The sequence below is a fragment of the Gymnogyps californianus genome, chromosome Z (genome assembly GCF_018139145.2).
Source record: "Gymnogyps californianus isolate 813 chromosome Z, ASM1813914v2, whole genome shotgun sequence".
NCBI classification, from domain to species: Eukaryota; Metazoa; Chordata; class Aves; order Accipitriformes; family Cathartidae; genus Gymnogyps; species Gymnogyps californianus.
In genome coordinates, this window is record NC_059500.1 from 21,590,551 (window position 1) to 21,662,272 (window position 71,722).

The 71,722-nt window shown below is 43.3% G+C and overlaps 1 protein-coding gene across 3 annotated transcripts; it reads left to right on the top strand.

The window, feature by feature from the left end:
• The first annotated feature begins 7,589 nt into the window (after window positions 1–7,589).
• Window positions 7,590–34,811, top strand: TRIM36 (tripartite motif containing 36). 3 transcript variants are annotated; one of them, XM_050913505.1, is made up of 11 exons: window positions 7,590–7,652; window positions 16,572–16,806; window positions 19,979–20,008; window positions 24,414–24,739; window positions 27,882–28,028; window positions 29,109–29,204; window positions 30,127–30,380; window positions 31,030–31,154; window positions 31,739–32,032; window positions 32,336–32,633; window positions 34,161–34,811. In XM_050913505.1, exons 1-11 carry the CDS (start codon window positions 7,590–7,592, stop codon window positions 34,513–34,515), a joined length of 2,223 nt encoding a protein of 740 aa, XP_050769462.1. In that variant the 3' UTR covers window positions 34,516–34,811. The 3 variants fall into 3 exon arrangements, with proteins under 3 accessions (XP_050769462.1, XP_050769463.1, XP_050769464.1); XM_050913506.1 differs by lacking the exon at window positions 19,979–20,008 and having other exon boundaries at window positions 16,572–16,810; window positions 24,418–24,739; XM_050913507.1 differs by lacking the exons at window positions 7,590–7,652; window positions 19,979–20,008 and adding an exon at window positions 15,511–15,537 and having other exon boundaries at window positions 16,572–16,810; window positions 24,418–24,739.
• The last annotated feature ends 36,911 nt before the right edge of the window (window positions 34,812–71,722 follow it).

Genomic DNA, 71,722 nt, shown 5'->3' on the forward strand with positions numbered 1-71,722 from the left:
GTCAGTCAGGAACAGATTATTCTTGATTGCTTTAAACTAATGTTTAAAAAAAAAAACAACACACTAAAATGTCCTTTTGCCAACGTAGTTTATTTCACCCACCCCAGCTCTACATGAAAACAGTAAAAAGGTAATAAATAATGCAATATTCCTAGCTAGTAGGAGAAGGATTTGTCTTGTCTTTAACCAGTTTGAAATCCTTGGCTGGCAAGTTATTTGGGGATGACACTGGGAGGAACCACCCTTGGCAGACCAACACGCATTTGATTTTCCTCTCCTTCACAGCAGGGCAAAGCGAGCGTGCCTCTGTGAAGTGAGTATGTTATAGCTGAATCAGAGGGAAATCTGTTCCATTCAGTAAGGCTGCTGCATGAGGGAGGCCTTTTTAAGTATGCCGAGGAGAACTGCTGAAGTTGTTGAGAGGCCTGTAGAAGTCCAAGGAATGAAAAGAAACTTGCATGCAAAACCAGGGAGATTCCCTTTTCTAGAAAGTCCAGAATAGTGCATAAGTGCTTGTCTGCCCATGGTGGGGCCTGGACTCCCATCATCAGGGACCATGCTTCTGCGTATCACGCATGTGATGAAAGCGACCAAATTCATGCAGCAAGGTTTGTAGTAGCCCACTCTGCACTGCAGCGTGTATGGGACAGGAACATCTTCCAAGCACTCGGGGCTGTGGCTGTCTTACACTACACCCTGCGGCTGGCTCTGCACCTTGTGGTGCTCAGCTTGTCCTGCACTGCAACACACACGAGGAACCAGCCAGAACCATGACCTGGGGGCTTAGGCCCCAAACAGTGCTGGCCGGCCTTGGCATCCATCTCACATCCAGGACAAATTGCTGCCCCAGATCCTCTCCATGCTCCACACAATGGGACCAGGGAGCAGGATTGTCACTGTCCTTCCCCCTCGGCTTTTTGTTAACACTACAAGGAAAAATTTGCTTTGTTGTGACTTCAGATAAACTCCCCTAAGTGACATTTTTGGCCTATTGCTCTGCGCTGCACATCCCTTTAAATACATAAGCCAACTTTGTTTAAGTCAGTGGTTCTTTGAGGGGTCACCAGCACCTTTGTCAGCCTTCAGAGGGGGAAGGAGACACAGGAACCCCCATTGGCGAGGTGCTGCCCGGCTGTGACAGTGCTCCCGCTGCACTGCAGCACTGCAGGCAGGTATTCCAGCAGCGCAGACATCTGCCTCAGTGCTGATCCCAGCTGGATACTGGTGTTAAAAGCAGGTTGTTGGTGTTAAGGGTCTGGAGAACCTCGGGTGCCAGGAGGACACGCAGGTAAAGGTGCAGGCTCATTCCAGTGCAGTGCAACACCGGGAGGGTCAGCGCTCGGCCGGCTCACGCAGAGCACAGCGGGGTCTGCACCGGCCTCGCTCTGTGCAAAATCAGTCCGCAGGGAGCTTAATCCACTTTCAGTGGGGATTAAAGACTGTATTAACCCACGGGTAAATGCAGGGGAAGAATTTCATTGCAGGAACACAGGCCATGCCATTTTGAAAAAGGAAAGTTAACTCAAACCTAATCCTGGTGTAGTTATGCTGAAAGAAAAGTGCAGGAGCCCAGCGGACGCATTTAAACCTTGAAGGCATAAATTGGACAAGCTTTGTAGAGGGGCGTAATACTCTCTGAAGGCCAGCTGAGTCTGAAAAGCTTTCGTGTCTATGCCGCCTTTTTCAGAGCCTTCACTGTTACAGACCTGCCCCTTCTGCAAAACACAAAATATCACTGAAATATACATCGCCAGTCGCATGCAGATCTCAGCAGCGCTCGTCTTCCCCTTATCTTTCCCTGATTTGCATGTCTCTGATTTCTTCATTAGACACATTCTTTTCAGTCAATGAATAGAATCAGTAAATTAATAGACTCAAGCCTGCTGTGTTTTGCTCAATTAATATTTGTTAAAACTCTAGATATGCAAAATTCTCTTTATATTGTCAAACTTGATTAACAGTAGTTGTAGCAAAAAATGGCAATTACATTATATATTCGTGGTATGCATCATTACGTATGTTAGCTGATTCCTTATAAATATCTAATAACACACTCAATACATCAAATATTAATAGTAGTCTACATGCTTAACCCATATTTCTTAAATGAGCTTGTTCCCAGGGGCATGTGATATTGTGCTAGTGTCACATGGGACAGGTTAGGAGGAAATCATACATAAAGATAATTTTTCACATAGTACAGATGCAGTTTTCACTCTGTACTTTATTTTGTGTGTTTGTGCCTCACAAATACTGAAAGAACACGTTTACGGTATTTGGACAGAGGTCTTTAAATGGAACAAGACAAAAAGCCTAGAAGTAGGTATCTCTGGTGTCAAAAAGGTCTGAGTACAGTAGAACAAAAAGTCTGGCTCCAAAATATTGTGGACTTGAAGTTCACCTTTTAATTTTATTACATTTGCCTTTGGCAGAGGACCTACAGCCAGAAGTAAGGGAAATAAGAGGTACAGGCTAAGGGTGAGACTCTTTCTTCTGGCCATTAGCAATGGATGATGTTGACTTAGCCACAGAGCAGCAGCAGAACTGCTTCAGTATCTCGTGTTGACTGTTGCTGTTTGTTTGCCATATTTAGTGTTATGGGTTTAGTGACCTTTTTGGTTTTGCCAGTATCTATTAGAACAAGGCATATAAAAATAAATAAAACCCTGTTTCAGTCTGTGGTGATGGGGAGTAAAAATTTGATCACTAAGGAAGGCTAGAGACACCGAGGAGGCAAAAATCAAGTTCTCCAATAAAGTGAAGGTGTGAATTGGCAGCTGCATCACAGAGAGAGATCTGGGATCTCTCCAGGGAATCACAGGCTAAATCTGAATCCTGAGTGGGATTTATTAACATGGCTGTCAGGGAGAAGGTGCAGGAGTTTGTCTGCTTGAGGTGGCCTTGGTGGGACCTCAGCTGAATGTGGAAGAGACGCAGAAGCAGACGGTTCCCTGACCGCTCACCAAGAAACTCCCAATAATTGTGCTCCTTTTTCTCCCCAGAGCAGCATAGGTGGGAATGGGGAGGGGAAAAAAAAATCCCCCTGTGGTGCCTAAAAGAACTAGAGGGGATGGGTTTTATTGCAGGGAGAGGTTTAGGTCTGCATGCAGGTACTGTGAGCTTTGAAATACAGTTTGGTCTCATTTGTCCTGCTTGTAAAACCTTTCCAGCCATCAATTTTTTTTCTGCTAGTGACAGTTCCCATCTTCATCACTCCCTGTGGAAGGAAGCAATTTATATAAAATTCATAAACTATTTACATGAATTCTCTTTAGTATTGCTAAAGCTGGATGCAGGCCTCTGAACACTGTTAAGAGAATAAAAGCAGGTCACAATCCTTACTAGAGGCATGCACACTTGGATATGCGTTTAAGTGGTGGTTTTTGTCATGATTTCAAATGTTTGATCAAATGTACTGAAGTAGTTCACCGAGTAGTGTAACACTGAAGTAGTTCATACTGAGTACCGGCACAGTTTTCTACCACCTTTAACATCATCTTTCTTGCATCTCCATTGCTCTGGCACTGCAATTGTCAGTGACATCGGAGTCCTCTGAGATGGAAGTACATCTGCACAGATCCATTTCCCCCATGCACGCTATAAAATGGAAGCGCTCCTTCTCTCCTCCGTACTGAATTATTTGTGTTAGCCGTTCCGTATTGCCACCTACAACTGGTTTCAAACACTCTTTAAGTAGATTTCCTCAGGTAATGATGGCCAACAAGTTCAAGCGTGGTGTACAGGTGCACAGTGGGAGAAGACACCCCCCCCAGGATGCTAGACGGCTGCCACGGGTGCGTGCTTGAGTGGATTCCCTGTATAATGGAAATGGGAAAATACCTCACCATCCTAGGGGAGCAGAAAAAAAAGAGCATCTGAGCAGGCTTCACTGCTCAGATTTAGTGCAGAAGTAGAAACTAAGATGGAGAAGGAGATCAACCAGAAAATCTAGAGCTGTCACTGCTGTCCTGGGAGAATCAACATAATTCACAGGTCAGGAAACACAAATTTCCTTTATATTTTAATGTCTATGCCAACGTGCCAAGACAGAGCCCTGTGTTGCATGACATTTCAGGATTGCAGTACAGGGCCAGTTTTTCCACTGGTATAAAATTATACAAATTAGTTTACAGCAATTGATAATCTGGCCCGGGATCCTTGCTTTTTGGAGACCCGCTTCAACTTTAAGGGATAGAAAGCAAATAAAATCCTTCTACTCATTCATTTTAACATAATATGACATGCTCTGAGATTGATAATTTCATGAGAACCGAAGGTTTGAATTCATTTTCAGACATCCTGGTTCCACAGAAAGGAACCGACCTGGGAGACGCAACAAAAGGAGGAAAAGTGTGAAAAGCAATTGTGTATCTGCAATTTATGTGGAACAGGTGAGGAGCTCCCAGCTATTTCTGACATACAGCCTACCTCAGTAAAGGTTGTGTAAAACACAGCGACCGGTTACCAAGAGGGGTGAAAGTCCCTGTGCCACCAGCTGCAACACGAAGCTTCTCCATCTGTCTCCAGCCTTCCAAGTGCACATTCCCCTGTCAGCCTGCAGCCACTCAAGACAAAGGCTAGCACAAACTGTCTTCCATCTGAGGGGAGGTAAACAGGAGCCCTCAGAATGGCTACAGGAATCGATAGCTGCTGCAGAGAATAGTCCCAAATTCCGAGCTAGTCTGGATCTATGGAGACAGCTTGTGTTAATGATACTGAGCCGTCCACAAGGCTCTGCCCAGGCTTGCAGGACTCTGCAGGAATACACTCTTCTGCAGGGCGATGGCAGAGAGCGCTGTTATACAGGGGCCAGGATCATCCCAGCAAGAGCTGCTTGGGAGGATGCCATTGCCGAAGCTGTGAAATCAATGCAAAAGTGATTTGTGGCATCCTCCTGCTTGCCTATCACTGGCAGCCACCCGAACCTGGAGTGCTAATAGAGCTAACACTGAAACAAAACCACTCCAAGAAAAGAGCATGAAAGAACCATCAGCTTCTTCCGTCTTCTCCTGTATCCTTCTTGCCCTGGCTGACTTCATGACTTGAGCTACATTTACATCTCTTTACATTTACAGGGCACTCTAAAGAGAACCACAGCACTCCCCTGCTCTGGAGGACAGCACAACTCAGCTGTGACTTGGGTGTTGATCAATTTATGGAAGCGGGACACGACGAGGTGAAGGGAGGGGAACCAGGAATCATCCTTTCTGTCCCAAGTCCTTGAATTTCAGCCCAGGCTGGCCATAACCTACAGCATGTAGCAGAAAGGAAAAAAAAAAAAAAAAAGAAAAAACCTAATCACACTGGTGCAGCAAAAAAATCATGAGACAGCAGCCAGAAATTCAGAGCACATAGTTCAAAATACCAGTGTGATTCATGACCAAAGAGCACAAGCCAAAAGTGCCGATTCAGGCGCATGGTGCATGCACTAGGGGAGACCCTTGTCTCACAGGCTTTGGGACATGGTTGTTGGCGGTCGTTTAACACGAACATAACACTGCTGCAATGAGATTCAGGTGCAGACGTGCCTCCAGCTGAAAGGGTTCCAGTGGAGTAAACCACTGCATGTTGTCTTCTTGCACTGTGGAACAGAAAGGGTTGTAAATTCCTTTGCTTTTCACACTGCCTGTCATTACTGAGCAGTAAGGTCAAAGGTATGTTTGCTGCTTGGCGCTGGTTATCATTTGGAGATTCACACGGATATTGTGGTACAGCCTTCCTTGACGCGGGAGCGCCGCTGTTGCTGAGGCCACCACCAGCATGGTGTCCTGCAGATGACTGCTGGACTTGAGCAGCTTGGGAGAAGTGAGGCACTCCTTCAGGCAGTCCCTAGTCCCAGCCTCAGCCAGCCCTGCTCTCTGACAGTGGTCAACAGTGACCCAAAGAAATTACAGTAGTGAAAATTTCCTACATGAGTGCCTTTTGGTGAGCTGGAATTAGATCAGAGAAGCAAAATATCTCACATTGAGTTAAATTATGTATCGAGGACCTCTCAGCTGCGTGGGTGATGACAGCTGACTGTCCCCTGCACCGCTGCCCATTGTTTATTCCTGGGCTGTTTGCACAAAAGCAATACGTGGAACGCTGAAAGCCTGTCTATATCCTAATAATGAGCTATTTGATTAATGAGTCATCTGATATATATATAATTGTACAGTATCTAGTAACAGAAAAGTCTGGTAGCTATTCATGAGTCCCGCTTCCTGAGAAAGAAAGGGTATATTGTTTCAGTGAGTAACCTGTAGAGAGAATCTGGGATAACGTTACTACTATATCAGTATGCTTAGGAAATACAGCCTCTGAGGGGATACATTATACGGTTACAAAACACCCTTTGGTATGTTTTCACCACACAGGGGTGATGTGCTCCATGGGCTACCTGATAGCTACAGCGTAAGGGTGGCTTGTCCCCTTCTACCTCTCAGTTTGGGAGAGAGCAGCAGAATGGCCATTCACCTGTCCCTCTCCCCCAGCTCTTGGGGGCAGCTGGGACCTTTGGGTTTGGGGCAATTTGAGACCAGGGGAGGAAGAAATGAGCCAGCTGCTGGCTGAAATGACCTCTGGTGCCTCCACCAGAAGCAACCTATTGCAGCGGTGTGGAGACCGGCGCGGAGCCGGGGTGCGATGTCTGCAACATCTCAAACACCATTCCCCAGCTGTCCTGTGGGGCCCCTTCGCCCACCGTGTCTGGGGAGTTTCGCAGTGCCTCTCCTGGTAGCTGGCCCTCTTGCCTGGTGTGAACATTTCAGCGGGCCCTGAGGGTTGCCTTCCTCAAGCAGCGCAGGGTACTTGAGTTGCTGGGACCAGTTCTTCTGCCATAGTTGCATACAGGCATGTTGTATCCATCTCATTTCGAGTGGCAGCATCGGGCCTGGGATGCAGAAAAATAGATGATAGGAAGTTTTCTTCCTGTTTGAGTTGCCCCACAGACATGCCACCAGCCAAGTGCCAACACAGGAGACAGATCATACATGCAATTATGTACATTACATTAGTAGGTGCTCTTCTCTGCAGATGTGTTTAGATACAATTTTTCATCTAAACAAAAGCTTGGAATTTAAGAAAACCAGATGGAGCCTGGGGACAAATGCATCATGCTGTACCTCAGCATGCATCCCACTTCAAGCTGTGCTTTCGAGTCTCTTTGAAAAGAGGCATGCCCACCTCGGGTGCTGCCCTGGGCAGACTGGGCTGCGGCATCAGCCCCACGCCACGGGCTCAGCGAAGACCGACAGTGATTTATACAGTAGCACTCAGCTTTGGCGAGACCACAAGTAGGTATAACCTCGCCAGCTTCAACACAGCTCTCGCGGCCGTACCGTCCGAGCAGAGATGGTGTTTCTGGGCACCTCGACGTGCCCCGACAGCCCGCCCGCGCTGCTGCTGGGTGGGAGGTTTTCACGGGCACCCTCGGGCCCGTGAGCGTCCTCCACGGGGGCGGCGAGTGGGGGCGAGGAGAGCATCTCTCGCACCACGACGGCTCCCCCCGGAGCGCGCCGGGCGAGGCCGGGGCTGCACTGCGCGGGGCGGAGGGAGCGGCGGGGCGGCGCCCTCCCGCGGCACGGCTGCCGCGCGTGGAGCGTGGGGCCATGGCGGTGGCCGCGGACGGCAGCCGCTTCGGCTACATCTTGGACCTGCTGAAGCGGGACAAGGTAGGGGCGGCGCGGCCGTGGGCCCGCCCGTGCGGGGACCGTGGGGCTGCCGGCGGGGGTCCGCGGCGGCGGCGTGTCGGTAGGGGTGGGGTAGGGCACCCCCCGGGACACCCGTGCAGGTCCGGGGAGGCAGCAGCGCCGGGACCGGCGTGCCGCGGGGGATGCGCCCGGAGGGGAGAGTCGGTTCCTCCTTAAATTTTTTGGGGGGGTGGGAACTTGACTCGTTTTTACTTTGGAGGCTCGCCTAACATTTGCCGGACGCTTCCGAGCCTGTCGGATGAAAAAGTTAAAAAATAAAATGCGAAGTATCACTCAGGCCGGCACAGTTAGGCATCTGGTATTTTTGCAGCCTTCTGCTCTGTGTCTGTCAGTTTGTCCTTCTGCTGATCTGTGGACATGCTGCGCTAACGCGGGCTGCGCCCATGCCAGCCCGTTACGGCGGCTTTTTCTGTTACCCATAGCTGGATTGGCTGTGGGCCATGCTGGAGTGGAAAGTGTCGCCTCCAGGAAGTGATTCAGAGTTTGCAAATATTTTGAGGGAAACTAGCATGTGCATTTCGTAGAAAAAGGAGGGGGGAATCCAACTTCTTGTATTTGTCAGCTGCTGATACATATAAAAACCAGGGAGCACTTCTGCCCTCCCCCCAAAGACTCTGCTGTGGTGGCTTTAAAAAAATGAAGTAGTCATGGTATTTTTAAACTTAAAAATAAGTGTGGCAAACAATGGTATTATTGGAAAGACTGATTGTTCTGAACGCATCCTGAAGACCTTCCAGCTCATCTCCAGAGGCTGCCTTCACACCCTGTTTTTTGTGCCCACCCTTTCTCCCCTTCCCCATCCCCCACTCCCTCTTCTAAAAGTCGTGGATGAACCTTCAGAGCCGGTGAGAGGCGAGCTTCCTGGGTGATTTGCTGCTTCTCCTTGTCCGGGAGTAACCATGCCTGTGGCTCCAAAGGAAAATTCAGATGGCCAAGTCCTCTTCCTGTACATTTTACACAATACACAAAATCATAAAGGGTTTCAGGCAAGAAACTCCTTTTGCCTGTGATTTCCCTGTTAGGGAGTGCAATGTCTGCCCCTTCTCTCACAGTTAAACAGTCTGTGCTGCTAGCTTGAATCAGACGCCCTCTGCAAGAGCATATGGTTTGGTAGACAGCCGAGTTAGCACAGTAGTGTGAAATATGCATGTTTATTACAAACAGTGCGGTTGTTTATACGTAGAGCATCACATTGCCAAGTCCCATCCTCAGAGATACTTGATGTACCTGAGAAAAGAGGAGCAGTAGCCGTTGTGTGACCTTCACAGACTTTCCATAGGGGCAGTCACTGCTTGAGACTCTCCAAGGGCCAGCTCTGAGACCTCTTGCTCTCCATGTTTTCCTTTTGCATTTCTCTACCTCCGGACTGGGGTTTTCCATTACAGCCCCTTTGTAATTTATTGATGTTATCCAGCAGCTTGGAGGTATTCTGCTGGGATAATTAAGCTGCTTTCTCAGGTGACATAAATCATGCCAGCAAAAGGACTCTTCTGCATGGTAAACTGTATTTGCTTAGGGGCAGGGTATTACTGCTTAGAGGTCCCAGCACTCCAGTCTTCCCTTTCCCGTTCTCCCACATCAATAAAGCTTTTGCAACAAAGCCTGAGAGTATTAACATGCTCTGAATTAACTGCTAAGCATCTGGCTTTCACTGAACAAAGAACTATTAGAGAAGCAGGGCATAGTAACAATACTTTACACTCGCACACTCACCTCTCGCTGTGTAGGGTCCGAACAGGTACGATACATCAGCTCTTAGACCCTGGGCACATGACCTCTTTCGGCACTCATGCTGTTTTTCCACTCAGCTTGCAGCCTCTGTCAGGCCTCTCAAACAGGGCAGATCATTATATATCGCTTTTCCCTGGGGGAATGTCACTTCAAAAACCTGTTATCTCTTTTAATGATCTGTACTAATTATTCCCCTGTGACTCTGCTTTACACACACAAGTTGCACGTTGTACCTGGAACAGAAAGATGCATGTAACACTTTTAGCCTCAATAAGATAGTCCTTGTGTAATCCATATATCCACAACATCTGTTTAGGCTCACTACAACACTCTGTGAGATATTCTGGGCCTCCGAGGCACCTGTCACAAACGTCACAGCAGCATCTGAGCACTCCAAAATACCCCTGTGAGATAGATTAACAATTAACTGCATTTTGTAGCAGAGGCACTGAGGCAGAAGGAGATTGTATGACCTTCTTTCAGGACTCTGAAATCCCAGTTCACATCACAGCAAGGATGGACACAACTGTCTCAAAATGACCTAATGTTCCAGAAATGGTTTTGGGCTTCTTTTTTCCCCCTCTCTTCTTCACTGTCTGTAAGTTTCCTTTTGCAGTAGTTGAACACACGAACACGCGTACAATTGTTCACCCTCACTCCGTTCAAAATTGGTTTACTTTCATAGATGTCTGTTTTCTTCATTGGAACGCATCTGCTTCTCTTGTAGTATTAACTTCAAAGAATTTTTAGATGCTGTAAAGAAATATTTGTGTCTGATGGGGTAACTGATACCAATACTTGTCATCCATTTTGTAGAACCATTTTCGGGCATTTTCCTGTAAGTGGAATAAAATCAATAAACTGCTATAAACTGATGTGAATTTCAGAGAAAGGCTAGCAACACTGACACTGTCCTTGTGCACTAGCTGTTGATTTCATTGAAATAAGGAACTTGGCATGCTCCATTTTTTAACCAAACCCCTCACACTCTCTGTTTTTTCTCTCACTCGTTTGCTTTGTTTTACCAGCTATTCCTACCCTCCGCATGGTTTGCAGAAACTGACAGGTTGTGATTCATAAGGAACAGCTTTAAAAACATTTCTCCATAAAAAGCATTTAGAGAAATAGATACTACTAAAAACAAGCCCTAAAACCCGTAAGAAATACATAAAAATAAATTTAAGAGCATTTCAAATTCTGCATGCTGTCCACCTGGACCCTGCCGGTGACACTGATTTCTGTCCCTCCCTTCTGCCTGGTTTCATATAGTGACTGATGTACAATTCTCTTGTGGTAGCATTTCAGCTTTTCTCCAGGTGAGAGTAAGGGATAGAGCTGCACAGGGGTACAAAAACTGAATTGCATGAGGAACTGGCCAGATGAAATACAGCAGAGTTTACTAGTGGCTGTGGGGGCTGGCGGGTTGCTCTGGGCTGCCTGACTCAGCTGAACTGGAGTTCCACTCCTCATCTTTCAGAAGATAAGGCTTTACATATTTCTTGCTTATGTGTAAGAAAGTGCTTGTTTGGGGTTTGTGTCCCTATGAGAATAGCCCTTTACTTTAACAGCAATTTTCTTCCATTTACAGAGTATCCAGAAGCGTGCCAGATCATGTCTATATTGTGAGGGGTATTTGCACAAAAAGGTGACTTGGGTTAAAAGAGCATGTAAAGATAACTTGGAGTTCAATTTCAGGTAACAGCTTAAGTTAGATACTGCAGACGAGTCTGAGTTTGAAATCTAGCACCTAGGAGGAGTTAAAATCCAATTCGCCTGTCTTCACAGCTTTTAATCTGAGTTACTTAGCTGGATTAGTCAGCCTGTGTGACAAAGGTGTGTTTCCACAGCTTAGACACATCCTCATCGCTCCAGCAGTGCGTTCTCTGAAGTGCCTACAAGAGCATGGGATGTGTCATGGCAAGGGCGAGCTGCCAGCCTTGCCCTCCATGACAGGGGTAACTACAATCCAAAGTGAAGGCGAGAAGGCACCAGGACAGAACAGCAATTCTCTATGTGCTACGTATGTATTGTTCATATTTTTCATGCCATATCTTTATGGTGTCAGAAGCTGAGTCTGTGGCTGAGCTTTCTGTAAATTTTATTTTCTTTTTTTTAAATGTAAACATTTTATATTTCAAATCCTTTTAAAAATAACCATTACATTTCCTTTCTGCTAAACAGTAATAATTTGTTTACAGGTATGATTCTTTCCTAGTTCAGAGCTGGAGGGTATTTTGATTTGAATGTCATGTATTTTTGGGAAGCTTTTTCACTACAATTCTTTCATTTGCTTGGCAAGTGATTACAATGTGCAGAGGGAAACAGCACAGTCCTTTATGTGGACTGTTGTCTGTAGCTGCTCTTCGGATCCTCTGCAACTGCTGCTTTCTAGGTGGCCTGGGCGTGAAGCAGCGTACGTACGGCAGTTAGTGAAAAAGTAAAGATATACTGAGCCAACTTAGCACACTTTGAGATGTGCTAGCTACAAATCCTACCCAAAGCTGATTGCAATCCCAATATTCTGGCAGTTCGATGAGCATAGTCTTCATTGGCTCAGTGCTGTGGGCACAGCAGTGGCTTGTGTGACCTTCCAAACTTCTTCGCTCCAGCTGATCAGGTGATGGGACCTGTTAGGAAACCCATCCAACCGTGAAGGTTATGGGCCTGTAGCACATCTCTGCAGAGCAGATAAACAACCAAAATCAAAGGATTAGGGACTGATATTTTTGTGTTATGACAAGAGATCCTCAAGTCATCGTTATTTTCATTTCGAAACACCCAAGCTCTGTAGGCCCTTGCTGGCTGTTCAGGGTGACGCAACTGAAGGGTAACCATCAAGAAGACAAAGATGAGCCTGTATTCCTGAGCCAAAACAGGGACGTTTCTCTCAGGCAGTATAAATTCCTGCCTTATTGCTAAGCAAACAATATATCTTTCAGCCTGCATGGCTGAGAAAATCCTGGGGAAAATAGTAATCTTCAAGGTTCAATTTTTCAGGGCTAAGCAGAGAAACAAATTGCATCACTGACAATTTACAGAAAGCGGGATGCGGGCTAAAACGCCACTGCATCCATCCTGGCAGAAAATACTTCCATTGCACAGGGAGAAAGTGTCTCCCTGCTAGCTCCGTCCCCAAGCCACGTTAGCTCAGGAACAAATCTCACTCTTCATCCTGTGTATCTCCGCTGTGGACACATTGCCTCTGCTCTGATGCGAGCCTAGTGCAAGGCAGGTAGCAGCAGTTCAGTCAGAGGAGTGCAGACCAGCAGGGAACTGGCTCAGGCTCAAGCCATGGTTGCAAAAGCAGCATGAAAAAAATGTCTTGGAAAGCTTTGGTCTGAGGACCTGACTACTGAAGGCAGGGGAGGTGTTGCCAGAACCTCTGGAGTGCTTTGAGGCAGGGCTGTGTTGCTTCATGCAGTAGGACCCCAACCGCACTGTGTAACAAGTGTAGGATTTTTATGGCTTGTTGAAAACCAGTGCTGCATCCTTCTTTGAAGTGTACTGAGAGTTAATGCAAATAAGCGCTTGGGAGACTGCTGCGTACCAATGATTAAATTAACAGGCACATTTAACCTGAGGTAGGAGGGAAAATAGGATGACAACCCCCACCCACTCCAGTTTCTGTCTTGTGCTGCTGTCTTGGGAATGCGAGGCATGCCAGCAACGCCTGGTCAGACCCTGCCTGCTGAGGGGGCAGGAGCGAATTATGAAGGATGTATTGAACTATCTTGACACTTTCCAGGTATTACTTCATGTAAAAGGAGTCCCTCGTTAGCAGAACAGGTGTCCAATGAATGCACGTATGTGGCTGGAAACAAAGCAGAAGGGTAGGTCTGACTTCTGTGGCCATGCTGGTCTTACTAACCCCTCTGCAAAGGCTAACGGCAGGAGTCTCTTGTGACCGTGGTTTGTGCTCTTACGTTTTTAATGTACCAGTAATTACTAACTGTTGTTTTTTCCTCTCAATACGTTAAAGCTAATGCGAATTTTGGCACTGCAAATGCAGTAGTCCTAGGCTGGGGGAGGGTCAAAAGGCTAGTAAAAAGGTGTGAGTGCAGAAGGGGGAGTTTTGCCCTTTGGAGGCCTTCGAGGACCTTTTCATCCATGTAACATCTTAATGTGGTGGAGGAGGAGGTGGTAATTAAAATCCTGCTCTAAAGTACCCTGAAGCTAGAGCAAACAGGCACACAAACAAGCTAATACCTTAATGATCTATTTAAGGGATTGAACCAAGAGTCACTCACGAGTCCTGGCGGTAACAGTAGTTGGCACTGTGGTCCATCTGAAGGCTATGGGAGGACAGGAGGAAAACGTGTGCTCCAGGTTTGTCCACGCTACCAGCACCCACCTCTGTTGGCACCTACACCTCTGGCATGAAGTGCAGAATGGTTTGCCTTGCTGTGCCGCCAAAAACAAAATTTCTTCCTACTGTTTCAAAGGCAGCAGCAGAGCCAAAGGGGATTTGTTCTGAGCTGCAGCTGATAGTTTATTTGGCCCCATATCAACCACATCCAGTGTCAGCGATGGGCAGTGCGCTAACGTAGGCAAGGGCTTATTAAGAGCTACATCCTTTAAAGTGTGCCTGTAACATCAGGAAATGTGGGGATAGTAGAGGTGGTTAAGGGATAATATATTCAGATGCTTGAAAATATAGTTGGAAGGCTGACAACGCGTGTCCTTACCAACCTGTTCTCCCCCCCTGCTCAGTTAAGTGAAATGTTTCCGTTTGAGTATACATACTGTGCATTACTGGCATGATCAGAATCATTTCAAGCACAGTAGTCTGTGTTTTTATGAGGGTGGTTTCTAAAGTAAATGTGAAATAACATCTTTACATCTGTTCTCTAGAAAGTTCTTCTTTGTTGTACAGGACATGCAAAAACATCACCTCTGTCTTCGTGATTTCTGAGTGTAATTTTCCATTCAAGTTTCATGTCCAGGCTACTGAAGCCCAGATGTAAATAATGACCAAAACCTAAATAAGGCATTTCAAGTGTGTTTGTTTTATTGACTCATATGAAGGATAATACTGAGGGGAAAAATGAAGTTCTTATCCTGATGTTAGTCTTTTAAATAGGCAAGTAGGTCAAATTTAGGGTTTGTCAAACTGAGAGCATTTCATCATTCACGTAGTCCAGGCTCCATCTGTTTTAATTAACTAAACCTCCTTTGGTTCTGTAATGTAAGGACACTGTATGCTTTCACTCTGAGCTTCCTAACTAGCGGTTTTTCTCCCTTAGCCTAATGCTAACTACACACAGCATTGCATCTGCAATGGTTGCGTCTGCACCCTTGCCAAAACCTGAAGAAGCTGGAGATTCAGAAGTATTTTTGTTTGTTCTGGCTGGTGGTGAAAAGGGTATTTGCTGCACCTTTTCCAATGGAAGCATGCTGTAAGGGGAGGGTAGGAGGTGCAGACAAGCATAACCACTTCCCCACCTCTTTTTCATCCTAGCTGCCACGAAAGCCGCCTGGTGCGTGCCTGCTATGCCCTTAAAACGCCGCAGTCCAGCTCGCTTTCCCATGCCCAGCGTGTCGGTATCGTGATATTATTCTCCCCAGGGACCGACACACACCTGTGTGACATCTGTTACCACGGGGGGTTATTAATGGCAGGGTTTTGAGTGGCAAAGTACTAAATACTCCCCGCCGCTGGGATGGGCGACGTCTCCGGTGCCGCCTGGCGAAAGAAAAAAAAATCAAATAATAATTGGGAAAAAAAAAAAAGCCAATTTCCCCTCGGGACCGGAGAGGCGCGGGCTGGCGGCGGGGCGGCCCCGCCCCGCAGGCCGGCCCGGGGGCGGCGGCTGGACAGCTCCGGCGGGCCCGGTGCCGCGCTGCCCGCCGCCGGCCCCGCTGCCGCTGCTGCTGCCGCTGCGGGCGTGGCCGCCCCCGCGCCGCCGGTGCCCGGTGCCGCGCCCGCTCGCCATTGTGCGCTGGGCGCCGCCGTTGGCCCCGCCCGGCGGACGGCACTGCCCCCCCCCCCCCCCCCGCCCCTCGGCGGGCCGCCTCCCGCCCGGCCTGACGGCGCCCCGCCGGGCTGGCAGCCGCTGCCGCGGAGCCGGCGGTCGGAGGAGGCGCGGGGATGGAGGGCGATCGGCTGGAGAGCCCGGTGAGCGCGGGGGGAGGCGGGGGACGCGGCCGCCGCGTCGGGGTTTGTCGTCCCCTCCGCTGTTGCGCCTTGTGCTGCGGGGCGGGGGGCGGCGGATTGGGGGGTGCTGGCCCCCCTCGGCGTACGGCGGCAGCCGCGTCCCTGGCCGGCTGGGAGCGGCACCGGCGGCAGCCCCGCGGCGCTGGGGCGGCGGGCAGGGCTCGCACGGTCTTCAGACGGGGCTCGGTGCGCGCAGGGGAACCGCTCCCGGAGGCACCGAAATAAAACCGGTCTGATTTCGTGGCGGGCTGAACGGTGAAAACCCCGGAGGGGATGAGCGGGCGCTGGGCAGCCGGGGCCTGCGCCCGCCACTTGCTGCTTCGCTGGGGCTTCGCTTGCCGTTGGCTTTCCCGGCGGGTACTCCGGCCTCCGAGCGCAGTGCCAGATGGCTGTGGGGTCATTAAATTGCTGGAAAGCTGCATTGATCCGCGGGCTGCTCTTTGTGCAGGAAATAAATAAATAAATAAATAATGTTCCTGACTCGAACTATTAGCCTAATGAAGTCAAGGCAGTTTCAGTCCTTAAATGTGAATTACATGGCAGGAAAGCCTGTTGTTTAACCAGTCTGACACTTAATTTGTTTTTTCTGCCCCCCCCCCCCAAGGCGAGTGAGCAAGCTGAGTTAAACGTATGGATTCCTATTGTTAAGAAGTATGGTTGCTTTCGTTTCACTAGGTCCTTGAGTGGAATTAAGACTACTCCCCTTCTCTCCTTTCCTCCCCTGCAATGCAGACATGACCTAAAGATGAACTGAGTTTGCCTAGTGGCAGTGTTCATTTCAGTTGAAATGAATGTTGTCAGTGCTTTCATGAATGTTAATTGAGATTTGTTTGCAGTGTTAACCAGAGGAGTGCTTCAAACCAGCTAAAACGGTGTGCAACGATTTTTCTACAGAGCTGGGGTTTGGTGACATACAGACATACAGCTGTGCCGTAAGTCTTGCCGGCTCATGTCTTCTGTGCTTACACTTGTTTCTCCCTCTTTCTGTGATCAAGGTTACCATTAAGGGTATCGAAAGAGAGCTCATCTGCCCAGCATGCAAGGAATTATTTACCCATCCACTGATCCTTCCTTGCCAGCACAATGTCTGTCACAAATGTGTGAAAGAAATACTCTTTGCATTTGAAGACTCTTTTGCTGATGGAGGCTCTGAATCCTCTAATCAGAGTAGCCCTCGAATTAAAATCTCGTCTTCTAGCATGGACAGAATTGACAGGATTAGTAGATCAGGTACGTATCAGAATTTTTGCGTGTTTTCCTAATTTTATGTAGTAGACTGACTTGAGCTGAATGGTATCTGCATTGGTAAAATGTCTTCCCAGTACTCCTGATGCGGTTAAAGAGATGACTTAGGCATAGTGCGAGTCTTGTTCATTCTGTGGCAAGAACAATGGGAATATTTTTAAGGACAATGCACTTTATTTCATATATAATAGATTTGTCTTTGTGGCATCCTGTAAATCTTTGTAACCATTGTGTTTGTTTATTCCTGTATTTCAGTTACATCAAGATGCAGTAGCATCATGTTCAGTAGCGTCGAGATGTAGATTTCAGCACTTTTATTGCCTGTCAGTAGTGCTGCTGAGGTGGTTCTCTCAGGTTTCGGCCAGCCTAAATTCAGTAGTTCCAACTTCCTTCTGAGCCTCTGCAGACTTTGCAAATGATAGTTTTGTTCTACCCATTTCATTATGCTTACAATAAATCATTTTCCATAGATGATGATCATTGCATGGTTGCAGCATTGGAGGACAGAAGAGTGTAAGAAGACTGTGCTAGCAGTCTCTTTCAGTGTGGTCTGCTCGAAGCTTTAAGCAGTGCTTAGCTGTAGGACTCCTCATGCTCTTTATGATATCACACTAGAAAGATTCTTACAGCTGTCTGTCTAATCCACGGATGAGTTGATCCGCTTTTACACAGATACATCAAAAGTACTTTATGCATGCTGTACTTCTTGAAAGAAAGCTCATCTTAGCTTTTAGGCTTCCTTCTGACATAATTAGCCACTTCAAAACCACACTCCGTGGTGCTCTGGAAGAGTCTCTCACAAGAGAAACCCTAAAGCTGTATCTTGCATTTCCAGTGTTACTAATGTTCATCCTCCCCAGTTTTCAAAGTTCAAATGTTTTATTTCACCCCCTTCTTTTAAACAACTCCTGAGTTGTTAGTACTGGTACTCTTTCAAATCAGTTTGATAAGTGAATGCTGTGTTTGCTGTACCTTGGCTGGTTGAGGCTTACATGATTTGAGGGAATCACCAAACCAAATGGCTGGTTATCTTCATTACAGTCCTGTTTTCTGGACATGGGGTGCACAGCCCCGCAGTCGCTGTTCAGCTCTACATACACTTCCACTGCTTCCTAAGCCCTCTCTACCTGCAGTGTTATGTGAAGTTTGAATGAAGAGAGCCCAGTGGTGACTGCATTCTCCCAAATACAAGTCTATTCCCTTTTTTCCTCAGTAAGCATAATGTTCTGGTGTGGCATTGTATGCACGGACCGAAGTGGTCACTGGTTTCCGCTGCAGCTGTCCACTTTATGTTTGTACGACGTGGACATCGGAGCGGCAGGTTGGGTGCCTGGGGAGTGGTGGACGCACCGTGGGCGACCTGACCTGCCTGTGAAAACTGTGGCTTGCAAAGTATGGGAGTATCAGACAGGCTGCGCGTGGGGAGCAGCCCCCCCATGCTGCCTTCAGCAGCGTAAGCGAGGAGGTAATCCTTTATCTCCCATCAAAAGCTGCCCTCCAGCCTGCTCTCTGTTGGGCAGTAGAAATAGTGATCTAGCATGACATGGCCCGCACGCAGTGCCGTGGCACAGTCCGCCCTGTGCTTGGAGGAGGCAGAGCTCCCTTGGGAACCTGACATTTAATTACTACTAGATTTGCAGAGTTCCATTCAGAGTGCTGCCATAGTTGTTGGCTGCTCCTCTCGCAAGGTTTAGCATGACTGCTTTGTTGTGCCCTTAAAGACAGGGCAAGAAAGACTCGTTCTTGGTACTCCTGCCCCCCCTGAGATATATGCACGCAAGTTGTTGCAGGAGTTGTAATCTTTAAATCCATAGTAGTCCGCTACCATCCCAGCAAACTGATGGGAAGTTATGTGTGTTATCTCCTCATCTGACCTGCTAGCAGAGGGAGATGAATGCTTTTCTAAAGACTTCATACCTGTTTGATGAGTAGCAAGAGAGAGTTGAGACTTGGAAATAATTCTCACCTTTCCCCCCAAAGAGCGTTGGGCAGATGCGCATCACAGGAAAATTATCATCTCAGACAGTTCAAATTTGCAAAATGAAAAGCATATGGAAATGGGAGCTTTAAAGAATACATTTGGACATTCAGGTTATACTGTCTTTGCTTCTAATGTTAGAGGTGTTATAGCTCCATTGCTATGTGGGGTGCAATATTTGCTGTCAGACGTTTGGTACCAGTAATGTTCAACCAGCTTGCAACTTACATTTGTACAATTCTTGTCTTGCATCTGAAGTACCCATACTGTGCATCACCTTGCCCAATTCGTTTTGTGATCCTTAGGGGAATTTGTAATAAAACAGTTCCATAAGAGAGAAAACGTACAAGAGAACATCCAAAGTGAGGCCTCACATGTATTACAAAAAACCAGTAGAATTTCTAGTAGGCTTGTGCAGGGCATGTCACTGTCAAGACATTATTGTTATGTTCGAAAATGTATATGACACCTTCCTCCCGCTGTGGATTTTTTCTTTTTCTTTTTTTCGCTTAAGGAATCCCTGCTATTTCCATGAGGAGTATCATCTATTTAAAATGATTTTGGCATTTAAATTCTTGAGATGCCACAAGGAACTGGTCCATGTTCTGTGTTCATTGTGCGCACACAGCTTGCATTTACAAATACAATTTATCTTAATGTAAAAAGGCCGGAACTAGTAGAACTTTTATTTTTCAGTTGAAATGGAGTGCATGTGCTTCTTAAAATCTAATGTGTTTAAAAAAAACCCCACTGTTTATGTTGTATATAAAATAATTTTTGATTTTAAAAAATTATGTTGCATATAAAATGAATAAAGGATATTTCTTATTGCTAATCCATTTTCTGTAATGTTAGTGTAATGACGATGTTGGTGTAATGAGAGTAAAGCATGTAATGTGGTTGACACTTGTGCAGCACTGACGGATGATGCAGAAACTGAATGTTCGAAATATCTCTCCCTGTGCCCCCCCCCATCTCTTCTTTCTCCCTTTTTCTGTTCTGCTTAAATACTACAGTTGTTTCATGTGGTAGGAAATTAAACATTCTTGCCTTTCAGCCCTGCAGTGGTTTAACAGCCACAGGAGAGAAAACAGTTGATGCTTTTCATTTGAACCATTGTAAACCAATGGTATATCTTATTTTTTCATTTCTAAACAGCTTTCTGTTCATTGTTCGCAGCCTCACAGAGGAGGTCTTTTGGGTGGAGAGGTAGAAATGCTTCACTTCTTGTATTGGCTAGAGATAGTCTAGCATTTAGATCTCGAGTTAAATATTGTTGGTTAGCATATAGCTTTTTGTCAGTGGTCAAGTCCACAAAATGGCTTTTGCAGTGAGCAAAGGTACAGCAAAGGAATTCTATAAGGAAAGCTTTTCATTCTGTTTAACACTGACTTAAAGGTCAACTGGACTGGAATTCAGTTAAGGGTTGGATTATATTTTTTTCTTGCCTGTATGCATGACTGAACATATGTTGATGGGTGCAAAAACGCACATTCTCTCTTCCCTTTGAAACAAAAACCCAACAGTCACCCCCCACCACCCACCACTTTTTAATTTTCAAGAGTTTACATGCTCGTTTCAGTAAAACTGCTGTCTTACTAGTAGTGAAGTGTAATTATTAGATTGATCTTTGTAACATTGAGAGGTCATGGTTGCCATTGCTTTTAAATGGAAGGTAATACCAGTTCTTCCTTGTATCTAAGCCTGCTTAATTTGATAAAGCAGCAGATTGAAATTTGTACCATGTTAATCTGAGTAGGTAGTTCTAGATCTGGCAATTTAGCACAGCACATGAATATATGAGGAAAACTAAATATTTTAAATTGATACACTTGTAATGTTTGGCGTGCTTAGTGACACAGTCAGGTTGAAGGATAGCCAGTGTCTCTTTGTTTTAAGTACATCTAATTTCCAAAGCTGAGCTAGTCTGAGCATCTCAGCCGTTGTGTGGGCTTGTTAACATAAATATTTTTTTGATGTGATGCTCTGTCAAAAATGGAAGAAAAACCCCAAAGCTCCATGTTGCCATAATATTGGCCGGCACACAAGCAATCCATGGAGGTATTGTGTCCTTCAAGAAAGACATGAACTGAGCTAAATACAAATCTGAATTTCACACTCAGTGGAGGACAAAGCAGCTAATCAGAAGGGGAAGTTTAAAGTGTCATAAAACAAAGATACCGTAGGACACGGTCAGAGCTCTTAGAAAGCTGTCCTTATCTGCTCTTTTTGCAGAAAGCACCCTTGATTTGGGGAAGATTAAAGTATCTGAAAGTGACATTTTGCAGCTACTGACTTCTCTCCCATTTTTTCCCTTTTCTTTCTTCCTAAAAATCCATCCAAAAGCATTAACTGAGTTTGGGGAGGTGGCATATTTTTTAAAAAACTTTTATGAGAATCCAGTTGACTTTTAAAATCTTTATTTTTTTTAAACTCTCACACATTTAACTTCCATGTCTTCCATAACCATAGAATTCTGGTGATACTGTTTACTTGGAAAACCCAATTTTATCTTTAAGATGTCTTATCCCTTTGCAAACTATCAGCTGCAGGTTGGGCTTTTCAACATTTTAAGTGTTGGTACCTCTCCTTGGGAAGAGGACATTTAAACATTGTCTTTAAAAGACATACTTAAGATTGCTCTTTGACTTGAGTCTTTGCAATCTGTATCCTAATATTTGTGAGTTTGGAGTCTGAGCATTAGCATATGCTGTGCTCATTTTTTAGTTATGGATTGAGCTATTCATGGCAAGTGGAGCAGTCTGTTTACAAACCACAGTGGAAAATTTCTTGTGATGATTCCTAATATTTCGCAAAATACATACTTGTTTATTGTAAAACAGATTGGCAAAGTGTAAAAGAGAATATGGGAAGGACCTAAATTTCTCTGAGCCGCACATCTAATATGACTACAAAATCCATGGGTTTTGCTGCTCTGTTTTTTGGTATATAAGCAGAATTCAGTTTTAGCAAACTGGACACAAAACAGATAGGAAAGATAGTGCTCGAAGTAATTTATCACTTCATCAGTGCTTTCTTTTTAAAATAGGGGTGTAGAAATCCCATAAGCAGAAAGCAGACTAATTCTTACTGCGTGTTAATATTTTAACACTTGCTAGGCCAAAAGAGGATGTTTCCATGCTTTAAGTATTGCAGTGGTAGAGCACACCAAGCAGCTTAGCAAGTAAACTTCCAGGGTTTAGAACAGGGAGAAAAACCAACCCTAGGCTCGTAGAGTGCTGTCAGTGAAAAGGGATGAGACATCTGAAGGCGTGCAGGACTTCCTTGATAACTGGATTGCTTTCTGTAAGCAGAGTGTCACCAGTCTTCAGAGAGCATGGCTCGTAATGACGGTCTCATTTCGGTCCACCATGGGCAGAATGAAAGGCCTCCATTGGGATGCAGCTGAACTCACCTTTGAGTTAAACAAACACCCCGTCCACATTTGAGCCGCTTGGGCCAGACTTCAAAAGCATGCTACTGGATACGAATTTCAGATTGTACTTTTAAACTTGACCACTGCACCATGGTTTTTTTTCTTGTTACCTTGCTTTGTCATTGCTTGCTCTCTGCTATAGCGTACTGCTTGTAGGCAGTCCTGGTATGTACGACATTGTATCATTATTTTCTTAGTTTCAGCAAATGTAAGTACTCCAGATCCCTTTCTGTAGCTGTTGACTGCATGGCACTGCATGCGAAATCATTTTTTTGTTTAGGCCATTGTAGAAGTCTGTGTAGAAGATCTCTCTGTGTTCCTGTGTGCAGTGCTAGCTTGGAGCATACATTGGAAATACAGTGTGCATTTCACTGCTGTTGCTGTGCATTGCATGTGTGTGTTGCTGTGTATGCCAAGTTACAGGTACTGCAGGACGTGCAGTTTGGGTAATTAATTCACTTCAAGTAAGTACTAAAAAAAATAGAAAAAAAAAATCTCTGCTTCCCTTAGCCAGAGAGTTGTATACTGGTGCCTTGTGTCACCCATACTGTTCTGTAAATGCAGTCTAGTTGTTCTGCTCAGAACCTACACAAAGGCATGAGACCAGCTGAGTTTGAGACTGCCAGCTTGTACACACTTATTCATGCTCTGATTGTGGCTTCTTAGCTGGTGGTCATGCATAAGTACCATGGGGCACATTTCAAAGATTTTTAAAGGAAGTAGTTCCTTATGGGAGTGTTGGTTTGTTTTTTTTAGCGGCTGGAAAGGGCATGATAGGAAGGGAGGTTTTGGATTGTTGAGTGAAGCAGCCACAGGAGAGCAGCACAAGGCAAGTGTCTTTTGGATAGCATCAAAGGACACTTCAAAAAGAAATGAAGCATCAACATTTCTGATGGAAAGATACTGACTAAATACAAATGAGAACAAATTTTCCTTTCTGAAGAAGAACCAATTTCAACACTAAGAATTCAGCTTTAAGTCATACCTCCATTTACAAATTTGTTAGTTATACCAACATGCAGTCCTCTCAAAGGGATCTTAAAACCACGCTCCAGCTACAGAGGATGGGGTTTTGTTTCATTGTAAGGGGAGGCTGAGAGGATACCTGTTAAGCCTAAACACTGGCTTAGCCTGCTTCAGAAATACATAAAGGACTCTTTTTGATAGTTGTGCCCTATGGGTTCATGAGGGAGACATGGGAACGCATTCCCTGTTTGATAGCCTCAAGAACATTACCCTGTAATCAGCTTTTGGGTCTGTGTGAGCCATCCCCTTGAACAGGCTTGGAAGGCTCCTTAGGCTTGCAGCTTTACTTGAGCCTTTGATCCCTTTATTTTGGAGAGGAGGGGAGATTTGTGCGTAGCTTTTTGGTAGGAGTGCAGCTCCTCTGCTGTCCCCTTTTGAAATGAAAAGAGAGAGACATACCCTGTGTAACCGTGCAGATCTGTGGTTCCCCAGTTCAGGGTAGACAAATCTCTCAGACATAACCATCTCAGCATCCCCTTTGGTATGTGGGGCTTACTTAGCAGCCCTCCTCTATCAAGGCCACTCAGCAAAGGCCAAGTCAGCCTCTGCGTATTTTGACTAAATGATTTGGCTGAGATTTCATACTGGTAATATCTAGTTCTCGTGTTTTCCTCTTTATTTTTTTATGATGCCTCTTGGGATGAGCCAGATAAGTTTGACTCAGCCAAAGCAAACTTCAGGGAGTTCAAAGTTGGCTATATTTGTCTGGGAATAACTAGTCTCACTCTGGGAATAAGCATCTTTCACTTCAATATGTTACAAAGCTGTTGCTCCCTATGTGGGCAGCCAGTTAGCCTAAAACCAACTGGTTTCTGAAAGGTTTTGTATTCAGTGTTTCGAAAGGCTGCGGCTTGAGTGCATCCAAAACTAGATGAAGACGACAGGATTGGAACAGCTAAATTCATCTTAACATAGAGTTAAGTTTTAGAGTAGTAGTTTGTAATGTCTCCTGGACTCAGACATTACACTACCTTGTCATGGCAAATATATTCTCTTTGGCTTGGCAGACTGCACATGAATTGGTATTGTACTGGTTTGGACCATGTGCTACAATAGTTTGGAATTGGTTCATAAATTCCTGTGCTTCTCCCTTTAAAATCTAAACCTCTTCTGTTTATGCTCCTCCTAAATCAGGATTTGGTGTCTACACAGGCAGAAAACGCAATTCACTGACTCCTAGATCGAGTCTATTTCCTTGTCCGGGTTGCCAGCGGGATATTGATCTCGGAGAACGTGGCATCAATGGCTTATTTCGCAACTTTACTTTGGAAACCATTGTGGAAAGATACAGACAGGCAGCCAGGGCAGCCATTGCTATTATGTGCGATTTCTGCAAACCTCCACCTCAAGAGTCCACAAAGAGCTGCATGGACTGCAGTGCAAGCTATTGCAACGAATGTTTCAAAATACACCATCCTTGGGGAACTGTGAAAGCCCAGCATGAATATGTAGGACCAACCACCAACTTCAGACCCAAGGTAAGTATACCGTATCTTACAGAATCTGGGTTGCAACATTCGCATCTAGCTTCAGACGTATCTGTGCAACGGTAGTTGCTTTTTAGGACCATTGTTGCTTTATTGACTATTGCTGTTACTTATTGAGTGAACCATAAGCTTTTGTTCTTGTTGATGCTGAAGTGGTTGTTGTTGAAGAGGACATTGAGAACATATTTGAAGGGGACCCTAAAAATAAGCATTTTTTACTTTGGGGGATGGATTGTGTTATTTGTGATTTGGGTCTTTTTTTTCTTTTTTTGGAAGACTTAACTTGAACATCTAGAATGGCAGTGCTTTTCTCTAAAAGTTGGGTTTAGGAGGGTGCCTGTGTGTGGTAAACTTAAAAAACCCAATACAACTGGCCTCCCCCCCACCCGCTTAAGGCAGGTTCCCTTTGGATGTTTTGTGCTTGAACTTGATCCATCACGAAGCATCTTCTTTCTCTCCGCCTTCCTTGCATCTAGCAATAGCAAAAGGTGGAGTTCAGGTCTCCATTGTTATTACACCCTGTTATTTTTTTAGCTATAGCAGAAGAGAAAAATGTAATGGCAAGTTTTCTACTTTACACACTGCTGCTGCTGCTGCTCCATTCAGACAAAACAGGGTGATTGCAAAGTGCCGTTACCTTTGTTTCTCCTGCTAAGTGTGGTGCAGAACATGGCAGCGCCTTATTGAATTTATGTTACGTGACAGGAGGAATTGTCACAGCTGCCATCTCTCTAACAAAGGACCACAATAGGTCTTAATGTCCTAGCCCTTGCTGCGTGCTGGTGACCTTGCTGGAGGTCCCATGAATATCAGAAATGCTGATGTTCAAGGAGTCCTGATTAATTTTGATTAAATTAAGTAGATTTGATTAATGTGCAGTGTGTAGGAAACTCTTGGCTGGTGTTGTACCTTCTTTCTGAGGCCAGAAAAATTTGAGCCTCAAAAGTTAGCGAGCTGGCAGACAGTGAACATCCAGAAGTCCACTTAGTGCCATTTTTCTTGAGTCTAACACGTTCATTCCAGTTAAGAACAAGCATGTGCTTGATGTGCTTTAAAATGCGTTAGCACACAGCTATCTTTGTGAAATGTTCCTTTGTTGGATAAATGAGTAAAGTAACAGTTTGCATGCTGTCTTCCAGCTCTTGATCTAAAATGCTGTACAGCTTCTTAAAAACTTTGCTTCTATGGTATCTAAACCCTCACTGCTGCAATGTTGCTACTTAAAAATGCCAAGGGCATCTCGTGATCCTTGTGTACTCTTAAAGGTACCATATGTTGTTATACTGCATGCAGACTGAATTTGAGTTTAAAAGTCAGTAGATGAATTCTGTTGAAGCAGAGCAAAAGGAGGAGAAGTGGTTTAGATCATCCTGACCTTGATGTATCAAGTGTGTGTGTGGGGGGGATTTAGCTTTTTAAAATTGTATGTGAAGACAGATGTACTGTTTAAAAAAAGAAAAAAAAAAAAAGAGAAAAACATCGTATAGTTAAATCAACTATAGATGCATCTACTTTGTAGAAAAACTTCCCAACAACAGTAAACTGATCTTTACTGTGCTCTTATAAAGACTTTTTTGAGGCCTGTTTGAGCTTAATATAGAGAAAGAAAAGTGTTTTTTTCATTGCACTGCGTTGTTGAGACCTGAACTGAATGCATGGAGTATTTGCTGGTCTCCTAAACAATGTTCCCAGTCATCACTTTAATTTACAACCAAACTGGAGAGCACTTTGTAACGTGTGTGGTGGGGATGGGAGAATCACATACTGGGCTGATTGTTCTTGAATTTTGAGGGAACTAGACAAGGTAATCTGCTGAACTCTTCTGTCTCTAACTTGCAAACTGTAATTCTTGCTTATACAAGGAGATGAATAAAAATATGTGGTTTCTGTTAGGTGTGACTATGCCCTGCTGTGGAAAAATTACTTCCACAGACTAACAGCGTGACTGCAGTTTTTGGAGATGTCTGCCTGCACAGCTGATTTTCCTGAAAGTTTGCTTTTGTTTTTTTTTTCCCCCAAATCCAGCAGTTAATGATAACGGGATAGCTTATCGCATATTCTACTTAATTACAATCTTATGTACCAAGGCGCTAGTGAGAATTGGTTTCGGAGATGGTCTGCAATTTTAGCTTCGTGTGTCCATATTCATGCTACTCAAAATTTTCTATTTTTCTGCCCTTTTCTGTCCTTTTTTTTGTGTGTGTGTTAAAAGATGATACTTTTAAAGCTTGACTATTGGCACTGCTGTCTTGTTCTTCTCCTTGACATGAAACTGAAAAGCTTTCTCAAGAGCTCTTCTTTGGTAACATGGAGTAGATGGACCCAGATGTTGTCTTTTAGTGCTCTGGAATGAGGCAAAGCATTTTTTTTTTTTTAACACCCCCCACCCCCCTTTTAGATAGTTTTATCTGTTGCTTGAGCTTGGAGTTGAGCAGCACTTTTTTTCCTCTTTGCAGACATGCTCAGTTTTTGAAAGATGATTTTTAGCTAACACCAGCTTTTTCACAATGCTGTTGAAGCTGATACCGGGATTAGTGCTCAGCATGAACAACTTGTAATTGGAGTCAGACAGAAAAATTGAAACACTGGAGCCTTTTGTCTTTAAAATGACTGTGACTGGTGGTGGCGGCTGCATTTCGTTTGTTGCTCTACGAGTGATGGCTATGTGGCTGATCAGAGTCTAGCTTAGACTTCAGTCACTACCATATTCCGTCAACTCTTGCTTTAAGAAACAGTTCATAGCTGTGTCAAGAGATGCTGGCGTGGACACGGTTAAATTTGACAGGGTGGGTGTGTTACATATTGCATTTACAGCTCTGAACAGGAGTGTAGGGAGCTTGAGGCATGCAAACAACTTCAGGGTTTAGCAAAATGGTTGATTGCAGTATGGAGGCTATGTGATGTGTACACAGACATTGCTACAGGTTTACTCACTGTAAACCTCATGAAACTGTGTTCATCTACTGGCTTTCGCTGGCATGGACAAATATAAAAGGTGGAAGATAAACTGAATATAAAAAATGAACTGATGAAATCAGACGCTGCTGTGGGATGCTTGAGTGTTTTGATGGTTTGTTGAGCACCTCAGTTTTTGGAAGTACACCTGCATTCTCTCTGCTGTCTTTTTTTTCAGATTTTGATGTGTCCAGAACATGAAATGGAGAGGGTAAACATGTACTGTGAAATCTGCAGAAGGCCTGTTTGTCATCTTTGTAAACTGGGTGGATGTCATGCAAACCATAGAGTAACAACCATGAGCACTGCCTACAAAACCCTTAAGGTAAAAGTAAATATTGTTGGACCTGGCCTTAAGAAGGGGAAGAGTACTGAGCTTCTGGTGTAAGGGCAAAATCCCTCTGGCAGGAAGCCAGGACGTGTGTTTAGAGGACACTGAACTAGTCATGAGCCATGCTGTTGTGCAACATCTGTTAATGTGTATGTTAGTGTGACATAGTGCACGTCTGAGAAACTAAACTGTATTTTCTATGAGGCTTGAAACATAACCCCTTAAAAGTGCTTCCACCTTATTTTAGCCAACTGTACAGCAGTACTGACCAATGCAAAAGGTTTAAGCAGTTAATACTTTACAATCTACCTTTTTTTAAGGTAAGTGTCCTTGTGGCTTGGGTTAGCTGATACTTTAGAAGCACTCCTGAAAAATTTGCATCTGAAGTATCTGTGGGGACCTTGTATGTTTCTGAAGTTGCATAGCTGTTAATTCCCTAAGCACCGTACAACAAGACTTGCAAACATTGCTTTGTTACTAAAGAATGATTGCTGCTACCTCCTCTTCTTCCTTTTCTTCGTCTCTTGCTCACAGGAAAAAAAAAAGGAAAAAAAAAAACCCCAAAACCCAGCCCAGCCTGCTTTGTGCTCTTTGGCCTCCTCGCCTGTTTGCAAGGCTTTTCCTGTACAGCTGTTAACTCTTGCAACTAAGGAAGTGCAGAGACACTCATAAGTTTGTGCTTTGAACCACTCATTTTTCTAGCGAATCTTGCTACAAATGAGTTAATAACTAACAAGGCTTTTCTGTAAGTTTTAGTAACGTCCTGAGGCCTCATGTTCCTAGCCTAAGAGAGGGTGACTCCTGTGGCTGGGGAAGAATGAGCCAGCTGCGGCTCTTAACCTCTTGTGCTTACAGGCTGTGCCCCCAGTCCTGCGCACAGCAGTGGCCTGATGTCCCTGTGCAGTCATCGCAGGTCACCAAGCAATTCTCCGCAGGGTTGCTGCTCATAATTGGTGGCAGGCTGTTGTCCTTGTAACTAGATAAACCGAGTGCTAGCTGGATGACCTGCCTGCGCTGCTTGTCTGTTTGGGTGGGATACCCTTATTCTGCCAGCTTGCTATTTTATTTTAACAGGAGAAGCTTTCAAAAGATATCGAGTACCTCATCAGTAAGGAGGGCCAGGTGAAAGCTCACATCACACAGCTGGATCTGCTGCTGAAAGAAGCAGAGGTAAGAGTAGTTTGCGGGTTGTCTGTGGATGGCCCTTGCAGGGACACAGCAGGGACTCCAACTGTTTTCAGTGAAGTGTTTCAAATCCTTTGGGTTTTTTCAGTTAGCCAGTAAAACAATTTCTGAACAGTTTGTGTTAGTCCTGAATCACACATGGTAAGACCTAATCCTGACAGTGTGGGAAATTTGGGCAACATACAGAGGGAAGTTAGGGTTTGGGTGCTGCTGTAAATTTAATTGAAATAAAGCTTATTTGATACCTTAACCAAAGAGAAGTGTGTTAGACTTACAGCTCGTATTAATGGTGCTGCACAATTTATGCTGTCTGTTTACCTTGAGGATGTTGCAGTAAAGTCAGAATTAAGGGCAGAATCTCCCTGAAGAAGAGTCAGAGCTGGGAGCTCACATACAAGCTGAAAAACGTGATGGCAGAAATTGCAGAAGCTCCTGGCCCTCCCTGTATCTTGATACAGATTGTCTCTGTGCTTTGTAGTTCCTTCTATCCAGGACACTAGTCAGAGGTGGCACTACAGTTCTGAGGGTGTATGTGAGAAACTGGGCGGGACCCCCAGTTCAGGGTGATTGGGGAAGGTGGAAGAGCACCTAGCTCTTGGGCATGAAGACTTCAGAGACTGACCTGCTTTTACATGAGCTGTTTAGACAAATGCCGTGCATAACTCAAGACATAATCAGAGGAATACTTTCCTGCTCTTTGTTCTCTGTGTTAAGGTAGTAAATGCTTACTAGCTTGGGTGCAGTGCTGATAGCATTTTCAGTGCTGAAGAGCATAACAAAGCTCATTAGTCTTGTCTGTCAAACGGATGACTAGATTGCTGTGATATCTTGAACAACCTTAAGTATGTTTCTGTACACAGTCACAGTGCTGTGGAATCTGTCTAAATTGTCTTTTGTTCCCTCCTAGTGCAACAGTGAAAGAGCTAAAGAAGAAGCATGTCAGAGTTTTGAAAAATTATCTCATGTCCTGGAAGAGAAGAAGTCTGCAGCTCTTAGGGCAATTGAAGCTTCTAAGAATTTAAGGCTGGAAAAATTGCAAATGCAAGCAGAAGAGTATCAAGGGCTCCTGGAAAATAATGGCCTTGTAGGATATGCTCAAGAAGTGCTTAAAGAAACTGATCCATCTTGTTTTGTTCAAACAGCAAAACAACTTCATTTCAGGTATCTTAATTGTCTTCTGTTTGAGGTACGGGTACTCTTCCAGGATGTCTGGTCAGTCATATTCTTTTGACACCTGCTAGCAAAGCACTGAATGCGGTACCTGGTATTGCAGAGGCTCAGGAGATGGTCCCAGTATCATTCAGTAGAAATTACTACATTACAGTGTGCATTAAGAAACAGCACATAGGAGGGGCTCTGTCCTGCGACAATGCCTAGCCTTGTTCAGTAGGACTGCAGTGGAAGGGTAGCCCATTCAGCTCACTGACACATTCCTTTGCTCAGAGATTGTATCAGGTATTTGCAAGTTAATCTAACAGGTCTCTTCTGGCTTTAAACTCTTTGATCTTAATAGTTATTCTCCATTAGCGCTTCACACTTATTTTGTTCTTTGAACATAATGCCCCAAATTGTTAAAATGCTCTGCCAACTGAACGATTACCTGTTCGTTATCTTTACACTGATGTACAAAAGGCCTTTAAATTTTGCATTTGAATTCTGTCTAGAGAGACAGAAATTTCTGGGAGACATCAGTAAGTACATGAAAACAGAACTTTTTTTAAAGCAAACCCGAGCATTTTTACTTTAAGGAATGCACACATGCAAATTCCCTTTTCTCTCTTCTGCCATCTCTCTGCTTCTGTGGTTTCAGAATCCAAAAAGCTACTGAATCTCTGAAGAGCTTCAGGCCAGCTGCTGAAACTACTTTTGAAGACTTTGTGGTGGACATAGCCAAGCAAGAAGAGATCCTTGGTGACTTGTCCTTCCATTCCAACGGTAAATTGCGAGAGCATCAGGTCTTTCTTGAGTTATGGCTTTAAGGGCTTCTCTGGAAAGAGGCGAAACTTACGCAGGGCTGCAGCTGCAGAACTCAGTCTTGTGACTTGCATTGTCCCTTCTGTCTCCGTGATCCACACGGCATTACCGGGCAGCAATGCTAGCTTCAGCTTTGATAAAGAAGCTAAGATGCCATTGCATTCAGTACCAGTTTACACTGGCTTCCAAAATATTGTAGTTAAGGAATACTAGGTCTTCCTAGAAGCTTTTTGTTGCATGACAGAAAATAAGAGGTTTTTATATGTTTTTTTAGCTGCCAGCAAAAATAAATAATACAACTTTCAAAGTAAAAGCAGAAAGTAAGGGATTTATTTAAGTGCATGAACGGAAGAACCATCCTCATCTGCACTCTTTAACTGAGTGAGTCAGATCTCTCTCTCTCTCTCTCTCTCTCTCTCTCTCTCTCTCTCTCTCTCTCTCACACAGAGTGCTATAGCCACTCAACAAAGGGCTTGTATGGTTAATTCTAAAACAATGTGGATCTAAATTTGAGGTTTTTTTCTCCTGAATCTCTGGCATTCCAGGTTTAGAAATACCAGAAATCAATGAAGAGCAGAGCAGAATGTACAACAAAGCTCTGATCAGTTGGGAATGCCCTGGGAAGACAGACTCAGCTGATACCTATGTTCTTGAGTATCATAAGCTTAATAGAGAAGAGGAGAGTGTGACATGGCAGGAGATCGAAGTCTGCAGCAAGAGCAAAATAATATCTGATCTTGATGACGACAGCAGCTATGCCTTTAGAGTTCGAGGATATAAAGGGTCCGTCTGTAGCCCTTGGAGCCGAGAAGTTATTTTGCGTACGCCTCCAGCTCCAGGTATTGGGTTTTCTTATGTCCACAAGGTGCTGAATCTGTATCTGTCGGTGTTAAAAGCTGTTGGTGGTTTCCAGTAGCTCCTAGAAGTCTACTATACTGTTACCAGTTGCAGAAATGTTTAGAAGCACTGTTAACAAACGGGTTAAGTAGGTAGCATACTGAGACTGTGTTAGCTTGCGTGACATTCCTGGTAGCCTTTAAAAGTGAGAAATTCTAGTGCCAGTGTGACTTAAAATGTAGTTTATAAGCACAGAAGGCCAAATACTTAACTAAGAGGAAATTTTTTGGGATACTGTTTTTCAGTTTTCAGTTTTCTTTTTGATGACAAATGTGGGTACAACAGTGAACATCTCCTGCTGAACACAAGAAGAACCTCTGTGGAAAGTAGGGCTGGATTTCCTCTACTGCTGGGATCTGAGCGCATGCAGGTCGGATGCTACACAACCCTGGATTACATCGTTGGCGACACTGGGATTGCCAAAGGGAAGCACTTCTGGGCTTTTCGTGTGGAAGCCTATTCATACCTGGTGAAAGTGGGAGTTGTTTCTAGCAACAAGATACAGAAATTGTTCCATAATACCCACGATGTGACCAGCCCAAGGTAAATTGCAGACTCTTGCTTAATACATGTTTTATATAAGGAGATGGCTTTTTAAAAAATAAATTAAGAGCGAGTCTGGTCTCAATTAGTACACAAGGTGAACCTAACCAGTGGAAAGTGGCTTGAAGGATATGGTCTAAGCAGGTTGTCCTGTTCATCCCCTACTATTAGTAGAAAGATGTTCTAATTATCCAGAGTCCTATTTTCTTTCTTTTTGGGAAAGAAATCAGGTTCTTATAGATGTCAAGATACGTCAGTTAAAGCAAGAAGATAAAAAAAAGCATCAGTTGCAAGATTGAAGCAATGCTTAATTGTCAATAGTAAGACTCTGCCTTAATTTCCTTAGCATACTAGGTTTGGCAGCCATTCAAAGGTACAGTGTTCACTGTGCATATCTCTGTATCTTTGCTGTAGCCTGCGTCACAGTGGATTCCAAGTTACTGGCTTATCCCAGGCTATGTGCTTGCATACGGTACTGGAGTGCTACTGAGCACAAGCCAAAGTACAGTGGACAAACCAGCAAAAAGATTTCCAGCTCTCAATTACAGTTGTAGTAAGCCTGGATGTGTCTAGGAACTGCAAGCTGGTAGGCTATCTCCTGGGGACTCCTAACTTTTTCAGGAATATAACAAATGTATTGGCTTCCTCCTCTATAACGTACTGAAACTGTAAAAATGCCAATGTCTTGAGCTGCTTAAAGTCGGATGGAGCCTTTTTGCAAAGTGAGAAATTAGATCCTGATTTCCTGATTTCTTTTTCCTTATCCACACAAATATCTGGAAAACTTTAGCTAACACACATCCAGCCTCCCCCCAAACACCCCAAAAATGCAAACCTGGCTAGGGACAGTCTGCACAGAAAAATGTGTGCTTCTCCGGTCTGTCTTCATCTGGGGACAGAAGTAGGGGGAAAATGATGTAGACTGAACAAATCTGGCTACAAACTTTCCCTAGTAACCAGCTGGGAAACCGGGGTTCAGGGAAGCCTCCAGGCAGAGCGCTTTTAAAAAAAAACCCAAACAAAAACTTAAACCACTACTTTTTGTGTTGTGAATTTTAAAGACAATGTAATACAGCAGCGACATGGAAAACCCATAGGACAACAGTAATGTTAAATGTGTTTACTGGTGTCACTTCACATTATGTAAATAAAGTTAAACATACCTTGTCTGTAATGATTAGTCATATTAGCTAAATTACTTCTCAAGTTAACTACTTTGCTATAGCTGTCAGTTCATTAATGATTGCCTAGCATGAATACATTTAGATACATACGCTGCTTAGTAAAGCCTTCTGTGGTCTTGTCCTTATTAGTGTTCAGCTGTTATTAATTGTTTGAAGTAGCCCAAGTGAGTGTTCTCCACTTACTAAATGCATCTCCCCTCCTGGCTTAAGTATATTTTTACCCTACAAGGTTTTGTGAGTGATCGTGTGGTGTTACCTATCTTACAAAAATGTTTTCTCCAGTTCACATCACTGATCGCACTTCAGAATTTGACAAAAGCAAATGGTTGTTTTTCTGTTCTAGATACGAGCAAGACAGTGGTCATGACAGTGGGAGTGAAGATGCCTTCTTTGACTCATCACAGCCTTTGACACTGGTCACTTTAGGCATGAAGAAGTTCTTTATCCCCACGACACCTGCTGCCCCCAAGGATCCAGCGAGCAGAATCCTTCCCCTGCCGTCGTCCTTGGGCATCTGCCTTGACTGTGACAAAGGCAAGGTGGGGTTTTACGACACAGGCCGTATGAAATGCCTTTATGAGTGTGAGGTGGACTGCTCTGGCATAATGTACCCCGCATTTGCCTTAATGGGTGGCGCGGCAGTTCATCTTGAGGAAGCTGTCACAGCAAAGTACGGGGAGTACCACGACGACATCTAGTGCAGTAATCTCTTCCCATTGCTGTTCTGAGATGGAAAATGAGAGCAGAAGAATTCTACCTTAGTTGTCAGTCCTGATTAATTACATTCTACCTACGTGTTGCTCACAAGCCTCTGGGCCATGCTTTTTTTAAACAAACGGTCCAGACACTTCCCACACCAGTGGGAAATGTTCTTCCAGGAACTCTCCTGCCTTTCTTGTGATCTGTGCAATGCCGTTCTCCACAGACTTTCTTCCCAGGGGGAAGCAGGGAAGAAGTTTGATTAGCAACCAAAATTTACTCTTCAGGGGTAGAAATCTGCCTTTTATGTAACTTAAATTCTTACATAGTCAGTTTTGCATTTAATGAAGTCAATGCTGACAGCATGTGATTGCCATTCTCCTTTCAAGAAATCAGAGGCCTGAATGCCTCTGAAGGGTCAAATGCTTTCCCATTAACCCCTGAGCAGCAAGGGTTGGGCCTTTCAGTGTGAAATAATACTTGCAGAAATACAATATAAAGCAGGGAGAAATCAGAACTGCAGCTGAACGTTTAGGTTGTCTTTGGAAAGCGGAGGATAAAATAGAATCTGATTGCATGTCATACACCTTTAATGTGACTGTAAGCTAAAACTAATTCTGACACCTGGTGTCGTATAGTTGGTGGCGTAATGGTAAGTTTCTTTACTCTTCCAGGCTTTTACTACAGGCTATATAAAATACATAAAAGTGCAATTCTACCTTAAACATCATACTTTAGAGTCCAAAATCAGAAGTGTTTGCATGTGTGAGTAATAGTACCTGGTATTTAGGCAAAAGCAAATGAGTTATTGACATGAGTAATAATATGTGAACTTCAAAAAAAAAAATCAGGTATTTCTTTTAATACTTGTTTCTATAAGTTAATTTTTTTATCTAGTAGCAGCTTGGTTTTTTAGTAAAAATGTTAAAAATGCACTGATTTAAGTTTTGAGACCCAATTTCTGCCTTAAAGGATGTCTCCCCTCAAATTTCTGTTCCTCTCATGTTAAAAACTGTATCGCATAGTAGTTTTTCATAGAATCACAGAATCACAGAATGATTTGGGTTGGAAGGGACTGTTAAAGATCATCTAGTCCAACCCTCCTGCCATGGGCAGGGATGTCTTTCACTAGATCAGGTTGCTCAGAAGCCCTGTCCAACCTAACCTTGAACACTTCCAGGCACGGGACATCCACAGCTTCTCTGGGCAACCTGTTCCAGGGTCTCACCACCCTCATTGTTAGAAATTTCTTCCTTATATCTAATCTAAATCTGCCCTCTTTCAGTTTAAAACCATTACCCCTTGTCCTGTCTATGCAGGCCTTGGTAAAAAGTCTCCCACCGTCTTTTAAGCCCTCTTTATATATTGAAAGGCTGCAGTGAAGTCTCCCCAGAGCCTTCTCTTCTCCAGGCTGAGCAACCCCAACTCTCTCGGCCTTTCTTTACAGGAGAGGTGTTCCAGCCCCCTGACTGTTTTTGTAGCCCTCCTCTGGACCCGCTTTGTGCTGGGGATCCCAGAGCTGGACGCAGTACTCCAGGTGGGGTCTCGGGAGAGCAGAGTGGGAGAATCACCTCCCTTGCCCTGCTGGCCACCCAGCAGCCCAGCATACGGTTGGCTTTCTGGACTGCGAGCGCACATTGCTGGCTCATGTCCAGTTTTTCATCCAGCAGGATCCCCAAGTCCTCTGCAGGGCTGCTCTCCATCCCCCAGCCTGTATTGATACTGGGGATTGCCCAGACCCAGGTGCAGGACCTTGTACTTGGCCTTGGTGAACCTCATGAGGTTCACATGGGCCCACTCCTCAAGCCTGTCAAGGTCCCTCTGGATGGCATCCCTTCCCTCAGGCGAATGAACTGCTCAGCTTGGTGTCATCTGCAAACTTGCTGAGGGTGCACCCAATCCCACTATCTATGTCATTGATGAAGATATTAAATAATATTGGTGCCAGTACAGACCCTTGAGGGACACCACTCATTACTGGTTTCCACTTGCACATTGAGCTATTGATTACAACTCTTTGGATGCGGCCATCCAGCCAATTCCTTCTCCATTGGACAGTCCATCCATCAAACCCGTATCTCTCAAATTTAGAGGTAAGAATGTTGTGGGGGATCGTATCAAAGGCCTTACAGAAGTCCAAGTATATGACATCTGTAGCTCTTCCCTTGTCCACTGATGCAGTCACTCCATCACAGAATGCCACCAGATGAGTCAGGCATGATTTGCCTGTGGTGAACCCATGTTGGCTGTCTCTGATCACCTCCCTGTCTTCCATATGTTTCAACATACCTTCCAGGAGGATCTGTTACATGATCTTACTGGGCACGGAGGTGGACTGCATCTGTTTATACAAATCTACGTTAAAAAAACATTTGGGTACTTGCACTGGTAGCTTGTGTTGTGGAAAAATAAGGATCTAAAGTGAAGGATGTTTCTAATACATACTTGGTGCTTTCTAATTTGGGGATATGCTTTCTAATTTGGGGATAGTGTTGCATCTTGATGAATGTGTGTGAAGTATGCTTACTAAGTACATGTATACAGCTGTAGAGCTATGAAATGGGACCTGAAAATCACAATACACTTAAATGAATGTAGGTCATAATGCAAAACCTTTGTGTGCTTTGCTCTCTGAACTGTCGTACTGATCTGACCTGGAGTCCACCCCTCCCAGTGTCCTCTCTCCTAAGCCTCTGTCCGGTAGTCACTGTCAGAAGAAATTGGCAGAAATGTCATCTGTGCCAAGGTGAGCATGACAGCCCTTTTGGGGCTAGAAGGGCCCAGCAAGGGCAACTTCTTGCCTGGGTTTCACCCACAAATGTCTCTGCCTTAGTAAGGCTGTGTGGAAGCATGTTCCACAGCTTCATTGTGTGCTTGTGTGAGAAACACTTTGATGTCCCAAGCAGCAGGTGTGAAGCAGTGGGTATCTTCTGGAACTTTCTCCTGCAGGAGAAATGGCAAATTGTCCCTCGTTAGTTGTCCTGTAGGTCATTTCTTTTTGTAGTAGATGGTTATCATAGCCTTTCTTTCCCATTATGCCCTCCCTTTCATGTTTCCTCTCACTGGATGGAAGCCATTCTGTACTGGTGAGCATCCTGCTGCCCCTCTTTCTCCTCTCGCCTTCTGAGGCTGACTGAAGGAGCCCTCCATACAGGCACTCTGTTGCTGTGAAGGATGACAAAATTCTGGGTTTTCCTTCTTTCCATAGTCCTAAAACCGTATTTGCCTTTTTGGTTGATACCAAATATTAAGCTGGTGTTTACAAAGTTTCTTCTGCAGTGTTTTCCACACAATCCTGGTGGTTAGTTGTAAACAAGCTGTGCACATACACGGTTTCCCCACCTTGTGTGTTATTTTGCATTTGTTAATGTTGAGTTTCATCTGCTCATGTAGTCACTTAGTCCTGGGGCTAAGTCCTCCTGCAGCTCTTCAATCACTTCTAGACTTGAATGTTCCTGAGTAGCTTCATAGGTAACACAAACATGATCACTTTTTTGTTTGCTTGCTTTTCCAGATTTTGGAGCAGCTTAAGTTGTAGTGAGATGCAGCAAATCTCTTCCTGCTGTTAAAATTTATTGTTCCTTCCACTTTTTTTTCCTTCAGTCATTTATTAAACCATGATTAGCTAGTCAAGCACTGAAAACTTTTACCTGTTAGTACACTCTGAGTAGATGACTCATGTGTGTGTGAGCCCAGTAGTCAAATAGACCCAGGAGACATGATTCTCTCTTCAGTAGCTCTGACTTCTCCCATTGTATAATCACCATTTGTCCATTCATCTACCAAACTTAGTATCGGCTTAAAGCTATAGATTATAGGGCTGAACTTTCTGGTTTGTTGTTCCCAGGCCAAATCTCCTTCCAAAGACAAATGTATAATTTTTGATTCCTCTGTTTCAGAAACTGGTCTAAATTAGAGGTTTTAATGTCACGGTTAGCACTCCACAGTTCCACATTTGGATTCTTTATAAGCATCTGGACCAATATCACCAGGTTTTGGCCTTTTGTTACTTTATGGAAATATTCACAAACTGAACACTCTATCTTAGATGTAAAGACAGTCTCTCAGACTCATTTATTTAAAAAAAAATAATTAAATTTTACTGGTTTGAGAATATAGAAGTAAGAAATTAAAAATTTAGGGTTTTTTTTCTACTATAGGTTTATCTTACATTCATTTAAGATATGCTCTGCTATGCAATTACTTATTCTACTGGACAGAGACTGACACTACTTTAAACATTTATCTACCTTTTGATATGTCTGTTTGTATTTATCTCATTCCGAGTTTAAAAATTGATTTGGCTTTTGGCGTTACTTGAATACTTAGGATGCATTCATTACAGTACTCTATGTGCTTACTCCAGCTTATTAAGTAAAAAAAACACAGTCAGAGGCACTGACAACACACTGTCAGATTTTTTCCATGACAGTGGAAATGTCACCTTTCAGAAATACAGTTCAGCAGTACTTGCCTATCCAGATACTTATTTTTCCGGAACAAGTTTCTTCCTATGAAACAGCACTTTACAATGTAGACTAAGCTAAGAATGGCGTGGTATTGTGTGGATCTTTGTGCAATATAGCTGTTTGGTGACTACTGTGTGATTTGCAAAGCTCCATGCAGGTGTGAATCATGTAGACACTTTTTAGATATCTAAAGCTTTAACAAAAAGGCCTTGTTTAAAAATACTCTGAAATGTAAATGTGATGTCTTTTTTTTTTTTTTAATAAAAGCTGAAAATACAGTAGCTTGGTCATTCACATTATTACATCCCAGCTCTGAAGTACCCCAGTTGAAATAATATTTCTTACAATAGATGACAACAGGTGACTTGCGGGGAGAAAGCACTGCTCTTGGTTCTCAAGTCTGCCCATATACCAGTACCTCTAATTTTAGAAGGACTAAAGAGTCTAGTTTGGACTAACTGCTACTTAAGATGCAACTACTTTTACTTAAGATGCTGATGTTAGGAACTTGGCTGCCTGAGGCTCCCTCTCCAGGCAGGGGAAGAAAATGTGTGTCCAGAAGGAACTTGGCTCTTGGGCATTTTCAAGGGAACCTACCCATTCCTTAACAGAGGAAGCAGATGGTGCTTAGCTCTCCAACCTGAGCAGCCCAGCCAAGAGACCTAAGTTAGGTTGGATGGACCTGCCTTGCTCTGCAATTCTGAAAATTGGTGCCACTGCTTAAATTTGCATCTCTCTGAAAATTCAGTGTTTACATTTCTTGACGCTGCCGCTTTCAGGATGTTTTAAGTTCCAGCTTCTGGTGGTTGCTGCCTTCAGGCCTGCTGTGTGCGCACCTGTGAGCGCTGGAGGCTGTATTCGCAGTGAATGTCCTGTGAGCTGTGCTAGTGTGGTTAAAGCAGCCACACAGTCAATATACGTATGTGTATACTTTAGGAGAGAAGGGCTGATGCTCCTGGGAAAGCAGGAGTATTGAAACCAAGTGCAGTATTCTGCTGAATTTTCTCAACTTTCTGATTTAGCTGCCATCCTCAAGTATGTCATTCAAAGGTATAAATGACAGGTTTGCTTATTGCTTGAAGCCGAGTAAAACTGACACTGTAGAGACAGAAGGGTGGCTGAGGAAGCGCTTGAAAAGGGCTTGAACTGAAGAATATTCTTGGTGCCACGTCAGCAAATGAATGCAGAGCTGACTGGCACTTCCTGAGATGCTTGCCATCAGGGCAAGACTGAGATGGTGCGTGGTCTTTGGCTCAGCTCCTATTCAGTAACAACTTTCTGAAAGCTTATTTTGAGATTCAGAAAAACAAACTGTGCATCTGTGTGAGAGAGAACTTCAGTTTGTGTTGGAGTCTCAAATTAGAAAGAAGCGACTTTGACTTGGCCTGGAGGATATTTCTAGCTCCTTGGCAAAATAATAAGGCTTTTTGTGTATTTATTGCCCAACTATAAACATTGCACTGGGCAAATCCAACTTAGCATGAAAGGATCCATTTGTTTTAGCTAGCCTGCCTGGTTTGACAAGCTTAGTCCTTGTTCTTAACCCTTTTATTCCTCCTGCCTCCTGTCTCCCATAACACATTTGTAAGGGAGAAATGGGAGGCTCAAACACTATCAAAAAATGTTTCTCTCAAAAATTTATCTTTTCCTGCCTGTTTATGAAATTCTGCCTCTCTTTTGCTCCACCACACCCATATCAGCTCAGCTTTGGTGCAGTTATTGGATTTCCTGCTCTTTTCTCAGACCTGGGAACAACTGCAGCAGTAGTATCCTCAGCTCCTCCATGCATTGTAACTGATGTAGGAAGGAGGAAAAAAAAAATATGGAACTGTCCTTAAACCTCTCAGAAGGAGGTGGAGAGAAATTGCCCTAGGTAGAGAGAAAAAAAAGAAAAAATAGTTTCAGAGGAGAGGAAAAATGACTATTTTCTTCCTCAGGGTCTGTGAATGACCATTCTGCATGGGTGGTCAAGCAGGGCAGGGAGCCAGGCAGGCAGAGGAGGTTCCCTCTGGTGCTGCTAAACATGTACAATCCACAGCACAACTTGGCATGGTGTCCAGAAATGGCTGTTTCTGGGACTGGTAACCCACTGCAACCTGGTGGGCTAAAACAGAGGGAAGTTCAGTGCGTTCCTTCCAGTTTCTTCCTATATGGCATAATGTGCAAATGACTTTGTTTCTGCTTGAGCGTAAGTAAAAAGATTGTATTTGGTCTCTGTCTGTGTCAGTTGATTTAAAAGATGTCCATCTCCAACAAAAAACTTGTCTGAATATCAATCCATCTTTTCTTAAAAAGAGAACTGCAGTATAACTTTTAAGAGTAGAATTTATATTAATGCAATTTAAATGAGTCGTCATATAGCATGCCATAAAAACACCGTAACTAAACCAGGGGAATGAAAAAATTTCCTTTAAGAAATAATCTCATAAATACTCCTTCAAAACCAAGTTAAACAATGAATGAAGATTAAAAATTAAGAATTCACTTCAGAAGTCATTTCATAAGAGAATTGCAGGGATCTGAACCGACTACTTGCCTATGGAAAACAAGCAGCACTTCCATTTCATTCATCACTGAACCTACCGATACATAGGCGTGGGTATACTCATTCATACTTGTGCATACGTGCATGTTTCTTTTTTCTGGAAAGTTACTTGACTACTCATGAAATCGTTAGGAAGGTCAGAAGACACTGAGGCTCATTAAAATAATACCGACAATTGTTCTTAGGACCATCTTAATCAGGATTTTGCATATTGCTGGGCCAAGTGTGCTCACTGCATCCAGGTATTTAGACTATGCGAGGTGACAGAGAATGGTCCTTTCCTATGCACCTAGGGGTGTACAGCATGAAGGGACTGTTTACCATGAGGCAGAAGGACCTGGGGCGGTGCTGGTGGTGCATCTCCTGTACACATGAACACTAAGCCAGAAGAAGACGTGAAGGTGTGACATTGCACCCCAGCAGAGCTCACGGGATGATTTTTCCTCTGCTTTTCCTCACTGAACCTGGAGACACCACAGACGCTTGTCACGTCCCTCCCTGCTGTTTCTTGGGACTTACAAGAAGACTTGAGTTGGGAATGATGTTGGGGGGCACCTTTCAAGCCCGATTCCTGCATCTCTGCCCTGGCAGAAATACTCTGTGGCCACGTCCACAGGACGCCCACACAGGGTCTGGACCCCCATAGCATCTACCTGTGGGGAAGAAGCCTTCGCTGACTGCCCAGGAGCTAACTGGCAAAGGAAGCTGGTTTTGCACAGTCATTCCAGACGTCAGGTGAATTTGTCACTTCTTCCTTTATTTAGAAGATGCTATGTATCAGGTATCCCCTGATACTTCAGGGTATTTATGCAGGTGTGAATTCGTTCATGCTCGTTTTATTAAAACATTTTCCTGCCTCACAGGGAAACAGGCAAACTCTTACACAAAGTAAATCTAGCTCAAAATGTTAATTGATTTTTTTTTTTTCAAAATGACAATACAGTCCATTTAGCAAACTACTGAGACAGAAAAATATGGATGAAGAAGGATAAGACTGGGACTTGTTATGAGGAGAAAATCAGGTATAGTACCAGGTTTGTACTATTTTAATTTTATTTCAGAGCACTTTGTTTCTTCCAGACATAAAAAATTATGACAAAAGCATTTTCAAGACACTAGCGAGGAAAGGATGTACTGACAAGGTTTCTCTCTGCAAATCCTATTTCTTCTCTAGATACCTTAACTCACTTGCTAATTCACAGATTTTTTTTTTAACTTTATGCAGCTTGTATTTTGTCAGGCTCCAAGGAGGCAAGCTGGCATCACTCTGAGCCCCATCCAGTTCCCCATGCACCAGCCAGCACCTGGCAGTGACAGGACCCAGACTGGTGCATTACTGCTGTAATCAAAGGACAATAACATACGGCATGCAGATTTGCAGTGTAAATGCATTCAAGAGTATTTAAACATGAGTTTATCTTCCAGCACCCCTTTTTTAACTTGCCGTGAGAGCAGGCAGTACAACAGGACACATGAGCTTGGGGGGTCTTTCCTCAGGGTCCTGCCATCATTTTTTGTTGGGTCCCAGGTGCTGGGTTTGGAGCTGAGTGAGCAGACCCGAGCGTGTGGGCAGGCTTCACTTTCATTGACTTTCCAGTGTCTCCCCATTTATTTAGTTTTCCGTTCTCCTGACGTTCTCCTATCTAGCTAGTTGCTGGATTTCTAGTGTTAATGCAAGCGGAAGGGTTTTTTTTAGAGAAGGAGTGCAAAGAACATACCCTTGGAGACCAGATAATCACTTGTAAAGTTATTATATGTAGTAAGGAGAAAATACTAATATTCACTTGTTTACAGTATTGACACTACCTGTTTTAGTATTTTATTATTTACAATGATTTAAAAAAAAAAAGACAAACCTAGTTTATGAGCTTGATATTTTTTAACTTTAAAGAAGGCCTATCACTACTATTTTTAAAAGTGTAGTCCATATTGTTTAAGAAATACTAATTTCTTAATTGTGATTTTGTGGTTCTGGTCCAACCATTAACCACGCTCTCTTTCTTTTCAAAGAGGGGGCAACAGCAACCACCATTAGCACCAACTCGCAGCTCAAGGTCCTGCTGCAGCATTGTGCCTCCCCTCAACTCACCCCCTGGTCACCTTCGGGGAGACCTTCCCTCACAGGACCTCTAGCTCCAGGTTCATCCCAATAAGGCCAGTTGCATGCGTTGGTGAGACTGGAACACGTAGCAGGGCAGCAAGGAAAAAATGTTGAAATATTTTTAAGAACACATAATCAAAGCATATTGGCTGATAAGTAGAAACCAAAATAGTTAGAGATGGGCAATGTGGTTTCACAGCAGCCATTGGCAGTGTTTCCTGGGAGACAGGCTGAGCCTGCTTTGCTCAGCTCATGTATAGTCAGTGTGTGCTTTGCTTTATACAATCTGCGCTCTCACAAATACCCATTTACTTCTCAAGGGAGAGGCGCAAGATTTAGGATTGCGTGAAGTGCTTTTTGATATGGGACCAACCCAGGCTTTAATGTATTTTCCACTGCTGCTGGTAGCATTGGGCTGTCCTCCACAGAACACATAAGAAATGCAAAGGCACAAGGGCCGGGTGCTTTGAAGTAAATCTGGGAAATGGTTCTTCTCCTTTGAAATGCAAACCTGATGGTGAAGCCACTGCTCCAGTGGCTGCCGTTCCCTTTGATATGGCACATACAATGCAAATGAATGCTAGAGAGTGACAATCAAAAGGCTTTGCGAAGCAAAGGACCAGAGAAAACATATTCTTATTTTCCACAGCATTTATGCTAAGCAATACTCAGCCTGTTGAAATGGAGCTCAACAAGTAGGTCTGCAGAGACCAACTTGTTGGAAATTAAGTTAAAAACTTGCACCTCCCCGGTGTGACTCAGTGAATCTGATTATACTGTGTTTCACTGTTGAGATCAATATTGCTCACATTTGCAGTGTGTTTGTAACAAGAAATCTAGGTTTGGCTGTGCCAACTTCACAGATTGTTGAGAAATCTGCTGGAAGTTCTTACGTTGTCATTAGGGTGAACTCTGATTTAAAAAGAATGTTCTTTATCGATATGAAAAGGATTTCTTAGTCACTAGTTGACATTTGTTCCTGTTGTGGATTTAGCAAAATGTGAATTTCTTACACTTGATTATTTCTTTTTAAAATGATACAAAACTTTTTTTTCCCTGTGGTTCCATCATTTGCTGATGATACCAAAAGGAAAAGCAAGTTCTATTGAGAAACAAAAAACCAAACCAACTTTTTCTAATTTCAAAACAATTAAAATTTATTAAAAAAAGACAAAAGTCTAAGAAGTGACCACAATATCCTATGGGTTGCACCTTCCTGAACTGAGACATCACTAAGAAAGTAGATGTCTGATGCAGGCATAATTATTTCTCCTTTTCAGTGCAGATGGGATTTTAACCATGGTCTTTAACCCAACATAGCTATTTTTATGGTCTGCATTTATCCAGTTTACAAAGCAAGCTTAGGTTTCATTCACACCTGTTTATATCATATGTGAATAAGCCAAAACATGTTCAGCCCCAAACTGGTTGAAGTTATGAAGTGGGCTTTGTTCCAAGGTTTGCTGAAGCAAATAAGAAATCAAAGGAAAGCAGCTTTAAGTCAAGATACTGGAAAAGAAAAAAGAATATGATCATAAATTTTGCAGAAAATTTAGGAAGTGTTATAACCTTGTCATACAGGAGCCGGCCAATTTTTACTTCTCTCTTCCATAATTGAGTTACTGACCAGAACATTTATATCTCTCTGCCCTTCCCCTTCTTATAGTACGTTTAGTCTAAATGCTTGCAAAATATTGTATATGTTGACATAAATAGTGGCAGAAATATTTAACAGATAATTAATGTTAGGTTGTTTTGTTAAACAGCTGGGGCTTTCTATCTTATCAAAGTGATAAGACCACAATATTGCAAGCTATCAAACAATTTATTGAAGAGGAAGGAAAACCCTATTCTACACCTTCATTAACAAGCTCTGATTTGATCCTTGGGTATTTATCATTTGACACAGTTAACATTAACAAGCTTCAGATTCTTTATGTTTTGTGCTAAGTTTTGCACTTTTAATTATTAAAACCTATTGCTGGATTCAACAGAAGAGAGAGAAAAGGTGTGTTGAGCCTCAATCAGAAAATATAAAAAAATCTTTCTCATTTTGAAACATAGCTAATCCCCTCCAGGAAATCATAGCTCTCTTATATTAAAGAAAGTGTACTCTACTGACAAAACATTGACTGATCATTTGCTTTTGAAAAACATCTTCCATACAACAAGGTTGTCAAAGACAAAGCCAAGCAAATGGAACAAAACCAGCTTTGAGAAGGTAATTTAAACCCATCATGCTTGCGTTAGCTTCAAGACCTCATCGCAGCATTTCCGTAACTTCATAAATTCCAGAACAGACCCTGAAAGAAGCCAAGAACAACACATTTCCTTCAACTCCAAATTAGCTTTCTGCTGGAGGGATGCAAGTGTCTGCCCACGTGGATGTCACGGAATGACGAAGATACTCACTTAACAACAACCATGATCTATAGCACATTAAAAAGAAAACCTAGATTCCTGCAAAGAAATAGTCTTAGACTCCTTTGTGTTCCAAAAACCTCTGCTGTTTCCCTCCTCACTCACCTGCATGTTTTACTTCTCATTGCATGACCATTTTTAGACACTGTGATGTCAGGTGGCTGGACTTTTAACCTCTGAGATCATGCCTTTGGGCAATTAGGACAATCATTTCTGCTTCTACTTAAACACTCAGATTCAGTTTGAAATAGGTATTTCTTCAGCTGAAAAGCCAGGTTTCTGTGGCACTGTGCAGTCTGCAGCCTTCCAGGTCTGACAATTAATATAATTAAGTCATGAGCTTAGTTCCATTAAGTTGCTGTCATTAAACCATGCAGCCGGCAATCACAACACCTCTTGTGAACTGCTGTGGGTACAGGGCAGTCAGAATCCTTCTTAAACAGAATTTCTACTGAAGTAAAACATTCAGTCCCTTATTCTTCAAAGCCATTATATTTTCATTAAATACTGGAAAGCAATAGGTAGAAGCTGTAACTTAGTGCCTTGCTATTTATCTATTTTTAAAGGAAGCAAGCAGCAAAGTCTGCTACAGGAGACTCACTGAAGGCATGAAGCATACAGCACCAGAGCCCCTTTTCTGGGCCATTGTCAGTGTTCTGACTCATCGCATGTTGCACACAAAAGTTGCGGCCCTTCGCCCAATTTGTTTTTTACTACCATTTTTACCACCAGTCTGAAGGTTAGTAGAGGGCAGTGCTGTCCAGACATGCTGGGCAATGGGGATTATACTAGGTGCACTCCTAGAGTGTCTACGACACAGAATTATTATCTAGGGAAAGATTAGGTGAGACCACATGGGGGATCCCTTCTGCCAGAGTACTGGTGGGGCCCTGCCTGTGTCCTGGCCATGGCACAGCTGGCTGGCAGCTGAGGGGCACTGCTGGGCTGGGGCTGCTGCCCCATTGTAGCTCACCCCATGACACCACCTCCTCCACCCCCCCGGGCCCACCTGGAGATCCAGGAGAAGGCTGCGGATTTATGCTGACAAGCAACCGAGGTTTAGATTTGTCTCTCTGATTACAGACCATAATGCCATAAAGAAAAATCTGATTAGATCATGTACAAGGCTAAGGAACATGCATTTCTACTGGGGTGCCATGATACGCAAGGGGGCTGGGATAAGAAAAGGGAAAGTTGAAAGTAAGATGCCTGCTTAAATTTAAAACCTTCAGCTACAATCCAGGTACTGCACTGTTCAAAGTCAGTTACTGAATTGCTGCAGGTGGTAGAGGTATAGACATATTAATTTGTGATGTATGGATAGAGGAAGACATTTGTTAGGGTATATTTCAATGCAAGCAAATATAAATTAGCTACTACAAAGGCAAAGCATTTCTAAATGTCAGTGAGGAAAAAAAGGAACAAATACTTAGAAGATTGAAGGCTAGCAATATCTGAATAGTCTGTTCCAAAGGCTATCTGGTCTCATGCAACCACAGTGCCAATCATTTAAAAACTCTGTTTCTTCAAAGCATAAGATTCTTGCTTTAACCTCAACTTCAGTGTGTCTGGCCATCCACTTGAGATAGGTAGGGTTTTTTAGAAATGTGACCCTCCCAATAACTTTGAAAGGAGTCACATGAACAAGCATGTATAAACGTGGCCCAAAATGGCTTTGGCTGAGCAATACTCAAAATGAAATCCTGCTATATCCAGAGCCAGCTTTTCCAAACTGTGATTCAAGGGACCCAGCCAAAGACTTGGAAAGCCCACTGGCAGGTTTGTAAGTGTAGCAGGAGTTGCTGTCTAGCAGCAGGGGGAGGCAGCCCTATCTATCGACTCTTAAAAAAACAGAAAAAAAAACCTCAACAGAAAAAATCCCACACCACTTTGCCTCGTTTTCCCCGCCTGGCTTTCTCAAAAGCATCAGCCAGGCCGACCTGCCCGCCTGGCTCCTGGTGCGCTCTGCCGCGGTGATGCCGGGAGAGCGCAGCCCTGCACCGAGCCACGGGGCCGAGCTGCGCTGCGCTGCGCTTGCGCTTGGGCTTGCGCTTGCGCCGCGCTGCGGCGGCTCCCGCGGGGCCGGCGGCCGCGGCCTTGGGCCAGGGGCGTCCGCCACCGCCTTCCCGGGATGCAGGCGTGGAGTCAGCGCTGGGCTGCTGCTGAAACAGCCCGACGTGTCTCGTTGCCGTAACCCAGAGGGGTCTCACAAGCTGTTTGGTCGGGGTTTAAATAGGGGCCTCCGTCTCCTGGGAGTACAACCGGGGCACCCCCCAGGGGCTGTGCCCAAAGAGCAGCTACAGGGCTAATGAACGGCAACAGAGGCAGTGGTTTGCAAAGTCTCCCTTGTGCGCTCACTTGGTTGCCTTTGCTGGGTCCCTGGCGAGGTCCCCAGCCTCATGGGAAGCACCTGGGAGTGCTGCAGCCCCGCCAAGAGCTGAGAAGGAGCAGAGAAATTGTTTTGCCGGCAGGTTCCGACCCAGAGCAGAAGACAGCAAAGGCAAAGTCTCCCTGGGATTGCTGAAGAGCTGCCAAATCTTTGCTTACCCACGTTCTCCATGCAGAAGGGCGACGGGTGAATGTGTGAACCACATTGCTGGCAGAACTGGGCACCGCACTGGTGTGGCCATCTGCGGGCCATCTGGATGTGATAGGTGATGCAGGATTACAAATCCTGCACCCTGTCTGCTTTTGTTGCGCTGGTACTAAGAAAACTGGTTCAAAGCGCAAGAACAAGTTGCAGGATGTATACACTAGGTATACATTAGGTATTAGGCAGGATATACACATTAGGTATACATTTTTACAGAGGTAAAAATGCTCCTGTACGCTAGTTCATTTAACTAAGATTTCAAAGGCTACCCAGCAGGCAAAGACGTAAGATGGATGCAGTGAAGACAGGTATAATGGAGCAAAAGCGTATATGTGGTCCCTTGGCAGTGCTGAGGAGCCAGCCTATTGACAGAAAAAAAGATTTCTACCTGAATTTGGTTAATGCATCTTTGGTTAATCCACCAAACACACTTCAAGCCTACAGTTCAGCTCTCTTTAGAAATGCCCAAAGCACTCAGCTTTGTGCCACCATACACAGGAGCGACCAAAATGGGGTGTTGCACTGTGCAATAGGTCTGCTTTCTTGACTGCTGGATCAGTGGGTGATTGGGGGTTGCTTGTGTGAGTACACGAGCCAACCGAAAAGGATACATACCTTGTCGCTTGCTGAAAGAGTGCTGAGTTCTGAGCATGCTTTTGAAATCCCTTTTTTTTTCACTTAAGAGTAAAGTTGAACAGATACCAACTTCTTTCCCTTCTGCATCCCTCCCACGTTCGTAGTACAGAGGCAGCGTCCTGTTCACAGTGCCAACTGTTCCCGCAATGCCTACGCCTTTGCTTCCCCAGCCCCGTGTTCGCCAAACGCAGAGGGAACAATATCGTCTGTGGGCAGCAGCCACCCCAGGTGAGATGAAGCAGAGCCTTCCTCTGGCTGCGCAAGCAGAGACTGTGCTCCAGTTGTCTCAGCTGGAGGGCGTTCTTGGCATGTGTTCATTGCATTTCCAGAAGGACATGCAGCTTGTTCTAATACTGAACACTCAATTTCCAGTCACCGTGTGTCTGAGACAATAAATAATTGTAAAACCAAAGAACTTGGAGAAGACCACACTACCGTTTCTTAAACTGCTAATGAAAACATAGGTGGAAAGGGGACACAACACCCGTTGACACTGCAGGCTCCTCAGTTGAGAGGACAATTTCTAAATTTGTTGTCTAGATGGTCCTGTAGCCATTTAAAGCAGTTCCTCGGATGTCTGAATCTCTTTGAATCTCCTACTAAGCAATACAACTGTTCAGGTTTGGAAAGGAGACCTGCAGGGTGCTGCTGGCTGGCAAGTATACCAGCAAGAATATCTATGAATTTTTTACTTTCTTTTTCGCAAGACATGTAAGATAAAAAAATTTCCATGATCAGCTCAGTAAATGATTGCTTCATAATAAAGAGTCAAACATCAGAATAATTGACCCAGAAGGGTCCCAGCCATGCTGTGAGGTGGGACAATTGATAACTATGTCCTGACAAAGGGTTACCTAACATGTCCTTAACCCTCCCCAGCATGGGAGTTTCCACAGACTCCCTAGACAGTCCTGGTAGTGTCTCCCTCTCCTGCAGCAGCATGGCTTGCCTGATAAAGTTTATGTGTGATGGACTTGAACAAATCACCCCTTTTTCTATGCAGAAGTCTCCTGAGTTTTTTAAGACCTTTGTCACATCCCTTCCTCCTTCGTAATTTCTTTTTTAAGTATGACCCCCCCCCAACTTCTTTAATCTGTCTCCCAAAGTCGTGCTTTCTAGCTTGCTGATTGCTTCCCCCACCCTCACCCTGTTTCTAGACCCTCTCAAGCAGCTCCTCTTTTTATGGAAAGACAGCCCCAAAACTGAATCCACACCTGGGAATAGCAGACAACTGCTTCACGTCTCATACATGCAAGCCTATGGGATAAATTCTGAATTACTGATGTCTCTTTTCCGACACTCTTAATGACTTCCTGTCTGTAAATTTCAGCAGATATATGTATTTTTTCTTAAACAGGAAAGAAAATCAATTTAAGACGGAAACTGCTTCTCTGGGAAGACCTTCTAGTTAGTTAGACACATGGAAGTTATAAAACTAGTGTTTTTGAAGGAGTTGATCAGAAGACTGTTATTTCACCTGGCATTACCAAGCCAGTCTCTCAACATCTAGGACTTGATACCCCTGGTTTTATAAACTGCGGGAGAAGAATGGACTGTTTTTGAGAAGTTCAACTATTGCAATGTCCCTGAGACTTTCATGGCTCACATTTCCATGGGATCCAGCATGCTGACTTTGTATTTCCCCATGTATTTTACCTGCTTTTCCTGTCTTTGTGCTTTTTTTATGGCTTATTTCCTTAGCCCCACTTAGGAGGATCACGAGTCTACCCTACAATTAGAACAGAAATTGTTGTAGTCATCTCTTCCTCTCTGACACATGCACGCTCGTTTCTCTGAAGCATCTGTGTCTTATTTAAAGACTATGCCGTCAGCACTGTGACATGATTAAGTGAAGAAGGGATCTGTTTCAGGTCAAGGCTGCTAAGTCACATTTTCTGTAAAGAATAACGATGTAGTTCTGTATTATAGTTTTCAGCAGCAGAGCTGGTTTAAGATGTTCCTGGCCACACTGCCACCAGCTGCCCCTTCCTCACACCCCCAGCCTATTATTTTTAAAAGGATGGTGACTGATACTGCATGGATGAGAATAAGCAACATGCAATGAGAAAGGGGTAACCTCTTTGGCAATGAAACCATATTATGAACACGTAACACACAATTATGGGGTAGATACTCTATAACCAACTACCACTAGAGGCATACAGTGATCTCTTCTTTCTCACTTCTTTTTTCTTGTATGATTTATTTCAATCCTGATCTCTTCTGGTTGACATTGACTATAAGCAATGTTGCCAGGTTTGTGGGATTCTGTGGGATTAGATAAGCAATTTTGTGATAGCCATACTAAGCAGCCTACTGGGAGCCTGAGCACTAGTGATCAGCACTGACCTCCAGAGTGGAGTCCCCTCTAGCAGTTTGAAAGCCCAGCATCTTATAAAAAATGGGTATTTGTATATTGCGTAATAGAATGGGAATTGATTTTACTCCCCAAGCTGTTTCTATAGGTGTTTTAGAAGTCTCTTCTGGCAGTGATTTTTAGCACTGTGTTGCTTACTCTTTTGATCTGATACTAATGCATCAAATAGTGGAAAGCTTTGTTACAGTCTATGCCTGCTTCTGAATCACGGTGCAGCAGAGGATTTCCTCCACAGATGGCTGAGTAGTTACTTTATGTTGGGAAGTACAACTGAAATAATCCTGATGGGGGGGCAAGAGAGCACATAATCCCCTGCAGGCTGCTTCCCAAGGAGTCCTGCCTGCCCATGCGTGTCAGGGTAAGCTGAGGCAGCCAGCTCCTGGGAGCAGTGGTGGCAGGGTGGCTGCATGGGTGCTGGCTGGCCAAGGATGGCTACAGGAGGCCACCCTGTCTGGGAGCACTGCCTGGGGCACAAGGGAGTGAGAGCCATGGAAAAGGGCTCTGGGGAACCTGGCAGCTACAGTAGTACAGTGTCATACAGCAGAGATTTTTCACTTTCCATAGAGGGGAAGGTTCATCTGGTGTGTGTGTCTGTGATGGAGGGGTAAACAACAGAAAACTTCAGTAAGCTTGACCTGTAACATCTCAGTCTGGGACTTTGCATAGATACGTGGGGTTTGTTTTTCAGGACAGTTCTGAGAGCCAAGCTCCCACATGCATGAATCATGAGTGGGACCTTGCAGCCAGGTAACAGCAGGAAACAACAAAATATTTGCCAGGTTCCAACTTTGCCTACACAGTTGCAGAGACTGTATGTAAATGCAGATGTTTCATGTGGTGTATGCTTTTGTGTGAGAACAAGTGGGTATCACTTAAGAAAAGTGTTCTGTGAGATCTCTTTCTTCCTGGACATTGATAAAGATAGCCTCATAATGGTCCTTAGTTTATAAATTGCTTCCTTTAAAAATTGGGGTTATTTGCTATCATTCAGTTAACATTGGAAAATTCTCCCTAATTCTGGACCGACAGGCAAAGGAGACTTTATAAACATGATATTATTTCTCTGCTTCAGGACTTGACGTTATCACAGTTACTGCTCTGTGAAGGTAGCTGATAAGAGAAATAAAAAAGGATTTTTATTTTTTTTTTTAAATTCATGTGTCATGACACTTTGGTCTTTGTTTTGAATTACAATGAAGTGTCCCAACCTCAGTCAGTGTTGTACTGGTTCCACAAAGGAAGATTTCATGAAGATGTTGCTTTTTTGAAGGACAAATACACAAGAGTTTCCAATCAGTTTCTTAATAAGTATATTCACAGCTGGCCTGGTTTCAGCTGGGATAGAGTTAATTTTCTTCCTAGTAGCTGGTATAGTGCAGTGTTTTGGATTTAGCAGGAAAATAATGTTGATAACACACTGATGTTTTTAGTTGTTGCTAAGTAGTGTTTATACTAAGTCAAGGATTTTTCAGCTTCTCATGGCCAGCCAGCAAGAAGGCTGGAGGGGCACAAGAAGTTGGGAGGGACACAGCCAGGACAGCTGACCCAAACTGGCCAAAGGGATATTCCATACCGTATGACGTCATGCCCAGTATATAAACTGGGGGGAGCTGGCCGCGAGTGGCAGATCGCTGCTCGGGAACTCCCTGGGCATCGGTTGGCGAGTGGTGAGCAATTGCATTGTGCATCACTGGTTTTGTATATTCTAATTCTTTTAGTATTATTATTGTCATTGTTGTTGTTGTTATTATTATTGTTATTATTATTATTTTCTTCCTTTCTGTCCTATTAAATTGCCTTTATCTCAAACCACGAGTTTTACTTTTTTTTTGGTTCTCTCCCCCATCCCACTGGGTGGGGGGAGTGAGCAAGTGGCTGCGTGGTGCTTAGTTGCTGCCTGGGGTTAAACCACGACAACAGCTCAAATACAAGAGACTGTATTTCAGACTACACAAATACTTAACTGTAGTCCCATGATCAAATACCTGTGTATACCAAGCACCTGTCTACTCGTGCCCAGAAATGGGTTGCTGCAGTGCTTGTCAGTCACTGCTGCTCAGCCACTTAGTGCTTTGCTGATGAACTCAGCAAGGTGTCTGTTGGAGCCTTTTTAGCAAGGTGAATATTTTTTGGATAAAGCAAGATGCATGGGATGGTGAAACTTGCTTTGCTGAGATGCCTTTTAAGTATTTAGTGTCCTGCAATGATTTTTCATTCTGCTCTGGAGTCTGAAGTGCTTCCTTATCATGCTATATATTCAGCTTGGATAATGAGTATGTAAGCTTCCCTCTTAGTCATCCTAGCCCCAACTAATGCCTTCTGCATGAGGAATGACAGAAAATTTTGTTGCATTTTCATGTTCACGTTTGTGCCTCAGTTTCCCCACCTTGGAGGGTGCTGTGATATCATTCCACCGTAGGTTTCCCCTGGCAGTGAAAGTGATGTAAACTCTCCCTTCCTTGTTGGTACTATCTATCTTATGCTATAATGCACTGCATTCTTGGATCTTTTTGCAGCTATACTGAGGACTCCCTCAGACTTAAGGCTGATCTACGAAGCTTTCTACGAAGTTCAGAATATGCCTAAAATTCCGTACCTGCAGTCATAATGGCCAACACAAATTCAGCTGGTGATGGAGTCGCCAGCTCACCTGGGTTTTTTACTGCTAGTGTGGGGGAAATCCTCACATAGAAGTGGAGAGTACTGTGGTGAGGGTGGGGTGTGCACTCAGTTGCTCTGGACCTAGTCCGTGAGTCCCAGCGAGCTCAGGGCTTACCTGCTCCAGTACTAGGCCTGTCAACCCGAGGGGGTTAGCCAAGGGGTGATACCAAAGGATTTGGGTCAGCACTCCCATTAGAGGAGGCAGAGCCCTTCAGTGCACTGAACTGTGACACCTTCCCTGTTTGACGAAAGATACCTGATTTCTTAACTTTGATTACTCTCTGAAAATTGACACACACATGAAGGGTGCTGGAGGGAATGGTGGTTTTGTGAGCTGAGTATTTGTCCATGACGCTGAGAAGAACACTTTACTTTGCTGATTAAATGAGAAATAATTCCCGGAGATACAAAGAGCTGTGTCCACTTACATCAACGGTGAACATGACCCTGTTTTGTTAATGACTGTGCACGTCTGCATGGCAGATCTTCAGTTCAGATGCTGATGTCCTCTCTAGATTTGGCAGTACTCTGGGGCTCCTTTTTAAGTACAGAGAAAAATGAGGTTCTGCTCTTACTCCTGGTTCTGCCTAAAGTGAAATTCTATGCTGATGTCTCCTGTTTCCTAATACAGGGACTGTCTCAATCCATTATCAGCAAATGTCATTTCCCTCAAATAATGTTGCCGCAATTCAACTGGCCAAGACAAGGATGTGTGTCTGAATACCCAACCTGATCAACTTCAATAGTTTTGCTCCTTAGCTTGCTTCCTGGCACAGTGGGGATATGTGAAATTCAGTGTTCTGGCAGTCCATATATTCCCTTGCTGATTGAAAACAAAGGAGTGAATATTAATAAAAGAAGAAGGCATCCTGCAACCAGGATCACAGCCATCAAACAAGCAGACAGAACCAGTCACTACCGTCTTACCTTTCAGCTCTCTCTATATTGTTAGGATTACTCTTGTAGCTGGATGGAAGGTGAAAATAGATCTTTTTCAAGCCGGAAAAAGAATCTGTGCCCTTCCGGTACCCAGCCCTGCTGCACACCTGGCCACTATCTTCCACTGCTTTTGCTTTTGAATCTCCAACCTGGATGAAGGACATAGTGGCCTAGTAGATAAGCTAAAAAGAAGACGTTAAAAACCACAGTGCCGGTCCCTTCAAGAGAGAACCTCCCCAGTCTGAAAGGCTGCCTGTGTTGTCATATTGAAATAGATGTTTAGTGCAGAATAGTCAACACTGTTCATGTCTTCAAATAGAGATTGATAACTAAGTAATAATAAACCCATTAAACCAGCTGTTTTCTGCAATGGATGCCATTGACTGAGATGCTGGAGCATGGAGGAGAAAGTGCTGAGCAGGCAGCAAGCAGTGATTTACCATGAAAAATACATTTTATTTGCAGTTACCAGATACTGGCAAAATAATCATGAAGTCTGGGCCTTACAGGCCTCGGCAGAGAGCTTCGTCTCTGACTTTAATGTGGCTGAGATGCTCTTCACTGTTCTCGCTCTGGCCTTACAGGGTGCAATGGGTCATATCATGCCGGGGCCTTGTGACCTTGGTGCTGGAATTCATTTATTTCTTAGCACGTCTTCACTGGAAATGCTACATGACTGTGCATTTTTGCTTTCATGTTACATAACAAAGTAAGTCTGACTTGTGAAAACTCCCTCTGAAGATGTCAGTAACGTGTTCAGTTTGCTGGATTGTCCTGGAAGTTAGAGATAAGTCGGTTACACGAAGAATCACTGTGTAAAGAAACATAGCAGCTACGCTCATCTGAGGATATCCATGTCTCTTACTTTCAGTCACTTTCATTTAATGATTGGGATTTTCAAGCCTTCTACCAGTCTGACATGCATTTTGTTGTAAGTACTAATTATTTTATAGAGACTAATTATTATTCCAGTCTATTCTCCCCTCCCCAATACTCTTTTCTGATAGACTAAATTTTTTTATTATTATTATCATCATCACCATCAACTCTGGAGAAAGAAGGGTTTTGACAGGTGTGGTTGTTGAGGTATTCATAATGAATAGGGCTCTTTTCCAAGCAATGAGAAGGTGTTCGGAATGAAGAGGAGACAAAACCCAGGGTCCTGAGAGGAAAATTAACTTATAAGAAGTCACAAATTTAGGACTACATCGGTCAGAAGGAAGGTGTATGGAGAGGGGTAAATCCAAGAACAAACAGCCTGGTAATGCTATAAAATGTTAAGATTCAGGTATTGGTTCAGAAGAGAAATATGATGTAAGCAGTGTATAATCCACAGGCAGGACAAATTACATTTGAGAAGGACTTGCTTATTTTACTCAATGGTCTTGCATTCCTGCTATTGTGCAGCACATCCTAAGGGGCAAATCCTCTTCCCTCCCCTGGGTCTATTGACTCATGCTGCTTTCCCAGCATCCGGGCTCTTCTTCACAGGGACAAGTGACAAGCCTGAGGAATTTTGTAGAAGGGCCTGTTGCAAATTTCTCAGCATAGGACTGACTGCACCCTAATATGCATTAAGATTTTGAGGAGAGAATGGCCAAGAGGGGTGTATGAGAGCAGTAGGGATTAATGAGGTACTATCTCCAGCCCTTGAGCTGGAGCAGACAAACACCCTCAGGTAAAGAAATGCACAGGTTGGAGATCCAAGTTCCTCCAGCCTCTTCCACCCTTTTGATTCCAACAAGGGTACCAAGAAGAATGAAAAATGCCTGTGTTGTAGTAGACATCTCTGGGCCATGTCTACAATTTCTCATAAATTTATAACTGTGTACGTTCCAAGAGACTAAGAACAGTATGAAAGTCATGACAATATTTTTAGAAAGGTAAGTGAAATGACCTGAGTAATTTTAGGTCAATTTTGCATTGATTTGTGGCCAAAAGATGGAATGGTTAAAAGATTGAAGTAGAATTAATGTCAGTCAATAGGGCTTAAAAGAAAATAGGTCTTGTCAAATGTACTTAATTTAATTGCTTGAGATCACAGGTTTGGTTGATAAAAATGTAATGGTTTTCTTGGGCTTCACTTTTTTGGACACATGCCAGTCTGCTGTATTGCTTCCACAGCCTTGGCCATTGTCTGCTTTAGGATTTTGAGGAGGTTCCAGGTGTTGTCTCTAGTTTGGTGGCCTTTATTTGCAGCTGCTTGACCCTTGGCATGCAGCTGACCAGGCAGCCTTGCCTGTAAGTCACAGATACCTTCTCTGAGAACCCCAGCTAGCTGAGCAGCCTTTTGTAGTACAGCCATTCCCACCGTGTCTACAGCATAGATGTGTTTTTTTCCTTAGAAACTATTCTTCATGAAATTGCCACATTCTTCTGTCATCTAGTGTGGATGCGGTTACTCATGTAGGTTGTTCTGGTGAATTAGGTTAAACTGAGTTTAGATGCTCTCACGTTGAAATGGATGGTGAAAATTTGTGGGGTTAGGAAAGCGCCACAAGAATGCTTTGAAGTCTGATCAATGGCCCTGCAAAGGGAGATTTAGCAGCTTGGTCTGTAGCTTACTTTTATGGTACAAAAGTCCTTATCTGGGGTTTTGTATCTAACTCTTTGTATTCTTATAATCTATTAAACAAAATCATAATACGAAAGCATAAAAGTCAAAATGAGAAAATACGTGCCTTGAGCAATCCTATCAATGGCTAAGATAAATGGTCAGTAATTTGGGAGGGTTATGCCAGTTGACTGCATGTCTTTCTCCAGGATATATGTAGAGTGGCCCCAATTTTTGGGCTTCTGGCAGAACGTACTTAGTGTCATTTCATAGCTTCTGCTGTTTTGGCTTCAATACACTTACGAACCAACCAAACCTACAGCAGGAAGCACCTACCGTTAATTACAGAAGTACCTGTCTTCTCAGGTCTGATTCTTGACTGAAATGTCTGAGCTCATATTAAGATATACGCTGTGCTAGATCCTCAGCTGTTAAGGATTTATTTAGCACCATCAACTTATCTGGGGCTACAGTCATTAACACCAGTTTAATTTTGCTTATGAGAATGCCAATCAAAGAAAGGCAAGCCCTTGAAATTCACTTATCTCTGGTATCTATATTGAGCATCAAATGGAAAATTTTTATCAAAGCGTACGTGTCATCTCTTGGGAACAAACAGAATTCTTGACTTCCTTCTAACTTCAGTAAACTTTTCACTTACTGTTTCATAACATGGCTGACGATTCATTTGTCATAGTGCCCCTGTAATTCAATGTTCAAATCCAAACATAACAAAAAGGAAATAAGTAATGTACCCATTCGTATGCCCTAAACCTCCAAGGCCTTTTTTTAACCACTACTTTGACTATACCTACTGCTTTAGTATAGAATGAAAACAAAGATACATGAACACAGTCAGCTATTCTGTCAGCTCTACAAGGCCGGTGTCTGACATAGCCAGAGGAGTACAAACACGCACGAAATTCAACCGGTTGAAAGGATAATCCTTTTGGAAGTGCAATTTGCAACATCTATCTAGGGCATGAAAAGTGCTGTATTCCAGTGAGATTCCCACAGAGACACTAAGCTGAAATAAAGATTCACTATGGTTTTTAAGACAGTGAGAACTGAGCACTTGCTTAAAAGTTTTGCTGACTGCAAATGTACTTGAAAACTTACCTGAATAGAAATAGCCAGCTAAATCAGGGGCCTATAAGATTTCTGCTGGTGTTGCATCCATAGCAAAATATATTCTATGAAAAAACTCCCAAGCCTACTATCCCTCTCTCTCTTCAGCATCTCTAAATCTTTACTTATTTTTACCTCCTGTCATCTGACATTGCAGCAACAAACCAACAGATAGGCAAGTCTGTTTAATAAATCATAGTCTGACTTTCTTAGCTATATTGAGTAGATATGCAAGATGTCTAGTAATGTCTTTAAATAAAATGAAACTCAAATTTAGAAAATTCTGCATAATTACACTATCATAAAATTTGCTAATCGTTTACTATAAAGAAGATAAAATTATATTCTTTTAAGATCATCATATGTATTATTACTACTCAATCTTGCAAGATGTGTCTGCGTTCACTGTACTCAGGAGAGTGCGCAACATCATTATGATAATTTTATAACTCAAACCATATTTTGTATCTGAGCATTTTTTGTGAATATTTATAATATCTACTTATTCACTTCAGTGGCTGTGTTTATAGAAAGAAGAGGACACCAGAGATATAAAAGCTTTATCATTCTGCACCTGAAAGAGTGATTGTGCATGACTTCTCCTGTGCTCTCTTCCCTTGGAAATACACTTGCCCGTTTGTCACAGCTGGCAGTTCTGGTCTTTTGGCCAGTCAGTTCAATGCTTAGTTCAGAGGCATGTTTTCTTTCTCCAAAGTTGTTAAAAGAACTTGCAGTAGTCAGTGATCTACATCTGTATCTCAGTCAGGTTCCCAATGGACAGTCCAGAGAAAACAAGCCACTGGGAAGAGCTCTGCTGAACTCAGGAGGCTTTGGATCGAGTCTTCAGTCAGGGGATAGCAAGAAAAGAGAAATGACATCTTAGTTCTAATTTTGAGTGAAGAAAGCAGGTTATTAGGTCATGCCAGTCCGCTATCTGATGGGAATTGCTCTTTCATGCTTTCTGCAGTTCCAGATAGCTTTTTATCTAGGGGGCATGCACAATTCATGAGCAGCTGAAACATATGAAGACAAAATCTAACAAAATAGAGAAGGCATCAAAATATAAAAGACTATAACACAGTAATAACTGAAAAGTAATAGGATAACAATATAATAGCAGAGGCAGCCATTCCCTGCTATTAATCATGGCTGTAGTTTTGAATATTAATAAAGCCAAATAGCTGCATCTGTTAATTCAGACTCTACCTTTTAGAAAGGGATTTCTGTCATCAAAGACAAAATCACTTTTCAGCTGTAACTCCTTGGTTGGTCTGGGGAGCTATCTCCGTCCACATTTCAGTCTTTCCTCTGTTTTGCCAGCTTGATCAGATGCGACTGATGGCTCCTGTCTGAGATTGTAGGGTGGAATCGGTGAGACAGTAACCAATGAACTCCGCTTTAGGGTTCCTGAATTTCTACCTGGTGGTTGTGAAACATGTATTGGTTTGCCAGAACTTGGCTTGTAAATGTGGCATTAGAGGAGGAAAGAGAAAAAGCACAGGCTGTGAAAACCTGAGCTTTCAAAAAACATCCCATCACAGCAGAGGGAGGCGGGGGAAGGGACTGTGGATTTTGAGAACAACCCATGTAGATTGCTATAGAGCTCAGAGTCCTCTGGGAGATATGATGGCCGAACAAATTGCCCCACTTCAGGAGAGGCCAAATAGCTCCTGAGGCAGTGTACGTCTGTGGGGAGCCGCTCAGGTAAGCAGGAGTCTACCTTAGGCTGTGCCTAAAACATATTTGTGATAAACAATACCAGAACCGTGGGAAATAAAACAGCTCCACAGACAGCCCAGTTCGGCACACATATCAAGATCTGAATTTTGGTAGATCCAAAACCAGCCTACGCCATCCCATTTCCTGCTATAGGTAGACAAGATTCGTATTTATGGTTAGAGGCCCATTTAACTTATAATTTGATGGACATCAAATAGGTCCCTTGGAACAGAACTGTATCTTCCATTTCAAAGAGTGAGCCTTTATAGCTGTGAAGAAGATAAAAGTCTAAAGAAAAACCATGAGCTGAAAGCAATTTTTCTGACCCTCCAGAGAACTGAAACAATTGTAGTGAAAGATGTCAAGTGCTACATCCATCTCAATAGACCAGAACTGCAACCTAATAATGAACATTTAAATCTCCGCAACTATAAGCCAACCACTTCAATGGGAAAGTCTCATTCGTCTCCAGGCAAGAATTTCCCAGATACTACACCCTCCATTTCTTTCCCCAAACAACTGCTCCAGTTCAGCTGTTAAATATTAAAACAGAGATCTGCAGGGAGCTGCCTGTCAAAAATGTGAGGATGGAGCAAAGCAGGAGTAATTGAACGGGGACGCTGTGCTGCTAGCCGAACAGCCCAGGCGATGAGCAATGCCTGATGTCTCTGCCAGCCAAGGACAGTTGGCGGGTGCTGTGAAAGGGCCCATTCCTGTTGCAGTCATCTGAATTTACTGCATGGGCTTTGTACACAGCTTTTGATTTTTATTTTCTCGACAAGCTGGATGTGTCAGGAATATCCCTAGTGAAAGGCTCATGAAGGTTTGAGTGTTTATGTTGCAAACTATTACATGCAAACTATGACTGATTTTTCCAAAGTAAATTTGTTCTTAAAGTATTTTCCTCCCTCATAAATAAACAATAAATTTGTTGTTATCATTCACATTGTGTCCCTCAAACAAGGGATCCTAAAGCAGGATCTAAACAGTAACATTAGCATATAACATGCTACAATATCCTACTGTGAAAGCACAGCCAACCACAGAAATATTTCAGGGCCTGACCCCTCAGTCTTGATTCACAGGGGCTATCCCTTCTCACATGAATAATACCATTACACCTGACAAAAAAGGACGCCAGTTTAATACTAAATATTTGCTACTTCTTAAAGGTTTTCTTTTTTGATGTAAAATCTTGCTTTATTGCTATTTTCAAAGATAACACTTCAGGAAATGGACCAAAGCAAAAATGTCACATTTTGGACTGTTTTATAAGTAAGTGTTTATTTTTGTAACTCTGTTCTGCTGATGCTTTCTTGATTTATGCTGTAACTTAGATATAAATGTAGCAGTGTTGAGGCAGTACAATACAGGACAAGTGATCAACAAAACCTAGAAATGTTTTAGCATATTTTTTGCACTGTGAAATGTGGTAGTGATAGCATGGAAGCCTGGGTCCTGAAAATATTTTCTGAATGTCTCTGTGCTCTTTCATGTTTTAACAGCTGGTATGCTATTAAATATTTTCTTGAGAATATTTTTGTAACATTCTATATTAATATTCTATATAGGAATATTCTTAAGAATATTTTCTTAAGCCTCTCGTAGCTTTAGGTAGAGAAACACAAGAGGGCACTTTAGTCCATTTATTTATTCAAGCTGGTATCAAGGAGAATCCTCTCCACTACTCTTTAACCCTTAAAGAGTTAAGCCAATAAAAAGGCATTTTTAGCACTTCTCTTTCCTGCCTAACAGAACGAAACCACAGAGCATTTGTAAAACCACCAGAGGTGGTGAACTAGGCAAGGGAATGACAAGAGAGAGAATCGGGAAGAAAATGCATACTGTACCTCGGGGATGGAAGTTGCCTCTTGTTAAACAACTGGTGATCACACCTATTTGAGCTGTGGTCTGAAACACTAGTATTAAGCATGGGTAGTTATAGGCAACATGTAGAAAACACCTTAGAAATGTTTTAGAAAATGATGTTGCTGATTAGGTCACTTGCTTCCCTTTAGGTCAAAATCAGGCTGGGAGTACTAACCTTCTGGAAATGTAAGCACATGAAGTAAAAAATCAAGGCTTTTTTTAGGCCTTTTTAATGAAACTTTCCTTAGGCACAAAGTTGAAGCTGGACGTCCAGTAGCAGTCATTCTGCGGTGGAAGTTCTCCTTACCTTCTGAGTTGGACAGTGATTATGAAAATGGGGTTATTCTGGTAAGTGTGGCTATATTCAGCTGCAGAATGGCTGCTATATTAGTCAGTTGAAGTGTAAAGGTAACAAAAAAAAGCCCTGGGATAGGGTGCAAGGATAATGGCAGTAAACTATTGCCTCAAGTGCCAAGAGTTTAATTTTGCTGCCTGTAATCAGATACTGTCAGCAGCACCACACAACCAGAAAATTCCTTTAACCCTCCAGCAAGCTTTATGATATATGGTGTTCTTCAATGCAGTGGATTTCACATGTCTTTTCATTTTTTCTCTTTCTCTTCCCCATTTTCAGCCTTTATTATTTTGGACCAAAAGGGGATGTTCCAGGCTCCCTGAGGTTAAGTTGTCCTTCATTATGCTTCTATATTGCCAGGAACGTTTTGCTGATAGCGATATTCCCAAGGCCCCATTCTTTCCCTGTCTCACTACAAAAACATGCTTTTCAAGTTAGTAGCTGGGCAGACTCGTCTTAAGCATTTAGTTGTATAGCTACCTGCCACAATGTGTTGCATGCCTTATTAGGCCATGCTAATGAAGGGTTATGTCATCTATCTCCAATACCCCTGTGCTCCTGCCTCCCACAGTTTGGGTGCATTTCTGTCTGGATAATAGCACTCACTCTTTGTAGACGTATTACTGTTTCTGAATTTGATTAGATTTATTGACAAGGAAGCACTAAGTGCTTGTAGAATTTCACCACTTTCTGGTGGCTCCTCAAGACCTACCACACTGCCAAAGGGTCCTTTTGAGGACCAGAAAGGAAGACAATTTGACAGGAGGTCAAAGGAACTGGAGGCTAAACTGCGTAGGATGCAGTGGATTGCCTCTCATCACTTCTCATTGGTATTAGTAGTTGCATGGCAATGAGTGAACAAATTTGAAAGTGATATAACACACACTCTTACTAGTTTAGATTCCCTAAAAATCCACTTACCTAATTTATTGGACAGTGTGTATGATGTATCTTGAGTATGAGTCTATCCATTGAGAAGCTTGTTTCCTTAGTTCAAGCTGTAGAGACGTATGAAGGAACTGTTCGAATGATAAAGGTTGCCAATTCAATTCCTAGTGTCAGCTGGGTTGAAGATACATCATATATAGCAGCAATATGAAATGTAGTGTATATGATTGAAGAATCCCTTGAATATTAAGCAGTGCATAGTAAAGTCAAAGGGAACTATAAACCAAAGTAAAAAGACCTAATTTATTCCTCATCGCATAGCAAATCTAAATACAGGCACACATGCAAGGCACCAAAGAATATATTTCTTACAGATGAAAGATTCAGGGACGGGTTGTTATTAATTTTTTTTAATATTAAACTCTCATGTAATAAACCATCTCTCTCTATATAATAACCGTCTGTAGAAAAGATGCTAAATTACAAAAGTGCTAAATTTCTTAGGCACAATATTGACCTGAGAAATTCTTTTTAGCCTGTGAGATTCAGTCTAGTTTTATTTATATTGTTTATGAAGTGGCCAAGACAAAGTTTGTAATGGAACCCCACAAAGATGATGAGTCACACCTGGAAGGGAATAACTTTTAAACTTGTATTATTGAAATCGATTAGAGTGCCCATGGTACATAGGGTGTTTTTTGAAGCATGCTGCACTTGCCTGAGAATCTTTTATTAGTGCTAGTAAGCTAATTGGAGCTGAGTTGCCAAAGACCAGAGTGAGACAGGGGCATGACCCTTTGCTTTGAAATTACAGGCAGGGTGGTGTATATTACTATGACACATTTCTTAGTGTTCAGTTAGGATGAAAACTAGCTAGCATACAAAAAATACTGTTGAGCTATTGTATATATAATACAGGAATGTACACTGTATGTATATTATAGACAGAAAGACAGTATGGTGATGCATATATATGCTATATATAACATAACATTTTAGCTGTAATGCCATTGTGCTATTTTGGTGTCAGACAAAAAAACCAAACCAAAACCAAGAACATTTTGGAAAGTGATCCTCTGGGTGTTAACGGCCTTTGTAATGGAACACATTTATTTGGCTTACAGATCACCTTGGTCTTGTCTGCACAGCTATAGGGGAATAAAAGAGGATGTGAATCTAGGAAGACACTGTCATAGCAGGGTGTATGCAAGTATTGTATTAACAGCAGACATATGCCTGAATGTGTTCACATTTTCATGCTGGTGTAAGAATGGCTGGTACGTATTAGTTATTAAAATTAGCTTAATTTATGTTGCAAAATAAAGTATGAAAGATTAAATGGGAAAAAAGTCTAATCTTGGTTCATTATAAAAGTGTATATATGAAGAGTTTATGAGTAGAACTATAACTTAAATCACTGGTAAAACTTTTGTATTTAGGTAAAGCCTGCTTTCCATATTCCTTTAAGAAGTGGATGGGATTGCTTTTATCCATCTTTTACAAGAAGATGGGGCTCTCATTCATTCAACCCATTCATGCTTTGAGATCTAACAGAGTCGTGAAGGATTTGCAAGATCATTGCAAGATAAGCAATGCTTGCTGATGCCTGTTTGCAGTCCGTGCAGACTTGTGCTTTGCTGCGCCTCTGCTGCACTATCAGCTGAACTCTTCCTGGCCTTTCCCTGTCCTGTCCCCAGGACTTCCACAGCTACTCTGCAGGTCAGAAGTTGTGGCCATTATATTTTTTGCATTGCTGTGCTAACGCAGTTATATAGGTGGGCAGGGGACATGCTACGGACACCCCTCTGTTTTGCCTAGCGCTTACCGCTGGCTTGCTCTTGTTGCCTTTTCCACTGGTCACAAACCTGCAGGTTGACTGTGGGGAGACTTACTGAAATTCAAGAGAAAGGTGGAAAGCAGAAAAAAGGCCAGGAGGCAGCAGGGCCAGCAATTGCTAAAACCTAATTTATTTCTCTGACTCTGTCACCAGCTAGCTGTGTAACCTTGAGGAGGTTGTTTTTATCACTTAGCCTCTGAGAAAAAAAGTGAAGAGGACTGCAGAACTGGTGGCTCAAGAGATGCGATAGCGTGAGCCCTTGTGCATAGGCAATATGATTGTTATCGCCAAACTCTTTGGGCAGCACAGATGCCCCCATCGATTGCTGGAGTCAGGGGTGGGAAACAACGAGCTCAGAGCAGGGCTCATGTTGATTAATTGCAGCTTGCAGCAGTGCAGCCCTGTGCCAGAGGGGCCCCACAGCACGGTGACCTGCAGTGGATGGCTTCCCTCGCTGGCAAGGAGATGGAGCGGCGGCCTCGCAGGGGCGATGGGTGCTGCACTTAATTACATCCAGGCTGATTGCCACAAAGTAATAGGATTAAAAAGCAAACCCATTGATGTGTACTGATATTCAAACAGCTTTGTCACACCACATTGAGAGTTACCTGACTTGACAGAAGTGCCAGAGGTAACAAGCGGAGGATTTTTGTGAACATTTTCTTCCTTTGCTTTACTAGTTAACACATGAACCTCTACAAGCCGCAGTAGCACGGTGTTCTGCTGCTACACTGCACTTTCACCAGGGTGTCCCTAAGCACAGATGAATATTGCGACAGGCATTGCTTTTCCTGAGTAGTGTCCCCGCAAGACCAGGGGAGCGGGGGGCTTGCCTCCACCTGGCCCTGTGGCTGTTCCCCTGCTCTGTGCACCCTTTGGTGCCAACACAGCACCAAGGAGAGGTTTGCTTCCTCTGGAGAAAAGCTGTACCCTTAGCAGCTTGGGACACTCATTTAGGATTCCCTAGAAGATTGAATTTGGGTGGAAAGATAAGCTGACACTGCCATTAGCTTTCAGCTAACAAAATCAAAGTGCTCATAAATTATCTTGTCTGTAGCAAGGCCATATGAATGAATTCAAGTACCAGTACATTTGAGCTATACTTTTTTAAAAACCCAGAGGAGGAATCAAAAACACAAGGACGTCTTTCTCTGTACCCCAGGAAAGCCATCCAGGTTGTCTCAGCCACCCGGGCTGAGGAGGGCGCCTCTGGGCCTGGCCTTCCCCTCTGGGTCCGGGCAGAGGGGGCTAGCAGGGCTGAAGGAATTTTAAGGCCGAGTTGTAAAGGTTTTTAATGGGCTGGTGGTCTTGGCTTGTAGGCTGCATTTGGTGTGGTTCGATGGGGGCAGCGGGGGAAAGCTGTCGGTGTGGGGGAACCGAGGGGCACAGCCATGCTGGGGCAGTGCGCTCCCCCAAACATCTGGGAGGGGAGGAGGGGGAGAAAATGGCAGCACTTCCCCTGTGGAGAGGGACAGCTGCTTCAGCCATTGCCACCAGACAGTCAGGGTCAGCTGAAAACAGGGAGAGTCATTTTGCTGGTTAATGAGTTGTTAATGAAGTCTTTCAAATGCAGACCTTTCCTCTCAAAAGAAAAAAAAAGGAAAAAAAGCATGCTGACTGTCTTGCAGTCAGGTTGGCGCTTGAGGAAGCACTATGAAAGCTGCAAGCACCAGGCAGTCGAATGGTCAGAGCATCGAAATTGTACACTAAACATGAAATTGTGTCATGTTTGTACAGAGAAATAGCAGAGGCACGTGGATGATGATGACCTGTGGTTCCCAGCAATGTAGGAGAAGTTGGTGTCTAACTCTTCACAGCGTCACTCAGAAATTCAGAATAATAAGATATTTTCCTTCTCTGTTTGCAGTTTCTCCCACATAATGTCCCTGATTGATCTCCTTTTTTCTGTGTCCCTGGTGGTAGGTAGGCTGCATATAGAACAGCATTTTACAATACTTAAGTAATCATTTCTTCAAAGCACTGCTGAGAAGGAGTGTAATACAAAGGAGGCACAGTAGTGTTTCCTGAGAAGGCTGGGGACCTTTGCTGGTTATTAACTCTACGTGGGTGCTGCTTTGCTGTCAGCGGCTGCTGCAGTGGCTACCTGGTACTGTCCTACCAGGTCAGCTGGGAGCCCGCAGAGCTTTGATGGGGCTTCATTAGTGCTGAGCGGAGTAGCAAGTGGGGAACTGCTGCATTTTGTCGCTACGCTAATGGTTACTTTTTTAAGAGAACAGCTTTTGAAAATTAAAATTCTTAAATGGGTGTTTAATTTTGTCAGGACTGCTATTACCTTCTGCATTAATCGAGTACTAACCAGTTCTGAATAATATGCCTATTGACATTTATCTGCTGATTGACAGGTCCAGAAATGTACAGGTTTTTGGCAGGATAATAGCTGGGCACTTGTGAGTAAACCAAAGGCTTTCCATCTGCTGGTAGACGTCTTGTTCCAAAGGGCTATTTCTCACCAACGTACCACTGAGCAATGTGGATGACAGTACTTGGGCATTAAAATAAACTCTCATTTGAATAATCGGTATCCTGTTCAACTTGTACCGCATGGACAGTGAAGGTATAGCAATCCAGCTTGCACAACCTGGATGGCCAACAACTGAAATGGGAACTGACCAGATATACAAGCATCACTTTCATGCAGAAGTCCTGCTGCGTAGCTCAGCTGGGGCAAATGTGCTTCAAATATACTACCCAGAGGAAAACGTAAGGTGTGGGGTGGAAGGGTACTGCTGCATCAGGACTCACAGACTGCTGTACATGCAGATTTCTACTCAGAAGGGCTACTGTGGATTTTTCTAGATGTGATTAACCTCTAGGACTAGACAGGTCCCAAGTGATTGTGTTGGTGGATTGTTACAGCAGTGCTTTTCTTTACAGATAAATGACCTCCACAAGTAAGCTAGATAAATACTCCAGGTCTTCTGACTGTGGGGTTCCTGGTCTTGGTGTTGTCTCAATCTCCTTGAACTTTTGTTTATAGAGACTATCAGTTACTTTTTGTGATTTTTGTCTGTCACCGACATTCCCCGGGCTCTCCGTGTTGTTCTGGGTCACTTCCATAGGGATTGCAAAGAGCTGTTCAGTGCCAATGGTGAGGGGTGTTTCAACAGCCTGTCCTGTAATGAGAGGGGGGCAATAACAAGCAGCACTGCAACCCTTTTTTTGAACACTGCTTCGTGACCTGGAACATGAATTGAGGCTATAGTGGTAGTCTTATTAATGACAGTAATTAATTGCTTAATCTTCCATTCAGTAGTGGCATTCTAAGGCACTTTTCAGCCTTGATTTGGCTCCAAGCCCAGGGGGCCATCTTGGCTGTCCTGAGTCCCTGGTAGCATTTTTTTTTGGGGGGGGGGGATACTACCTGTAGAGAAACTATTTCTTTAAAAACTCTCAGTGCCTATAGCATAGTTATCAACAGAATAGTTCAGCAGACAAAAAGCACCTAATCAAAGGAATTATGCCAGTAAAGTTTCAAGAAGAGCTGTGGTGTGGAGACTATGGTATGCAGAATGGAGAGTACTAGAAATACCCTGTTAATGATTTGTAGATGGGTAACTGCATCTGTTTTTCTTCCAGTTCAAGGGGATTTAAATGCAAGGAACTCGCTTATAATGCAAACATGTATTTTTCATTACGCACTGTAGTTATTTTTATTGCTATGGAGAATAATAGGCAGGTGTATCCATTACAGCTGATGTAAGATGATGCAGCAATAAAAGGTTAAAAAAAAAAGAAGAATCAAAACAAAAGAAGCAATTTGGTTTCGGATTCATGCATGCATTAAAAAATTAGTCGGTATGAGGATGTACCAAAAGTCTTAACAAATACCATTTCTGATACTTTATAGCTTGTCTTGGAGGTTTAACAAAGCCAGTCTTCCTGTTTTGTTTTGTTTGCATATTTGTGATTCAGTAAAATGGATAAAGAATTGAGCAGTCATCACACCTATTATTAGTGAATTTTTAAAAAACGCTATACAAAAAAATACACAGCATTCCTTTGACCAGATGTCCAAACATTAACTTAAGCAACTTGCCTATCGTACAACTTTGTGAAATCAGGGCAAGTGTTGTTAGGTTATTGTCTATAGGGCAGCCTACTAGGCAACAAGTGCAAGATAATAAAAGCAGGACAAGGGAACTGATTCAAAAGGTCAGACTTGCATTGTAGGAAACTGACTCAATACATATTTTTGAAGTTGGAAATGTAACTTAAAATTCACAAAGACAAAAGTATTCAGCAAACTGAACTAGTTTCCTTCTTGATCCCAACTCCATGCACAGTACAGGGAAGAGGAATGTTTCGTTTTGTCTCCCTTTCTAATGAGAATCAAACTGGGAGGGGCAATTCTGAACCAGTACAATCATCAGGTACTGGCATTTGGAGAAAAAATGTGGAGCTTACATGGTTTACAGTCTGCATGTCACTTGGTCATTAGCAATGTTGTGAAATATTCTAGAAGATGTGGTATTTATTAATGGTTTCTATTATAATCACACCTATTTTATCTTTCTGTGTTTTGAGAACTCGCTGTGTGGTAAAAGCTGAATATCTGTTAGCTGGAAATGTGGTTAGATGTCTGCATACTGATACATGAAGTCAGTAAGTTATTTAACAGAGAAGGAGAAAGAAATAAAGAATGCATGTGTGGAGGAGAGAGAACACAAACTTTAAGAAGTTGAAAGGATGGTTTTGAAAGTAAAGCAGTTACTTCAGGATGATGGTTGGTAGTAGGCTTGGGTGTGTTTTCTCTGTTTCATTTGCCTTGAATGCAAAAAGGACAAACCAAACTATTTTTAAAATGTGTACTATAGGTATTATTGGTGAAATGTCTGGGCACAGTTCCAGAAACTTATGACAGAAAACTGTAGAATAAATGCAGATGTGAATGACACTTATTTTAATGAACAGCACTATAATCAAACTTCATGCTTGAAATAAAATCTGAAAAGATAAAAACCAGTGAGTGTTAAAAGTACCAAAGAATACAAATCTGCAAATGTTGTAAATAGTGACTTATAAGTGACAACTCTGTGGCTATTTTTAGAACACAATTTGAAACTGTAGCAATAATGACGAGGCTGTTTGAATAAAGCTGTGTAAGTTACTGTATGCATAGTTATAAATTGTGCTGAATACCCCTGGAATAAAATGTTGCTTTGTTAAGAACCTAATGTAGTTGGGTTTTGTATAGAAGACTGCTTATTTTGTGTATTCAACAGGAATATTTGCAACATAATCACATATTGCAACTGCCAAGGAATGATTTGGGACACTTTTCTGTAAACCAAGAAAGAATGGTATAAAAGGCATGACACTACTGGATCTGCCAGGCCAGCCTTTACAGAGTCTGTTTTGCCTTTGCCAAAGCTTCTCAGGATCCCATAGTCTCCATGTCAAGAATAGAGATCAGACCTGAAGACTCTTCTCACCTCACTGTAGGTAAGGGCACCTGGATTTTAAAACACAAACAATAACTGCTGGTCGAAGCATAGCATTTGAAGTAACATTCTGCCAGCGCAGCTGTGTGCTCAAACAAATTTTCTTCATTACAATTTCCCTTTGAGAATGACATTGCAGCCGACTTACGCTGATACAGATAAGTGACACTTGTGTTGCTCCCACAGGTGCTGAGTGGTGGGGACGTGTGCTTTTGGCAGATTCAAGAGAAGCCCAGCCTGTGACTTCAGACCTCTGAGACCTTGACCTTTCTCATAAGTTGGCTGAATGTTTGCATGATTCCAAGGTTGGCAAGTTTGCTTATTATCTCTGAGAGATTTGTGACTGCAGGACAGATATTGGCTTGAGTCATCTCCTTGGTCTGACATGATCTCCGTGTTAGTACCATGCTAGGCACACACGCTCGCTGTTTCCCTGGGAGGAAGAAAACTCCACAAACAGAACATGATGCATCTGCCCATAACTTTTCGGCTATCCAGTTTAGTAACTATTTTTTCCAGTCTCTGTAACTATAGCAAGTACTGGATATACTATACTGACTGTCTGCCTCCTGACCCTACAGACACTGGCAACCCTGTCCTGTAGTATCAGTGATACAAATGCACAGACTTCTGGGAAAGCCTGATGATCTGC

Excerpts from the sequence above, each read along its gene's own strand:
- TRIM36 (XM_050913505.1), top strand. The coding sequence starts at position 7,590 with ATGGCGGTGGCCGCGGACGGCAGCCGCTTCGGCTACATCTTGGACCTG. Across the intron at positions 24,740-27,881 it reads CCACCAACTTCAGACCCAAG|ATTTTGATGTGTCCAGAACA; the intron begins GTAAGTATACCG and ends CTTTTTTTTCAG. Across the intron at positions 29,205-30,126 it reads TGCTGCTGAAAGAAGCAGAG|TGCAACAGTGAAAGAGCTAA; the intron begins GTAAGAGTAGTT and ends GTTCCCTCCTAG.